General features: G+C 42.2%; 1 protein-coding gene across 6 annotated transcripts; it reads right to left on the reverse strand.

The window, feature by feature from the left end:
- Window positions 1-16,167: 16,167 nt before the first annotated feature.
- Window positions 16,168-48,639, reverse strand: EIF4B (eukaryotic translation initiation factor 4B). Of its 6 annotated transcripts, none has more exons than XM_063428471.1 (15): window positions 48,537-48,639; window positions 29,146-29,337; window positions 28,386-28,594; window positions 27,726-27,842; window positions 24,003-24,057; window positions 23,325-23,471; window positions 23,062-23,211; window positions 22,262-22,462; window positions 21,627-21,867; window positions 19,478-19,572; window positions 19,130-19,337; window positions 18,597-18,655; window positions 18,416-18,500; window positions 17,844-17,910; window positions 16,168-17,471 (listed from the first exon to the last, which is right to left on the reverse strand). In XM_063428471.1, exons 1-15 carry the CDS (start codon window positions 48,547-48,549, stop codon window positions 17,400-17,402), a joined length of 1,911 nt encoding a protein of 636 aa, XP_063284541.1. In that variant the 5' UTR covers window positions 48,550-48,639; the 3' UTR covers window positions 16,168-17,399. The 6 variants fall into 6 exon arrangements, with proteins under 6 accessions (XP_063284541.1, XP_063284539.1, XP_063284538.1 ...); XM_063428469.1 differs by having other exon boundaries at window positions 21,627-21,870; XM_063428468.1 differs by having other exon boundaries at window positions 18,416-18,497; window positions 21,627-21,879.
- Between the last annotated feature and the right edge of the window lie 23,450 nt (window positions 48,640-72,089).

The raw sequence follows: 72,089 nt of genomic DNA on the forward strand, positions 1-72,089 counted from the left end.
TCAAGAGCAATCATGTAAGATTGTAAAAGATTTTAGAGAAAAGGGATATAAGGAAGAGACCCTGAGAAAAGCTTATAATGATGTAACAAAGATGGAAAGACTGCCCCTTTTGGAATATAAACAGAAGAACGAAGTAGAAAATGAGAATAAGGTAGAACTAATTTGCGATTACAACTGCATAAGCTATAATTTTAGAAGGATTGTAAATAAATACTGGCCCATCTTAAGAGAAGATGAAACTTTGAACAACAAACTCTCCAAAAAACCTTTGATAATTTTCAAAGGGGTTCCTAATTTAAAAAGAAATCTGACACACAGCCACATTAGACCCAATAAAAGACTAAACAGGTTTAATGAGCCAGCGGGATTCTATGGATGTGGTACCTGCATTGCTTGTAGAAATACAGGAAGTAGAAAGAGGTACCAGAAAGAATTCAGTAAACCATCTGATGTTAATGATAAGCATAAGATCAAGGATCTTATCACCTGTCACTCGAAAGGGGTTATATACCTCATTATGTGTTCTTGAGGTTTAGGCTATGTGGGGAGGACATCAAGACCATTAAAAACCTGCGTACAAGAACATTTAAGGAACATAAAAAAATGATTTTTAAAACCTAGTGTGTCAGCTCATTTTAAAGAGATTCACAATCAGGACCCGTTACATTTGAAATGTATGGAAATTCAATTAGTAAGGGCCAATTAGAGGGGGGAAGATTATACTAAGAAAATGGGCCAGTGTGAGATGCGCTGGATTTCAATCTAGAGACTCTACTCCCAAAAGCACTAAACAACGATTTAGAACTGTGTCATTTTTTATGAGTACCGTATATACTAGAGTATAAGTCAACCCAAATATAAGTCGAGACCCCTAATTTTACCACAAAAAAACTGGGAAAACGTATTTACTCGAGTATAAGACTAGGGTAGGAAATGCAGCAGCTACTGCTAAATTTCTAAATAAAATTAGATCCCCAAAAAATTAGTGTGTATGAGTGCAGTGTGTGTATGTGTGTGTGATGCAGAGCCTTGGTGGGGGGTGGGCATTTTTATTATTTTTTTATATTATTTATTATTATTATTTTAATATATTTTATATTATTATTATTATTATTTTAATATATATATATTTTTTATATTACATTTTTATCGTCCCCCCTCCCTGCTTGTTAGCTGGCCAGGGAGGGGGGCTCTCATTCCCTGGTGGTCCAGTGGCATTGGCTGTTCAGTGGAGGGGGCTGGCAGGAAGTGTTTACTTACCTTTCCTGCAGCTCCTGTCAGCTCCCTTCTCTCTCCTCCGGTCAGCTCCCTCTGCAAGTCTCATGGTGTGAGTGCCGCGCGGAGCTCTAACCCCGGCGGCTCTCGCGAGACTTGCAGAGGGAGCTGACCGGAGGAGAGAGAAGGGAGCTGACAGGAGCTGCAGGAAAGGTAAGTAACAGCTCTCTGCCAGCCCCCAACAGGACCGCCGGGCTTGTAATGAGCCCGGTGGTCCTTGTCTGTATTATGGCAATGTAAGTTTCCATAATACAGACACTCACTCGAATATAAGACAAGTTGGGGGTTCTCAGCACAAAAAATGTGCTGAAAAACTCGTCTTATACTCGAGTATATATGGTAGTCTTTTTTATTTTATCTAAGTTTTTCATGTACTAAAAGGATTGTCAAAATTGAAGTTGTTACATTCACAATTTGAACTATTTAATAAGTCTAGTCATCAAATAAGACACTGGGATTTTGTCAGTATAAGAGAAAGCCAAGAGACACTATTGTAATCAATTGAAATGATGTAATTTGGTTTTACATATTACTGTTCCTTTAACTATGTGTCTCTTTAAGAACATTTCCACATGTTATGATACATATGGAGGAGCTCTTTTTATTGCATGTTTTGCTTGAGTAGATAATTCATATTTACATCTGAAGAATATGTTTTAATTTTTATTCCCTTTTCTCCCCTTTTTTCCATTTTCTTTTATTTTTGTGCGAGTAAATGGCACGGGATAGATATAAGGGCAATCTGAACTACACCTTCCAGCATGCAAGCATGTGGGCGTGGGAGGAGGATTGAAGCGGTGTCGGAGACGAACGCATCACTTTCGGGATAGCCGTCGCAACTGGAATGCCCTTATGGGTAATGGCCGCGTCAGGACCGGAAGTGACGCCATGGATGGCGCCGTGAGTGAGCCCAATACACAGATGGGGAAAATCTATTGATTAAGGAGTTTATTGTTGTAATTTTACTATTGGAGGACGTCAATTCAAACGGACCATGGGGACATTGATGAAGATACTTAATATCAGGAGGAAGCAGCTGGTACACTATACCGATTGAGAGCCCAAGACACTGGGAGAAACGCGTCTTGGTGAGAGGAGTCCACTCAGGGATAATTACAATTACTATTTTTACTTGTATGTTATACATTTTATTTTGTTTGTAATAAATATATATTTTTAAAGTTCCTACTCGACTATCTCAATTTCTGATTCCTGCCATTAAGGGTGGTGCCTCCTTTACAGGCACTCAAGTGTATATACCCAGAGTCAGGTACCAGGGGCTCTGGTAAAGGTGAGCACTGATTTGCTTTTTAAAGTGATATAACCATTGGGTCACTATATACTGCACCAAAGAAGTATTTCTGTTTCTGTCTTTTCTGAGGGAAACTAGCAAGCTAAAAAAGGGTTAAGTGCCACCAGACGGCACAGAAGTGTTTGTGATCTGTGCCTGTCCTATTATGCCTCGTTTCCACTGAGCGGATCGGTTCGGTACGCTATTTTGAGTGTTTCCATTATAAAAGTGGCCCATTCAACCGAACCGTACCGCACCATTCATGGTCCTCCTTCAGATGTAGGGCCATAGGAAATGGTACGGTACGGTTATGGCGGAGCTACTAGCATCACACTATACAATCCATTGATTGGCGGACAAGAAAACGTCAATGCTCACAACAAATGACACGCTATGCATTTTTTCTAAGCCCCGCATGGCCCCTGGCGGTCCGACTTGCAGTGGAAACGCTCACCTGAATAGGCTGGACCATTCTAAACCTTCCAAACTGTACCAACCCGAACCGTTCCGCTCAGTGGAAAGAAGGCAATAGAGGCTCTAGCAATTGGAATTCTCCACAACCTATATCTGAAATTAATCCCTCCACATATTTACACTATATTTTATTTCTCTCTCTTTTTTCTTGTTATTAACCACCTACAAATATTGGATGTGAGTATTGTTGTCCATCTCACTGACTTTCCTTAAGCGCTCCACTACGGTATATACCGGGGCTGGACATCTGTTTAACCTTGGTGTATACAAACATTGATCTAGTCTAAGGAGCCTATATAAGTTGAAGAGAGAGCGATTAACCTAGCCAGGGTAGCTTTAAAGCGGTTTTACCCTTGTTGCACGTTGATATGCGATAATAAGGTGATTGGACAGACGAGAATGCTGGATTCCATTTAAAAAAAAATTTGAAAGAGCTCTTTGCACATTCAAAGAATGGAGCTCTAATTCTTTAATGTTTCTCAAGATTCTGATAAAACACTGATAACATCTCCTAATTCAAAATTATGCACTGAAGAGACTTTTGGACAAAAAGAATGAGGTAGCCTATGCACCACTTTATCCAATTAAAAAGCCAAATAAAGTTCAACATTGTAACGGATCCTAGTATCCCTGTAGGAGAGATCCTTGCAGCTTCTCCCGAAATCCCAGATGAAATAGAGCAAAGTAGTGATAATAGCTCTCAATCCCCCAAACTTGAGCCAAGACTTCATGAAGGGGAAACACCAACTGTTTAATGGATGCCACAGGCTGGCCTTTTATGACAATTCCCCATGCAAGGGGTACGCCCCTTGGACCTTGTGGGGCACAGGGTGACAAAGCTGTTACACCAATCAACATGTTTTTACAGTTTTACAACACTCCCCTTTTACAGTTGAAAACTCCCTCTTCTGTGCTTGGGGAGATAATTGAATCTAGAGCTGAGCTTATCTAACTCAATTATCTCCCCGCACAAAAAGTACAATATTTTACTGGTATCCCTAAACAACATGGCAACCCCACAAAAGTGATATCTCCCCTGATAGCCAAAAATCACCCAGATCGGTTTAGGGGTTTGGGATTTTTATGGAAGTCAAAGTTTAGCCGGCTACACATGAGGCGCCTGCCCAAAAGAGTTCCAGAGTTTTTAGCTGTGCAGCCTATATAGGTTGGGACTTGTAAAACACACGAAATATCAACTTTGCTGGTTTGTCACTTAGTTTGTGATATTTCCCCCGTTCGTATCTTTATTTCTGGAGAATGCCGCTCTGTTCGGTAGTTTCCGTACGAAATGAAAAACATATGGAAGTCCTAGCGGTGTTCATGCCGTCGAGTGTCCGAAAATAATTCCACGCACTCGACGAAAAGACACCGCGGTTTTGTTCGACAGACAAGATGGCTGCCGCCACATGTGCGTGCATAGGAACGACGACCACCCATCTGTTCGGCAGTTTCACTGTGGTTCACAACAAGCCTGTGTGGTCAATTAGCGGCACACTTCACTTGAGGGTGGTCTGGGGGTTCGGTGGTTTTTAATCAGACGAACCAACAGACGAAATACATGGAGCACAAAGTAATAAACAAATGGGACTAGGCAAACAAGGAATAGTTATACTTGGGCAAAATCTCTGGTTTTGTCACAAACATGCGTTAGGGCTTGTAATTATCCTAGTCTTTTGGCCAAAGTACTGCCCCTGTATGTTTTTTTTTCCCATGACATGTTGATAGTTGACTAGGGTTCAAATAGTGGTACATAGAGTGCCGTAGGTACCGAGTTCAGATGCCAATGATGGACTATTTCCCAAATTGATGGAGCTTAATTGGAAACTGCTTTGATAAAGACATTTTTGTACTTACTAAACTGATGCAAAAATATAATTGATTAAATATGGCAAGGAAACAGAAGTGCACTAACTCTAATCTTAGGGAAAAATAAATTTACGGTAATTAAAAATTTAGGCATTTCCCTCGAGAAAACATTTGAAGCACTTTGTGCCCAAAAACAATGTCCTCAAAGGTCATTATACCTAATCTGTATCGTTTAGCAAAAGTGTGGATAAAAGACCCCCCGAGGCTACATTGCATAGGTGCGCCAGAGTAGTGAAGGCTTTTGATGCCCAAGAGGTTGGCATTTCTTTAATATGGAGAGGAGGAGATAAGCCAGATGATTTCTGGCAAATATATGGACCTAGGGAGAGGAGAAATAAATGTAGTAGTAAGCAAGTTGGAAACTACTCTGAAGAACCTGTCCATCAAATGATCCGAAGGCAAACCTCTGACTGAATTCTTGGCTGAAACCAGAATATTTAGGACATCAGGACTTAAAATCTTTGGAACTTAAAATCTGCAGTTTAGACATAATGCTGAATGTTTTCAGTGTCTTCAGATGCACTAGGCTGTATTCTAAGATGTGTTCTGACAAAGGAAGGAACCAAACTGTTCCTGGTGATAGGAGAAGAAATAACCAACTTTTCTTGGGCCAGAAAGGTATTATTGTGATTAGTTTTGTATTACCGTGGATTATCGTCTCTTGGAATAAAGGGAATTGGAAGCAATACAATTGCCAGATGAAAATACCAATGAATTGATAAAGTATCTATGAAATCTGGATTGTCTGAGCCATTGATTAAAGCATATTTTTTACTTTTCTGTTGCGTCTTGAGACCATGAGAGCTACTTCTGGTTTTCTGAATCTCTGAACTTTCAGAAATGGCCGAGTTAAGAGGTATTGTATCCAGTTTCATTTTCATAAGTTGATCTAGTGACAACTGCTCTCTGTTCAATGTTGCAAGAATGTTTTTCAGTAATGGTCTCATTCTTGACTTTGCCCAGTTGACTGCTGGAATGGCTTCTTAAAGAGACCAAAAGTGTCAGGGTCCCTTCAGTGGTGACCAGGGTTGTCCCTTATGGTACTCACCTTTCACATGATGTTGCAGGTCCCCTTCAGTCATGGGAGCATGACTATCATCCTAACAAGCCACAGTATAAAAATGATTCAAAGGGCTAGGTTCTTTGTTCTGTTGTGGTTCCCAATACTTCAAGCACCAACTAGAAAGGACGCTTGTCTGGACCTGGTTTTAACAAACAACGTTGATCTTTTGACCAACATTCAAGTAGGTGAGCACTTGGGAAATAGCACATGGGGTGTACTAAAACATATAATTTTAAAAAGGCCAATTTCTATAAGTTAAGGGTAGCTTTACAATATATTGACTGGCATAAACTCTTTAGTGAAAAGAACACTGAGGATAAATGGAACATCTTACAACAAATATTTGGAAGGTACATTTCTCAGTATGTACCATTGGGTAATAAATATAAAAGAAACAAATTAAAACCAATGTGGCTCAGTAGAGAAGTAAAACAAGAGATTAAAAATAAGAAAAGGGCATTTAAATCGGACAAATCAGATGCATCCTATAAAAGATATAAGGAAGCCAATAATGCGTGCAAAAAGGCGATTAAATTTGCTAAACTTCAAAATGAAAAAATGATAGCTAAAGAGAGCAAAACCAACCCCAAAGGATTCTTTAAGTACATAAATTCTAATAAAATAAAATAAAAATAAAAAGTGTAGGTACACTTAAAACTGAAATGGGGGGTGTTAGTTAATGAACACCAGGAAAAGGCAGAAATTTTAAATAACTATTTCTTCTCCGTATATACCAAGGAAGAACCCATGACAATGGATGTGCAAATGATTTCTGTTAAAAACTTGCAGAATAATTGTAATTGGTTAACTCAAGACAACGTGCTGAAGCAACTAGAGAAAGTTAATATGAACAAAGCTCCAGGGCCTGACAGTATCCATCCACGAGTACTTAAGGAACTAAGTGTAGAAATAAGTGAACCTCTGTTTTTAATCTTTCAAGATTCTTTTCTTTCAGGAAGTGTTCCGGAGGATTGGAGGAATGCAGATGTGGTTCCTATATTCAAAAAGGGTTCAAAATCCTTGCCTGGAAATTATAAACCTGTGAGCTTAACTTCTGTGGCTGGGAAAATATTTGAAAAGTTATTAAGGGATAATATTCAAGAATTCCTTGAGAAGAGCATGGTTATCAGCAAAAATCAGCATGGTTTTATGCAGCACAGGTCATGTCAGACTAACTTGATTGCGTTCTACGTAGAAGTAAGTTGAAGTATAGATCAGGGTGTTGCAGTGGATGTGATCTATTTGGATTTTGCCAAGGCATTCGATACAGTTCCACACAATAGATTAGTGTTCAAACTCAAGGAAATCGGTGTAGATGAAAATGCTTGTTCTTGGGTAGAACACGAGTACAAAGAGTTGTCATTAACGGTAAATTTTCAAGCTGGACAGAGGTGGCAAGTGGTGTCCCTCAGCGTTCGCAGGGACCCCTTCTATTTTACATGCTTATAAACGATCTTGAAAAAAAGCATTGAAAGTCATGTTTTAGTGTTTGCAGATGACACAAAACTCTGTAAAATAATACAATGTGAGCAAGATATTACTTTGCTGCAGAGGGATTTAGATAGACTGGGGGACTTGGCACTCAAATGGCAGATGAAATTTAATGGTGAAAAATGCTAAGTTATGCACTTTGGCATAAAGAATGCACAAGCAACGTATACCCTTAATGGAAGTGAATTCTGGATAACAACACACGAAAAGGACTTGGGAATTGTTGTAGACAACAAACTATGCAACAATGTGCAATGTCAATCAGCAGTGGCTAAGGCCAGTAAGGTAATGTCATGCATGAAAAAGGGCATTCATTCTTGGGATGAGAATATCATTTTGCCTCCTCTTAAATCACTGGTTAGACCACATATTGAATATGCTGTGCAATTATAGGCACCTGTTCTAAAGAAGGATATTATGGCACTAGAAAGTGCAGAGGCAGGCTACAAAATTAATAAAAGGAATGGAACAAATCAGCTATGAAGAAAGGTTAACAAATGTAAACCAATTTAGTTTAGAAAAATATCACCTGAGAGGGGATATGATAACATTATACAAATATATTCGGGGCCAATACAAACCATTGTGTGGAAATCTATTCACAAACCGGACTTTACATAGGACACGAGATCATGCGTGTAGACTGGAAGAAAGAAGATTTTGTCCAATGCAAAGGAAAGTTTTATTTTTTTACGGTAAGAACAATAAGGATGTGGAATTCTCTGCCTGAAGAAGTGGTTTTATCAGAGTCCATACAGATGTTCAAACAGCAACTAGATGCATACTTGCAAAAACAAAATATTCAAGGATATAATCTTTCAATGTAGGGTAAGAGCTTCTTGATCCAAGGATAAATCTGACTGCCATTCTGGGGTTAAGAGGGATTTTTTTTCCTAGCTTGTTGCAAAAAAAATTGGAAGTGCTTCTAACTGCTTTTTTTTGCCTTCTTTTGGAAAAACAAATGTGAGGAAGGCTGAACTTTTCAGCTATGTAACTATGTAGTGCTAGTTCGTATTCTGTATTTCAGCTTTTGATCTTGGCTTCGTTTGAGACTATTCTTCATTCTATACTCCTTGACCCGGCTTTGGCTTGCTCTCTTATCCTGATTTCTGTACTCCTTGACCTCGGCTTGAATTTGACTACCCCATATTCTTATACGTTAGTCCGGTATACATCACCCTTTATCTACATTCTGTGTGTTGGATCCCAGTCCATTATTGACACATTGCCTCTTTTTTTTTTTTCCTTCTATAAGAACGATACCACCACCCTTATATAATTTTTCCTTTTTCTGTAAGAGACAAATCTATGATCATCATCTAAGTCACAACAATAGAAAATCACAGTCTGCTTAAACTAATAACACACAAAGAATGAAATGTTGCCATGTTTTTATTGAACACACCATGTAAACATTCACAGTGCAGGTGGAAAAAGTATGTGAACCCTTGGATTTAATAACTGGTTGAACCTCCTTTGGCAGCAATAACTTCAACCAAACGTTTCCTGTAGTTGCAGATCAGACGTGCACAACGGTCAGGAGTAATTCTTGACCATTCCTCTTTACAGAACTGTTTCAGTTCAGCAATATTCTTGGGATGTCTGGTGTGAATCGCTTTCTTGAGGTCATGCCACAGCATCTCAATCGAGTTGAGGTCAGGACTCTGACTGGGCCACTTCAGAAGGCGTATTTTCTTCTGTTTAAGCCATTCTGTTGTTGATTTACTTCTATGCTTTGGGTCATTGTCCTGCTGCAACACCCATCTTCTGTTGAGCTTCAGCTGATAGACAGATGGCCTTAAGTTCTCCTGCAAAATGTCTTGATAAACTTGGGAATTCATTTTTCCTTCAATGATAGCAATCCGTCCAGGCCCTGACGCAGCAAAGCAGCCCCAAACACCATACTTCACAGTTGGGATGAGGTTTTGATGTTGGTGTGCTGTGCCTCTTTTTCGCCACACAGTGTTGTGTGTTTCTTCCAAACAACTCAACTTTGGTTTCATCTGTCCACAGAATATTTTGCCAGTACTGCTGTGGAACATCCAGGTGCTCTTGTGCAAACTGTAAACGTGCAGCAATGTTTTGTTTGGACAGCAGTGGCTTCCTCTGTGGTATCCTCCCATTAAATCCATTCTTGTTTAGTGTTTTACGTATTGTAGATTCGCTAACAAGGATGTTAGCATTTGCCAGTGATTTTGTAAGTCTTTAGCTGACACTCTAGGATTCTTCTTCACCTCATTGAGCAGTCTGCGCTGTGCTCTTGAAGTCATCTTTACAGGACAGCCACTCCTAGGGAGAGTAGCAGCAGTGCTGAACTTTCTCCATTTATAGACAATTTGTCTTACCGTGGACTGATGAACAGCAAGGCTTTTGGAGATATTTTTATAACCCTTTCCAGCTTCATGCAAGTCAACAATTCTTAATCGTAGGTCTTCTGAGAGCTCTTTTGTGCGAGGCATCATTCGCATCAGGCAATGCTTCTCGTAAAAGCAAACCCAGAACTGGTGTGTGTTTTTTATAGGGCAGGGCAGCTGTAACCAACACCTCCAATCTCATCTCATTGATTGGACTCCAGTTGGCTGACATCTCACTCCAATTAGCTCTTGGAGAGGTCATTAGTCTATGGGTTCACATTCTTTTCCCACCTGCACTGTGAATGTTTACATGGTGTGTTCAATAAAAACATGGCAACATTTCATTCTTTGTGTGTTATTAGTTTAAGCAGACTGTGATTGTCTATTTTTGTGACTTAGATGATGATCAGATCACATTTTATGACCAATTTGTGCAGAAATCCATATCATTCCAAAGGGTTCACATACTTTTTCTTGCAACTGTAGATTTAGGGTTTTCGGGATGGATGCAAAAGCCTTCACTATTCTGTTTAGTTGTAAATCCATCAGATCTAGCACAGAGTGTCGGAATCTTTTCATAATTCCATAAAATACCTGGAAGAGATGGACCAGTCTGATTTGATATTATTCTCTGCCCAGGTCATGATGCTGTCTCAGAAACCTGTAAGGAAATTGAACAAATTCCATCTTGTTTGTTGATGTAAGCCACTGTTACTCATTGTCTGATATTATTTGGACATCCTGCCTGTAACGGACAGTTTCAGCATATGAGGGGTTAAAATCCGTTTAGGCGATAATCCCCTTTTCTCAGAAAGGCACAGCTACTGCAGAACATCAAAACTCACGAATTGGATATAGGTGAATGCATCAAACTCTCGAACTGCATACCAGGGAATAAGATAGCACTCCAAGCTGGAACCTCACGAATAGCTGCTAGCAGATGAATAGGAAAAGCAGACATCAGCTTACACTCCTAGCAATCAATCTCCAACAGCATACAGTGAATCCCCCCAAGAACGAGACAAGGCTCCGTGTTGAAGGTCAAGCAGTGGTCTGAGGTGCTGGGGCACCCAGCCTGGTTTTTATTACATGAGTACACATACAGGCCACACCCAGGGGGAGGCATAAAATAACCAATAGTATCACGGGTGCAACCCACACATCCCCTCCCCTTAGTGTGACACATAATCCCATTATACATACAGTAAAAATACAGTTTCCACACATACTCTGTAACTTTAATACCATACATCACATTCACATAAAAATACATATCCTCAATCAATCCATTCAGGGGAACAACATATTAAAAAATGGCATGAATCAGACCAGGGGTTCAAAAGTTAGTAAAAGTATCTTTTGTTCCCCCTGGCTGGCAGAAAAAACATCCCCACAATGCATCCTGGTTTCCTCCCTTCTGCCTTGGAGATAATTGGAGAAGTAATCCAATTATCCAGGACTAGAGGCAGACTCCATTAACCACATGGTTGCAAAACGACATAAAACACTTTAAAATACATAAAGTCACATTTTACACATAACACACAGACATTTCACATATCCCCAGATAGCTCAGGTCTGAGTGCACATTATTAGGTGAATGGCACTCAGACCAACCGAATAGTTTAATCGCCATAGAGCCAAAGTCTTTAATCACACGAATAGGCTCCATGGCATAGCTATCTGGGTTACCACAGCTCACACAGGGCAAGTACCAAATGACCCCACTGTATTTAAAGGACCAGAATGAGTGACATACACTCTGGTATGGCCGAATACTGTTTTTAACCCCTTAAGGACACATGACATGATTCCCTTTTATTCCAGAAGTTTGGTCCTTAAGGGGTTAAAGGGCCCAATCTCCCAGGGCCATAGTCCAAAGGCAGCAGGCGGGCAGCCAGGCTTCTCCAATGCAATGTGGCGAGATTGCTCTCGTCACACTGCCCTTTTGATTTTGTAGCCTTATTGGATCAATGACGGCACCCAGGAATCCAGAGGTCTGCCTTATAAATCACACAGGGAATGTTTAGAAGCTGTTTCAGCTTTTCAGTTTTTTGGCCATATCACACTTTGAACTACCATGGCAAGGTCCATATCTCTAGCAGAAAGCTTAAAGGATTCAGAAGTGGCATAGGAAATTTAACATTGTGAATGCTTGATTGGAGACTTATTTTAAAGATTCAAGTGAGCATCGCTTGAGCTTAGGGCACTGATGCCTGCATAATAAGTACTTTACTTTGAGCTACACAATCAGAGGATTCTAAAACTGGACTCAGCTTTTATTATCCATTGCATCCTGGAAGCTACCAGTGTCACCTTCAGGTAAGGTGGTCTCTCTACTTCATTTGGAAATGGTACAGCAACCTTAGGTAAGTCTTCTAGCTTGTTCTTTTCTTCTTTTAGGGAGAAGATAGTCTTAAAGTGCTTGGTGATAAAAGCATGCGGAGTTTGCTACTCTATGAACATGGTTTTCTTAAAAGTTTGGAGAAAAGGAAAGGCCTTAGACTTTTTGGGTTTCTGCATTTCATCCTGATTCATCACGCAGTTAACTTCATTATTAAGCTTGTGAATATTTTTGTCTGAAACCGATTTCTCAGAGGAGTTAAGGAAGCCCTTTCTGAGCGGAAGAACTTTCAAAGTTAGATTCTTGATCTTTTCTTTGACTATAGTACCACCAGAGATCTATGTGCTTGGGAAGACTGCATAAATAGCAGAGCAGATGTTTAGAAAGGTCTGCTGTAAATTGGACTTAAACCAATTGAAGAAGGTAGACATTTCAACCCTCATTTTCATCACAGGTCTCTTTAAAACACCTTTATATCATACTCACGGCCCACAATGAATATCTTTGCGGCCAGGCGAGCCATGAGTTTGATCTCCCCACATTGAAGGTGCCTACTCTGCTAAAATGTATCCGGCCGGGGAGGAGAGGTCGATGGCGGCACTGAGGGAGCTGTCTTCCAGCTCCCTCATGCCCTCTGTAGTGATGCCAGAACATGACATTGCGGCATCCGGTATCCCTAAACTGCGTGCGTGAGGGAGCAGGAAGGGAGAGCTCCCAAAAGAGATCACCACTGGACCCCAGACCAGCTCCCAAAGGTTGGGAACTGTTGGTTAGTGTTGTGATGGCCTTAGCTAAATAATGGAGGACCTGGAGGTGCACAGAGGCAGGCAACGCCACGTCACATTCCACCATGACAGCAACGTGCTCCACCTTCACAGTTTCAAGGAGTAGCGGTTGGAACAGCGCCATTGGGGGTATACCAAAGGCTGGACTCTGGAGTCGCATATGAGAGTGGAGTGTGCTTGTTGGCCTTTTTTTTTTTTTTTTTTAAAAAGGGCTGGGGTTTAGAGAGGGGAGTGGGACTGGGATTTAGTATAGAGGAGAATGCTGTTTTTTTCATACTGAACTTTTCAAAAACACACCTATGTTTCTATGAAAATGTAAGATTGTTTTTTTTTTTTGCAGCCCACAAACTTAAACCTTGTTTATTTTGCCCGTGCTAGTTTGACATGCTTGCTTTTTAGAACATACTATGTAAACTTTTTGTAGCCCTATGTCCTTTCAGAGATTTTGCCTTCTAACTGAAAGCAGCAAGGTAAATGTCACCTATGAATTGTTGCCTTGACATGGCAGGTGAGCTTACACTTTAATGGCCATTGGAGTGATACTGAAAATCCTCGTTATTTGAATGTGTGTAGAGATTTGGGATAGTGCACAAACAACTTTTTTTCTTTGATTTTTATTGCATGGATCAGGGGTGATGTGTACTATAGTTATTGCGGTCACCGAGGAGCTTGAGCACAGGGCTTAATTTTGTATTTGGTAAGGGCCAATTGCAGGATGAAGAGACTAAATGTTTGGTCTTTACCACTGCCTTACAAAACAACTCCAAATAAAGGTGTGCTGTGTATTTAAGACCAAATTTCTAAAGTGCCAAATGTGCAGTTTGTGATAAAGTGCAAAAATATAGAAAGTGCACTCAAAGTGTTAAACAAAATTATACATACATATATGCGTCCTCTCCAATAGCAATGAACATATAAAAGGGAGAGACAAAAAAGCAATAATAGTGTAAATCTATTAAGTACTAATAAGTCTTTTAAAATAGATTTACACTATTATTGTTTTTTTGTCTCTCCCTTTTATATGTTCATTGCTATTGGAGAGGACGCATATATGTATGTATAATTTTGTTTAACACTGAGTGCACTTTCTCACAAACTGCACATTTGGCACTTTAGAAATTTGGTCTTAAAGAGCGCACCTTTATTTGGAGTTGTTTTGAATTGTAAGAGTGTTGTGTTGGAGCTTTACACTTGTTAAGGTGCAGCTTTTTCTGTTTTTATAATATTTCTTGATATTTGTATTTAGACTTTTAGACAATTTCTTTACTAGCGCCTATTTTCTACTTGTTTTTGGTGTATATATTTACCACTGCCTTGCCTTTCTCTACTGGCTTGGCACTAGACTCCAGTGGATTGGACATACTGCAAATGTAATAAAATAAATGTGTAAGTACATAATAAAAGATTGAGTTTTAAGGCTTATAAAAGAAACCTTTCATACCATAATAAGCCTCACATTGTGCTAGATGGCATGTGAGAGCACACCAAATCGTACTAGCCAGAGGCTTTTGCTGGGTATTTTAATAGTGCTGGACTTAGAATTCCAATTCAAATATTGGCACCAAATGCTCAGATCATTTCGTGCATAGCACTCTTAAGTGGAACGGGACATCACCTGGACATGAGTTCTACCGTAAAAACCTTCCAGCAGTGCACTCCAAGCCCACCCACACCACTTCCTGCATCCAGCAATAATTACGCAAAGCCGATAAATAAAACACGCTCTCAGCATGTATTCCAGAGCTACAACAAGGCCTTACTGAGATGGAAACATCGCTAACAAGCTGTCAGTGCAGACAGGAATCCCCTCACTCCAGCTTTAAGAAGCGACTACCTGCTCTGTCAAGGATAGGAATAGAACCCAAGTTACAGTGGAGGTTTCATAGGATACGGAGGGGTTTAAGAGTGTCATTTTTAAATTCCCTCCAAAACACATTGTTAGAGTTTAAAAGATGGGGATTGAGTATCAGAATACATTTGAAAAGAGCTGCAAAGCGAGGCACTGCTCGATAACTTGTATAACCTTTTTTCCTCCGCTAGATGCTTTTTTCTCTTTAACAAATTACAATTCAGACAAGGCAAAGCCAAGACAAACATTGCAAGTGAAGAGAATCAGGAATATTGTTTCATTGTTCCAGAGCACTTTTAGTACCATAAGCACTACAATGCAATGTAGTGGCTATGGTGCTCGATGGGTTTCTAAAAACAATTCTATTTTCAATGAATAACAAAAACAAATACAATTAAAACACAAGAATTCAATAGGGTTAAACAACTTATTTATATTTAAGGTATCATAGGGTAACACCACCTGTTCTGTGCAAATGTTCTGCTTTAAGTATTATTTTACTATATCTTTTTAATAACATCTGTAATACTTAGGTGTTCATAGACTACTTGGCACAACATATAGCCTTGTTTTTTCACTGAACCAATATTGTATTAGGGCAAGTAGTTGCAACTTATACAAATCTGTTTAGGGAGTGAATATAGTTAAAATTTCATCTAACCAAACTTGCAAAGCAACTGGGAGACTCCTCAGATTACAGATGTATTTTGGACAAATCCGAATGTGATGCAATTAATGTTTTAGAGCACACACAGTGACTGCAGCTCCATCTCCTGGATGCAAGTGGAAGAGCATCACAGTTGCCAATTTATTTTTCTCCTGTACATTTGAATGTTTGGAGCATTACAGAAAATCTAAATCTAAATAGTTAAAAACAAAACTCTTCAAGCTATTTTATCCTTGTCTGGCTACAGATTTTCAAGTGGTAAGTACAAGGACCTTGCTATACTTGACACTGGATACAATAAAAATATTTTTGGATAGAGGTGTTAAACTATTTTTTTTCCAGTGACATCACGGAAAGTAAATGTATTAAATTATTTTGCCTTAATAAACTGCTTTGGAGTCAAAAGTTTGCCTCCCTCCTCTCCCCTAAAAACACACAAGTAGAATAAAGAATTTAAAAGGTGATATGTATCTCTTCTCTGCTTGTTGGATTATTAAGATCAAGTAGAGCATTATGTAAATCTCTGAATTCCACCGCTAAGCTAGCTTTAAAAAATAATTTCAAATATGTTGGTAAAGTAAAGCAAAATATGCAACCATTTTTGATGATGATGTCTATCATATCTAACGTGCAGATATTTCAGATAAGGTCTGAAATATAGCAATAAATATATTATACATAATGACACACTGTAAAAAAAAAAAAACATTCATTTTAAAGATTAGTTTATTTGATACGGGACAGAGCTGATAAAAAAACAAAAAATAGGAGGGTTGATAAGGACTTTTACATGATAATAAAACATCTCCCAGATTACAAATCAATACAAGTATTTTTTCTTTTCCTTTAGATTACTTTATTTCTTGGAATACACTTTTGAGAAGTGTAAAACTTTTAAATGAGGGTATTGCAGGCTTGTCCCAGAGAGACACAACTCCCAGATGTACATCAGTTATAAATTAGGGATGTATAGGTAAAAGGGAATTGAAAGGACAGATTTAAATTATTGGCCAAATGTTGTATGAGACAGGGTCTAGGAATAGGGATTCGGTAGAAGACCACTGCCTGATTCATATATTTTAAATACTTCTAATAAATTCTGAGCAAGTTCCTGCTTGTGAAAAGATCACTGCTACAGCAGTCTCCGTCAAATCCACAGCATTACAAAAAGAAAGCCTGAGGAGGGGGATGTTCTAAAGGGAAATGTTTTAGCCCCATCATTTGGGACGGCTACTTTTACTGATCTGTGGCACACGGAGGCGAGAGGCATCTGGTACCTGGTTCTATGAGAGTGCAAACCATGCATCTGAACACATCCTGTTTCTCTACTGAAGCTGCTAGTTAAGGCTTCATAAAATAGATTTGATTTGCATTAACATATTCTGCTAAAAGGAGGTAATCATAATCCCCAACCAGCAAGTGTTTTCTATGGACCCATTTGCTGGAGATTAACCATAAAAGCTCTGTGAGCCACGATAATTAGGAGTTTTCAGACTCATGTGCGCCCCTGCAAAGCAATGGTTTTCCTGGCTTAAAAAAAGGTAACCTTTTTACAATAGGGAGGAGAGAGTGCAGCTTAGGAAGCTGTTACACCAAGTGATGCTTTCTGCAGCCTTCACTGCCAATTAATGTGTTGACTGCGTTCCAGTGCTCCCTTGCCACACACTGCATTTCCACCCCCCTCCTATCCTGCACACACACGGTAAAAAGCTGCAGCAGCATGCAAGAGAAGAAACAAACAGCTCATTGTGTTTCTAACTGAAGATCACTGTCTGAGGTGTGGAGGTTGGATTGCTTTTAGATTTAAGAGGGACAGAGAGCCAGAAGGGATGTTGCTTTTTCTTGCCTGGCATATGCCAATGACTGTCATGGAACAGGGCAGAAGGGAAAATAAAGGTAATGGGGGTGAAAGGATTCCATGAACAGGGATATTCCGCAGATTATTCTGTGTAGTCAAACTCCTCCTCTCCATCTACGGATAAAGCTGCGTACTTACTCGCTTGGCTGAATTTCTGCAAGAAAGGAAGGGGGAAAAAAAAGTTTTGATAAAAGGTATTGTTGTTGATTGGTTATTCACATCATGCACATGCCAATATTTGGTAGGGAAAAAAAAAAAGTGACACCGGGTTTCTTCAGCTGAAACGTTCAGATGTACATGGTCTAAAAATACTCTGTGTTACACTTTAGGTGTTACTTTGCAAATTTTGCAAGTAATTTGGACATACTTTAACTCCCCATTGTCCCATACAAATAATTCTTAAGATGCCACACAGTAGTACTGTTAACACAACAATAAAATGTAAATTAAAAGCACACTTTTCCAGAGAAGGTGAAGTAGACTGTCAGAGGGATGGGTTTCATAGTTCTAAGGAAGATTTTCTTACAGCTGCTTGCGTCTCCACTCGAATTGTATCCATATCGCTCTTTTCGTCTGCATTGCGTTTGTCTTTCCTATCAATGAAACAAGATTGTAAATTAAATATACAAATTGAAAGAGATCTTGTAATAGATAGGATACACTAGCACAAAATATTCTTTAAATTTAACCCTTTAACCCCTTAAGAACATATGACATGTCAGGATTCCCTTTTATTCACGAAGTTTGGTCCTTAAGGGGTTAAGGACTAAACTTCTGGAATAAAAGGGAATCATGACATGTCATGTGTCCTAGTAACCACACAGATTTTTCTTGGCAAAGTTAATGGAAGTCTGAGATACAGTAAAGTTTCTTTCTATCCATTTGCTGCAGATGAGTGTGCCAAATTATTCCACTTCCCTTTAATGGATGAAATTGAGTATGGAGATAGTAATGTAGTTATCTTACATTCAAAGACTATCACAGAACGCATTGTGCGCAAGTACTAATTAAAGTAGGCGGTGTACAGTTTTTTTTTTTCTTTTTTCAATAAAATAAGGGTAAGGGTGAAAATCAACATTCTTCATTAAAATTTCTTACTTATCAGGTGCTCTGCCACGGTCTGCCATGTTACGTCCACCTGTTCTTGATGCATGATCCACATCATCTATTTTGTTCTCATCTTCTAAAGAAAGAAAAAAAACCAAATACAAGTTTATTTTTGTGGCGACCACAGAAATCCCTGTGCACACAGATGGCAAACATTTGTTTTTCTTTTTACCTCTTTGTTGCACAGTCCCGGATGACCATTTGTCTGAATCAGACTGCCGTTCTCCTCCACTGGAAAGAAACAAACAGGTTAAGTCACAGCTATGAGAAGATATATATAAAAAAGTAGGTTGACATGTCTTATGCCAGAATATTTGCCCTCTGCAGCCAAAGTTCTTATCATGAGAACATTCTTTTTAATTTTTCATTGGGCAAAATGTTCTCTTGTATCAGAATATTGTGAAATTATTTGCCACTGAAATTAGAGTGCAAAATAATTGACAGCTCAAGGTGTGAATTTACATATTTGTTCATTGAAAATACCCTTAACAAGGTTGATAACACATGTGTTATTTCATAAATTGTAGATCAAAACAGCCAAACTAGAACAACACCTTGATTAATTTTAACATTTTAGCTGTTTTTTTGTTTAACTCTACAAATTCACTTTGAGTTCTCAACAAATCATACTATAATGAATAACAAATCTGCTTTTGAATACATTCTAAACATTCTCTCACATTTACTTAGCGTTAAGAGACTCACCCTTGGGAAGATTCTGAACTGAGTGATCGTGTGGGGGTTGTTGTACTGCGTTTGACCCAAGCATTTTCTTTAGGTGGTGGGGCTGGCATGACTTTCAAAGGGAGCGGAGAATCTGATTTAGGGCCTTTTGAGCTAGGAGAATGAACATCCTCGTCTTTACCAAATACTTCATTTTCCACTGATTTTTCACTCTCCCTCCTCCTTGAGACTGCAATAAATGATTATAAACAGATTAATTACTTGTTGATTAATCAATTTGTTTATTGCATGCAATATTTATCAGACTGACACACATGGTACGCAGTAAATGTTAATGCCTTGCGTCAAAACACCAAATGCTATACTCACTACGAGAGGAAGTAGAGCCAGTGTTGCCGGTTTGAGAAGATTCACTCCCAGTCCTAGAACGTTCCTGAGTATCTTCACTACGCCAACTAGGGTGTCTGTAAAGGAGATGTAGGATAAATAAATTTATTGCTGGAATAATCTTAAACAGGAATGGAATAGAGTGGAATTTAGATCACAGAATTAAAAAAAAAAACACCAAAAAAACACTGATACCATGTGTTATTGTACACACATACATAGTGTTCAAGTAGAGATTGTAGCTGTATTAATCCAGTGTTGTATATATAAAACTTGTATCTTGTAAAACCTTTTTTCCTCAAGTCTGAGGCATTTCTGAGCAAGAATTTCTAATTCAAAGATGTAATACAGGGGGTTAAAGCGACATAAGATAAGACACAGGTTTGATAGAAAATATACAACATTCTTGCAGAGGGTCCTAAATATCCGTCTGAAGATCAGAGTGAGGGGGGAGAGGGAGGTGTGTAAAAAAAAAAAAAAAAAAAACAAAAAAAACACAAAAAAAAAAACAACCAGGTACACTTTATACATGTCAGCATTAAAGGATCATACTCCCGCACATCCAGCAATGTGATATACATGACTCAATGCACCAAATGCCACCTAGGATTCTACATTGGGGAAACCACACAGCAATTAAATGGCAGAATGAATTTGCACAGACACTCCATTAAACACCACAAAGAAAAATCGTACTGCACTCCTGTGGGACACCATTTTACCCAGCCTGGCCACTCAATGAAGGACCTAAAAATCAAAGTACTGAAAGGGGGTTTGAAAAATACCCAAGAAAGAAAAACGTTTAAAGCCAGAATTATCAGACTGTTTAACAGCAAGAATAGAGGACTAAATATTGATTTGGGTTTCCTGTCCCACTACCAACACTTTACATAAACACTCCCTCACACTATCTTACTGTTCTGTCATATACATCAACACTTTAAAACGCATTCCAATATACAAAGTACTATGTGTAGACCTAGTGGAAAAGACGCTGGGGGGAAGGGAGGGGGACAATGCGAGGTCCCAAGGTACCTACCTTAAAGGGGACTGAGGAATCCTTATCCTATGTAGAATGTTTCTTGTATCTTCTTAAATAAATGTATATTTTTCATATTACATGGACAGACCTTTATATAAAAAAATAATTCTAAGTGTATTTATATATTATATTAATTATATATTGGGGGATTTGCCTGACAACCCAGGCAGAAACTCCAGATAATGTAATTTGCCAGCCCTATATTTGACCCTGTAACGTTCCAAAACCTGTACATAGCTGATTATGTACTCGTGGAACATAACAGCATTCAAATGTATATTTTAGTTGCTGTCAAACAGCATGATATTCACAGTTACAATGCCACGCAGAACGTGGAAATAATATATCTTATGTGAAATGGAAGCCCTATTCTCCTGAACTAAATTACATAAATAGGCGTGGGTGCATTTAATATAAAGAGGTAACTTATGGTTTAACAGACATATTGTCAAATTCTAGGTTTTGTTTTTGTTTAGAACTTGAACATTTGCCTCCATACTTAAGGTGTTAATTATTCCAAGAATAATTAACACCTCCCGTTTTTCCTCCCAAGTGTACTAAAAGCTTGAAAAGTTAAGCTATATCACATTTGTGAGACTAGGTACTATTCACTTCAATAGGAAATAACAGAGCAGTGAAGTAATACACAAAATTTCAATAACTGTCCAAACACTTTGCATGGGAGACCAGGTTTTCGGTAAAAGACCTGATTTGGATCATGGTTGAAGTATGTGTCGCAATAAGATAAGAGTCCAAGTGATATTGACAGAAAACACACCTTCATTTTATGGCAAATTCTAAAAGCCAGCAAAAATGCACACGGTTATATAAGTGTTTAAAATGCAAAGTTTTGGGACTACCAGACATTTCATGCAACATTACAAATATGCCTATGAATGGCCAAGAATGACAAACATGCAATGATTACAAATGTGATGGTTAAAAACTACCAGATTGTGCATTGGTCATGTGTTTTTACCAAACTCTCTGCTCATCCTATGAAATCCTGTAGGGGTACATACAAATGTAACACTTATAAAAGTGATGTAGTTTCAGGCAACAAAACTGCTCGAATTTGTAAGGACTCACCTTTCCCTTGGTTTTCTGTCTAGTTGTCTTGGCCGATCATCATCCAAATGGCGTTGCTGCAGCTTTTCTTGCTCTTTTTGCAATCGTTCTTCGACCTCACGTTCACGAGCAGCAGTATCCACTGGCTTAGCACCACCAAAGATTGAGGATGCACGACTGGATGGTGCAGACCCCCCAGTGGATTCTTCCTCTTTAGGTGCAGTACGTGGCTTAAGGTTCAACTTCGGTCTCTGCGTAGGACCTGCTGTGGAAGCTATGACTAGGTTATGTGATAGCTGCATAAATACCAATAATAATAATAATAATAGCTAAACAATGCCAATATTTATTTCCAAATGATTACAATCATTATTTGATATGTAAAACTGCTTTTTTTTAAATTTTCCACTGTTTTCAGATTACAATGTTGCTATATACAGATGTATGTTTATATTGGTTAATTAGAAATACATCATTTTTGGTTATTTACACTATCTGAAAAACTAATGCATTTACAAAAAGAAAAGTTGAGCAGCTACCAAATGTGCTTATAGCTCCATCTGGCAATATTTTAAAGACACTAATTTAATGGGATACAATAAGTCTTTTAGACATGGCCTGTTCTAACGATGGCAACAATGCAGTTAGATGCTTACCTCTCTCTTCACGCCTGGTGTCATCATTCCTGGAAAAACCATTCCATTTGTCTGATCGGTCATCTCGCCGCTCCTCATATCTATCACCGTATCGATCTCCTCCACCTCTGTAATCATCATCCCTCCGATAACCACTGCCAAATGCTCTTCTGCTGCTGCTGCTGCTGCTGCCGCCGCCGCCACCGCCACGTGAATCGTACCCTATGTGGACAATGGTGAAGAAAAATTACAAATGGGTTTCTTGGCACAGAATTGTCAGGGTTCTTGGAGGTATATTTTCAATATTATTTGATATGATTCATTAAAGTGTTTACTGCAGTAGGTTCTAGGTTGAATAGGTTAGTCTTGAACTTTAGCTGCATGAAAATCCCTATAAAATACTACTGAAACGACGTCCCTCACAACAATGACAATGCATGTGTTACCTTTAATTTTCTAAAACTCAACCCTTAAAGCCCTACTAGCCAATTCCTGTAAAGTACAAATCATGTCAAACCCACAGACATTTGATTATGATGGTAATTTTATGAAGCTCCGTTGCTAAAATGTCCGTTTTCTAAAACCCATTAACCGGATATTAGGCAATTTCAAATCTATGTGACGAAAATTCTCCCCCCCCCCCCCCCAATCTTCTATGGGAATATTTCAGATCCTGTCTGAAACATTGCAAGATAAAGAATGTGTATGTAAGGCATCAAATAAAGCTCATTTAAATCTTTACAAAACAAAAAACACCGATAGTAAAGGGGTTAAGCACATACATTTATGTAACATGTGAAACATGCGTGATAAACATTTACCTCTATCATAATCACGACGATCACGGTCATCATATCGTTCCCTTCCTCTGTCTCTATCAAAACCGCCGCCACCACCACCACCACCATCTCTACGCGGGCCGTCCCGGTACCGATCTGATTCATATCGATCACTACGATCACTACGATATCCTATATTTAATTCAAAAGGAATAAGTATGAGGAATGCTACCTGGAATTCTTAATTCACTTGTATTGTAAACATGCACCAGTAAGTACCAAAAAAAAAAAAAACAACAACATACGGTCTCCATAGCTATCATCACCACCACGACGCGGAGGATAATCATCAGCTGTGTCTGAAGTAGGACGCGCTCTCCAATCAGAAGAATCAGTCTTGTCAGAGTCTCTATTACGATCACGATCCCTGCCAAAGGAGCGGTCATCCCGATCTGTCGATGTGAAAGCAATAGGAGGAGAAATCAGCATTACAGTGCTATAAGCCTTTGGTCACATGTATATTATGAGATTTCCAAAATGGAATGTAAAGGGCATTTGTACACTGGAAGGGACAGGGGCCCCACAAGGTTTGTCTTTCATATAATAGCATGGCTCCACAAATGAGCCTTATATACTAAGCTGTGCATTGTGAAACCTTTTTTGCTAAATGTAGTCAAGTGGAAAAAAGAAAATGACTATCCCCATTTGGCCTTAAAGAGACAGCTTAAAGAATACTCTTGGGGCAGTCTCATTGTTTCTTACTTGGGAAGATTATGAGTGTGTGGGGTCGAAATCTGATAACATTAAGTGCTTATATAAAAATGTTACCATAACAAAATGTAATGTGTAAAAGGGTAGAAAGATGAGCAGCACCAAGATAACCAGGGTACCGTAATACAGTAAAAAAATTAGTGGACAACTTGGGTGTCGGAAAGGATCTTAAGAGAGGAATTAAGAAAACAAAACAAAAAAAAAACACAAACCTTTATCTTGTGCTTGGTCAGCAATGTCTACTCTTATCCGTCTGTTCCCAAGAGACTGCAAAACAAAAAAAAGCGATATAATATAAAAAGTGAATTTTTTTATATAAAAGGTTATATAATTGTACCTTTTATGGCGATAAAATTATTTTTCAAGCTATACGCATCTCTTGCACAGACCCCAAGCCGAACATATACAATACAAAGTACTGACACCGACCAGCTGGAGTGGTGTCTTTTTTTTTGCTTCTATGAAAGATATATATATTAAATATAAAAAAGTACTAGAAGCGTAGAGAATCCCTATGCACCATCAAAGTCTTGCATTATTGCAGGAAAGTTGACAGCCAATAGGAATATCCCGCAATCATGCCGCATCCTATTTAAAATAAATAGCACAAAGTCAGCCATTCTAAACCTCCAGTCAGTCAGCTGGTATCAAGTTGTTAATTTGGGCTAAGCCATCTACATGCATAGACTTCCACTCTACTGATAGCATACAGCCAGAATCACAGAGTTAACTTGGCTGAGTGTAAACAGACATCAGCCACGGTATTGTGGACAGCAGTTTATGGGACAGACCCATAGACCTAAAGACACACTCCCGATTGGTACTTGTCTTCCAATTTAGGAAAGTGTCTTCCTGTCGCTGCAGGCAGATCTCTAATTTGTGCATTGCAGGAACTTTGGTGGCAAGTACCAGTGGGGATTTTTAGTTCAGCTGCAGCATGTGGCTTCATGAAACTATATCAATTAGCAAATAGACAGGCAAGCATAAGATTTTTTTTTTTTTTATGAATAGGGTGACTTATGGCTGCAGTACAGGTCCTCTCATGAAGCCATGAAAGTTATTGATGCAATGTAGCTGATGGCAAAGCAGAAACATAGCGATGGTGCAGATGATTGTGAAACGGACATTGCCATCTTTACATTTCAGGACACTGCTCTTACTTCTAATCTTCCTTTACCAACTAAACAGCTCAGCACATCTCTTCTGAACCCTATATCAGAGTTAGCAAGTGGCTAACTAGAATGTGACATGGTCTACTTCCAAATGTTAGAAGTAACAGAATCAGAATAACTGACAATTATACTTGTCATGTTCTAAACAGATATTCTAAGAACCATAACCATTACAGCAGACTGTAGTTAAGATGCCAGGAGACCCCTGGTGCCATCCCAGTGTAAGTTGTCATACAATTCACAGACTTTGTCTCTGTTGGGCTCATGCAGTCATTCTATTCACACTCCTGCATTATCATAGAAACACAGACAGTAAGGACCATGAGTGTCTGACAAAGACGAGTGTCAAATTATTCATGAACCTACAGCTTACACTGGAATGGTGCTAGCAAGCTCCTCGCACCATAACTACTATAGAACACTGTAGGCTGTAATGTAAAAAGTTTTAATCAAAGTCTGCTGATTCATCAGACTACGATTAAGTGAATGTCGTGTACACCTTTATTTCATAAACATGTTTATCATCCACATTGCTATGTAGTTTGTGCTTCTGGTAGTAAAATGTAATAAAGCACCTACTGTACACTTCAACATTCTAAATGCAAACATTGCATGTACGGAGGCCCAGCTCTTGTCTTCATCAGGGCTAAATATTTCTAGTCCTAAACTAGGTCTATATATGTTTAATTCATTGTCTTAAAGGGACACTATAGTCATCAGAACAACTACAGCTTATTGAATTTGTTCTGGTGAGTAGAAACATTACCTTCAGGCTTTTTGCTTTAAACACTGTCTTTTCAGAGAAAATTCAGTGTTTACATTACAGCCAAGTGATAACTTCACTGGCCACTCCTCAGATAGCTGTTAAAGATTCCTTTCTGGGTCATGGCTGCCTAAAATGCTTCCAAACATTCAGTCACTCCTCCCTCTGCATGCAGACACTGAACTTTCCTCATAGATTCAATTCATCTCTATGAGGAGATGCTGATTGGCCAGGGCTGTGTTTGAATCATGCTGGCTCTGCCCCTGATCTGCCTCTGTCGGTCTCAGCCAATCCTATGAGGAAGCATTGTGATTGGATCAGGCTACCACTTCTGATGTCAGCGGACTGCTTGTTTTTCTGAGTCTAACAGCATGCAGTTACAGCTTAAAGGGACACTCTAGGTACCCAGACCACTTCTGCTCATTGGATTGGTCTGGGTGCCAACTCCCACTACTCTTAACCCTGCAAGTGTAATTATTGCAGTTTTTTATAAACTGCAATAATTACATTGCAGGGTTAACTCCACCTCTAGTGGCTGTCTATTAGACAGCCACTAGAGGTCACTTCCTGGGTTCTAGCACAGGAAACCTGTGCTAGAGCGTCGCTGGACGTCCTCACGCTGTGTGAGGACCTCCAGCGTTGCTCAAAATCCCATAGGAAAGCATTGAAATTATTTTTCAATGCTTTCCTATGGGGAGACGTAATGCGCATGTGCGGCATTGCCACGCATGCACATTAGGTCCCCTCGGCCGATCAGTCTCACCCACCGGCCGACGCAATGAAGAGGAGTAGCGTCGCGGAGGCAGCGACGAGGGACATCGCCGCTGCCTCAGGTAAGTCACTGAAGGGGTTTTCACCCCTTCAGTAACCGGGGATTGGGGGGTGGGAGGGAGAGGGACCCTCCAGTGCCAAGAAAACGGATCGTTTTCCTGGCACTGGAGTTTCCCTTTAAGGCTTGAATATAGTAAGATTTTTACTATATTTATGGAGGCATGAGGGGCCCAAGGGGGCGGTTTTAACACTATAGGGTCAGGAATACATGTTTGTGTTCCTGACCATATAGTGATCCTTTAATTTATTGTTTTACTTTATTAAAAAACAAAAATGGAATTGTCACAGTCTTTACGGTTTTAAAGACCACAAAAGTATAAAGTCTGAAGTAAAAAGCAAATAACGTGTTTAAATAGATTTGTCTGTGCCAGCATGATGTCTAGAATAATCAGTATCCCCTTTGAAGTGACACAAAGATATGCTTTGTGGCTTTAAATTAAGCCAGCTCAAAGAGCTGTATCAAAATCCTTTTGCAAGGGGGACTGCAAAGAAATGCAAAGTTTTCAAGAACACTCAGACAGTGAAAACAACACAGGCTAGATTCTGAAGAGTTCTGCTGTTTAGCACATGCATCTAAGGTTTACTTTCTACAACCAGTGCTCACAAAAAAGAAAAAAAAATGTGAGTGCTCATCTGCTACGCTCAACGTTTTTATGTCTTGAGAGCCCTTGGGAGCAGTGCAAGGGAGATAAAAAAGGATAGAGGTTTTGTAGGCATGTTAAGTGACTATCAAGCTGGATCACTGAAACAAATCAGCTAAAAGCCATACAGAATAGATTATACAATTACAGACATGCAACAGGTCCAACTTGTTTCACTACACTACTATCAGTATGGATATTCACTTGGAGACCAGAACAAAACTGTGTAGAATTTGGAACCAGACCAATAGTTTAGGAATGTGTACTACATAAAATGACTCACTTTTGGTTAGTTGCAACCATATAGAAAGTTAAATTGGCAACCAAAATAAGATGCAAAACTCAAATGTTCTATATTTCAGACAGGTATGTTGCATTTTACTGCCAACGATACGGTGTCACTTAAAGAACAGCTAAAGATAATGGTGATTTAAAGCAGACAAATCCTGCTCCAAACTGAAGCATTATTTGAGTACTAAGTAATGTACAATTCTTCAAAGCTTGCAGCTGTAAATGTGTGTGACTTACTTCTTCATTCAGGCTCAGAGCTCGTAGTAGAGAGTCCAAGTCATCAAATTCCGCATAGCCAAATCCTTTTAATCGCTCTGGGTTGCTGGGCTCCCGTGGCAGACGAACAGCACTAATCTAAATTTGAATACAAAGTATTGGCATCAGCAGAAAATTTAAAGCAGGATTATTGTGCAAAATTAATTTGTCCATGTTTCAGTGATTTCAAAATATATGTGCTATAAAATACACTATTGACATACAGAAACATAATTATTGTTCATTTCTTCATTTAAATAACATAAGTACTTCAAACTGACTGAACAAAGTATCTCTTCCAACAAGCCTAAAGACAATGCTAAATGCCATTTTCCATGGTGTGCAGTTTTTAAGCTGAGCCATCTATATTTAAAGTAAAATTAAGAGAATTACTTAAAATAGAAACAATAAAAGCGATAACAGTCTGTGCATACAGTGTATCAAAACCACTTTTCAATATGACCAGTCTTTTAGAGACCATTACTCCATATAGAGAACTATCGAGTGCTAGTCAGATTATCAGCTGAGTAAACTTTGCATTTCACAAGGACATATGTTAACATAATGGATATAATCTCTCATATGCAAATACATAAAAAAAGGAGTTGGTGTACATTTATGCAGCACATCAACAAAGCTTACATTGAGTCCCCTGAAGAACTTCTGAATGGATTCCTCTGACACATCGTAAGGGAGGTTCCCAAGGAAAGCAGTGAAAGGAGGGCTTTTGGGCAGACGACTTCGGTCAACATTAGGTTCACGGGCAGCTCGGGGTGCAGTGGGCAAGATAGAGCGATCAATCTGAGGGGCTCGGTACATATCATCATCATTACTGTGCCATGTTGTGGAGACTGGAACAAGTATGAAATTCAACAAATTAAAAGAGATACTCAAACCTTTATTTTCATATGCAACACAGACATGCCTATCTAACTAAACTTTGAGCAAATGATTCGACTTATATATTGTTTACAAAATGTTAATCTTTTAGTTCAGTTGTAGTCTTAAAATGGACACGAAGCACCAAAAACAGCATCTTAAAGAGGTGGTTTTGGTGCATGGACCCTGTCCCAATTTTGTCCAGGCAATGTAAACCATTATGAGAAGCATTTAACTGAAGTCGGGCAATTGCATCATATATCTTATGTCCCAAATGTTACTCTACAAGAAGCATGGGATTTAATCCTAAAGTCTTCAGCAGAGGCAAAGGACTGACCAGGCTCTGATATTAACGCATATTATATATCAAACCACGAAGAGCAGTAACCTAAACCTCATCATTTCAACATTATATACAGTAGGTTTGTAATATATATGAATTTACATCCTCCCCATCCCCCAATTCTTTAGACACCTAGGAAAATGTCAAAACAAACCTCCATATAATAAAAGCATTACTCACCATCTCCCTCCAAGTCATCGGTCTCATCTGCCCAACTGACAGGTTTTGGGGCATAGCCACTTCCACCACCTGTGCTGCTGCTGCCGCCGCCGCCGCCGCCACCACCACCACCACCACCACCAGCACTGTTCCCTTCATCTGCCAAAAAGTCGGTAAGGGTCAGAGTCTTCCCCTTCTTATTCTTCTTCTTAGCTGTTGAAAAACAAAAGTAAACGTTGAGAACTGCAGACTGTAAGATACAAATGTTAGTACCTAGCATAAAGCAAAATCCTGAAAACCACAACACTGCTGCAATAGTGGTAACTGCATAATTATATATAGCTCATATTACTTTGGCACTCCAAGTGATCTGGACACAGTTTTATAAGATACTTTCATAAACACATGTGAAAAGGGGCCCACCCCTGTAATAGACAGTAATACTCATTAGCATACAATAGAAATATACGTGGTGTTATTCATTAATGACTCACTAATCAATCTAGATACTTGAGATAAGTTTTAAAGAACTGGCAATTCAAAGTAACTCCACCACTGTTCGTACATATATTTCTTATTTACTGGTACTGCCACAGTAAACAATAGGGAGGGGGGCAGGGAGAGAGATGAGGACAAAAAAATTACACTATACGGTTAGGAAAACAGCAGCTTTGTATTCCCAACACTATAATGTTTTATTGTGTGGGATTCTGAAAGCAGTGAAAAGATGTACAAGTGGTACCAAAATTGTCAATTAGTCTGCCTTCCTAGGGGACTATTTGTTTGCAACATTGTGTTCTAGCATTCTGCAACAAAGTTTCTTCTACCAAACCAGGCAAAGCACATTAGTAATGTCAGGTTTATCAACAGGATATTGCGCAATTATTTGTAAATATTGCACATATAGCTCTCATTCACATCATTTTCCTTTAAATAGCTCTTATGGAATAAATATTCCTTTTTTGTTTACTTCTGTGGATGTGGGCTATGCCTTGCTTGACATTTAATGTCATTAGCCTCTCTAATCACCGTCACTCTGTCACTTTACCACTCCTACTTTAATTGTTGTTTGATGCTTCATAACTTGTCTTGAAAAATAGTCTGGGAATGGACTGAAACGTTGATGTGTATATTTATTAATAAAGCAGCATCTTTGAAATACGTAGAGGAAAAAAGAAACAAAAAAGTACTTTGAGTACATCACGAGTGCCGAGCCCTAAAAAACCAACACACACACGGCCTTATAAGTTACTCGCCACTGCAGGCCTGGAGAGTCCATGGCATACTCACAAGAGATACATTTCCACGAACCAGGGCAAAAATTTCACTTGCCAAAGGCTAGTAGAAATTCTTAGCCCTGATCTGATGTATCATAAAATACAACCATTACATTTGAATATAAACAAAATAAAACATTAAAAAATAGACCTCAGCACAACTAAACAAAAATTTACACAAATATTGATTGCACTTTGGAAAAGTAATAGAAAAAAATGAATCAAAATACATTTACTGAAAATATAGCACTATACAAAATAATGTTACCATACCAAGCGTGTGCTCATACATCAACATGGCCTGTAACTATTCAACTAATTTTTTTGCTTCATCCACGCGTGTCCCTCGCTTGTTTACAATCACAATTAAAAGGATGTGCTGATACAAATACATTGCGAACAACAATGATATTAAAATTAGCTAAATTTTGGGGCATTAGCTTACAATGAGAAAAAGAAAAAGGGCTGCGCCACATAAAATCTCAATAATACACAACAGTTCGGATAAATTATAAAACAAATTGAAAAAAAATAAAAAAATAAATAGATTAGTCCCAACAATAATAGCTCTCACATAAAAAGGATGCCACTATTTTAGAGGTAAGTGCAGCTGTAGATGTTAGATAAGCATAAATTCTTTGTGCTTGGGGGATGTAGTAGTTCACTCTCTTAGGTTTCCGTATGAAAAGGAGAAAAAAAAAAACAGGAAGAACTAATAGTGTAATATGTCATCACTCAATAATTTGGTATAGTCACAGTAGCGATATCACACTCACATGTAAGAGAGCTATAGGCAGCTCTAGCGTATGTTGAGTAGAGTGGTACAATCCCCACTTGTAGGAGATGATGAGGGACGTCCACAGCGGTAGAGGTACCCAGTGCTCAGGAGAAGGTAAAAAAGCAACAAATAGTGCTCTCAATAAGATAATAAGAACTAACAAAATGGATAAAAGTTATACTGACAAGGATGATGATAGCATTGGTGGTATGATCCCCACCTCGGATTTCTTGAGAGTAGAGAAGATAAAATGCCAGGAGGTATGAGAAAATAAAATATAAAAGGTAATGGCACAGTCCACTAGTGCAGTGACCAAAATCCTTTATTGAATAAAATACAAAATAAAATAGAAACGCATTATGGATGTTAACCAATTTTACGAGAGAATTAAAACCTAAAAAAAAAAAAAAAAAAAAAATCATCCTTTTTTTACTGAAGCCACTTTGATAAGTGCAAACGTTACATAGTCTGTAAAAGCACTGGCCCCTCTGTACCATCCAAAACTAAACCGTTCATATTCAATATAACAAAAAAAAATGTATAAAATTAAAGATTTTATTAGTTGCAGTACAAGAAATGTTTATTTGTTGGAGTGCCCATGTGGCCTCCAATATGTCGGGATGACCATTAGAAGTTTAAAGATAAGATTTAGCGAACACTGCCGAAACCTTACAAAGGGATACCCAAATCATTCAGTGTCTAAGCATTTTGCCATACACAACAATGACCCCAAATGATTAATAAAGTGTATTGGTATTAAAAATGCACCATCCCTTGGAGATGAGGGAATATAAAAAAAACATTCTTGGCAAATCAGAAATAGAATGGGTGTTTAATTTACAGACCCTTGCCCTTCATGGTTTAAATGTAGATTTTGATTTGTTCAATTTTATTTAATATTGCTTCCCTTATACATTTTCTGTATATATTATATTTATTTTATCTATTTTAAACTTTTATGTATTTGTTTCTAAACATTGTGTGTATTTGTTTATATTTATCTCTTTTTAAATACTGTAAATGTCTTTTCCCCTCCTAATATGGCCACCTTACAATGACTAACTCTTTTTAAAATGGCCGCCACCACTATTTTCTATCCCTCTACATCTTCCCCTACCAATATGGCCGCCACAGCTGCTTACAAATCCTTTTACTTAAATTGTAATAATCTCTTCATTGTAAGCACCAATTCTTCCCTCCCTCTACCTGCCCATTGCACTAATTAAGTGCCTACAGCTTTGTTTTGATGTCGGCGAATGCGAGAGTTTTGCCGACATCATATAAATCACTCTGAGGACTACAGTCCCCACAAGGCGCGGGTCAGGTGATTTGGCTTTAGAAGCCGTTATTAAATTAAATAAACCTAATATTCACAATATAATTATATATTCCAACTCCCCATCAAATGATCTATGAATCTGTATGTATAATTTCTATTTTGCACTTTACAAAGAGATATTGCTTTCCATTGGAGGACAGCCTATGATTGAATTTTTGGCGCCAATTTTAAACTACCCCATCCCTTTTTAAACCCCATGAAGCCAGGTTGTATGTTTTGATTCCATTTGAAAAAGCCACATCGTCGAAACGCGTTACAGATGTTATTTTATATTCTATTCAATAAAGGATTGTGGTCACTGCATTAGTGGAATGTGCCATTACCTTTATATTTTATTTTCTCATACCCCCTGGCATTTTATCATCTCTACTCTCAAGAAATCGGAGGTGGGGATCATACTACCAACGCTATCATTATAGAGCAGCAAGTCTTCTCTATCCTTGTGAGTATAACTTTTATCCATTTTATTAGGTTTTATTATCTTATTGAGAGCACTATTTGTTGTTTTTACTTTCTCCTGAGCACCGGGTACCTCTACCTCTTTGGACGTCCCTCGTCATCTCCTACAAGTGGAGATTGTACCACTGTACGCAACATACGCTAGAGCTGGCAATAGCTCTCTTACATGTGAGTGTGATATTGCTACTGTGACTATACCAAATTGAGTGCTGACATATCGCACTATTAATTCTTCCATTTTTTTTTTCTCCTTTTCAAACCCAAGAAAGTGAACCACTACATCCCCCAAGCACAAATAATTTATGCTTAACATCTACAGCTCCACTTACCTCTAAAATAGAGGCATCCTTTTTAAGTGAGAACTATTATTGTTGGGACTATTTTTATTTTTTTTTAATTTGTTTTACACTGTGTTTCCTGAACGGTCGTGTATTATTGTGATTTTAGGCAGCGCAGCCCTTTTTCTGTATTCTTTTAGATTTTTAAAGGGTTGAGAGGGATCCCCTTTTTTGGGTTGCTGCCTTCTTTTTTATTCTATCTTGTTATTTAATGTTGACCCGTTTGTTTTTTTAATTAGCTTACAATAGGTTTCTATAAATCCACTAGTGTGTACATTGACATGAATAAATGCAGGCAAATAAAAAGAAACACGACAACAGCACTATTTGGGACACTGGAACAACTTCTCTTATTTCAGTTTATCTAGTGCATATGGTATTGCTGGGAATAGAGATAAAGTCCTCCAAATAGGCAAACCCAGTTTGAGAACAACACAGCTGTCCCCAAGGCTTAACAACTGCAGTGTTAAAGTACAGAAGCATTTACATTTAGGCTGAATTATGTACACATGCACATACACACAGGAAAACAGGAGATGTGTGCATTTTATTTATCGTATCAGAAATAAATAAAAAACAAAATGTCTAATAAAGTAGATAAGCAAAAAAAAAAAAAAAAAAAAACCCTGGGTAATGTACTTTCCCAAGCAGAACGGACACCAGTGATAGATCGAACAAGCCAACTTGCTAAAGTATCTTTGAATCAATTATTACATGTGAACTGCTACAAACTCACATTATCTTCAACACACTGAAAGCAATGCATGTGAGAGAAACTGCACACACATGCCCACTCCACAATATGACAGTTTCCAATACACAGAGTACTAAAAGTACTAAGTCCCCTGACCTGCTGAACAGTGAAAGACATGAACAGTACAGAAATCTTAACAAAAGGGAATAGACAGAATCATAGCATAATCCCTTCATCTCCACCTACAACTGGAAGAGTCATAGCATAACACACACTTTACATAAACATTGGGATATCTTAAGCAAAACTGCTGAATTTCAAAACCTGCCCGTCTGCGCTTCTCCCCGGAGTAGAAATAGCCACGACTCCCTAGTTAGGGCTCACATGGGCTCATGCAGCAACACTAAGCAAAGATTTCTATCAACTCCAAAGTGGGGACCTTCCCTTGTATAAACTGCAGTTCCTGCAACAATATTATCAAGGGGGACACCGTTTCGCCTCTAAGATCTGTCAAGAAATTGAAGATGAAGAAATATACGAGTAATTCCAGCTACGCGATTTACCAAAATGCTAAAATTCAGAGACTGTGGAACCAAAAGGACCCCGAGAATTTGACTATTTTTAAAAATTATTTATACAGTGCCATTAGGTTCCGTAGCGCTGTACAATGGGAGGACTTATATTATTTCTTTTGAGATTGATCCGCTCGCCATGTACAGGTTTATATGCGTCTATGATTTTCTTTGTGGACCTGTGGCTATCTTTCTTATGATTCATATTTTGTAAAAAAAAAAAAAATAATATATATATATATATATATATATGTTACGGTGTATCTTTATACATACTATTTAATAAAGTATACAGTGGGACCTCGGTTTACAAACACCTCGGTTAACATAATTTTCGGTTAACAAATGAAAATCCATTGAAAATAATGCCTCGGTTTATATTTCGCAATACAAAGCAAGTTTCCCCAGGATGCATTGCACGTGGGAGGTTTATAGCACCGCCCCCTGCATGCTGGAGCCTGTGGGTAGCACGTGGCGTTGAGTGTGGAGGTGGTGGAGCGGCTTTTGCATCAAGTTTTGGAGCCATTCTGGAAATTGTTTGCAGTGGTTTGGGAACTTTTTGGTGCATTTCTCAAGCTGTGGAAAGGTAGGGAGCTGAGCTTCGTCGTTTGCATGCCTTTTATTGTGTGTTCGATTCCATGCCAGCTCATTTTAACTTTTTTCAGACCTCCAGAACGGATTAATTGGTTTTCAATGCATTCCTTTGGGAAACCGCGTTTCGGTGTACAAATCTTGCGCAATAATGTCCCGGAGAACACATGAAATTCGTAAACTGAGGTCCCACTGTATTTCTGTTCTCTAATATGATGTACTTTCTTCTAAGACTGAGGATTGTGCAAATATTTACTCTGAGCGTGGTTACATTGTTTCCTAATTATGATGTGTACTTCTACATTATACTTCATTCTCTGTGCCATTATTATTGCTAATGTATCATACATACATTCCTGCTACATTGCACTTTATTTCTTTCTCCAGATTGGCCCTCTTCAGTTCTTCCCTTTAGTAAATATATTCCTATATCCATCTCCTCCCAGTATTACCTAGCCTACCCCTACACATTCTTGTTATGTTGCTTTTAATTCTTCCTTATTTTGAACATTGCACTTGGCATATTACGCAGCTCGGCTGCCTTTCTCTATTTTCACCCCCCTTTTCCCCATACCTATTGCATTTTACCTGCTTGGGTAATTATTATTCACTTTGTGTTGGCATCTCCTGTCTTTGCTACTCAAATGGTTGATAGTTTACCTATTTGCCTCATGGAAATTTTACCATGGAAACCAGATCCTATTTGTTCACATGGTTGTAATTTTCTTAACATTCTTATGCTTAGTCTATTTTATGGTTTTCTTTACTCTCTTGTTATTGTCAAGTTTAGTCTTTCTTTGCACTGTTTTTTTGAGTGTACCAAGGGACTGGGGCTCCTCACGAATGGTGGTCCACCAGGACTGAAGATTGAGCTCTCTATACCTAATTTGTATAGCATTCTAACTTTTGGATCAGGTATTGTTTTATTGTAGCACATGCTATATATGCATTGTCCCTACCCCTAGTCGAGCAATCACATGGATCACTGAGTAGCTAGTTTCCATAGCAACCCAATTTCAGCTTAACTATTCTTTGTAGCACACACATTTCTTCTATACCTCCCTTTCTCTGCAATGATGGATCATCCTTTAAGTTTGTCCCTATTGTATGATGCACACTGTTTTCTGGTCTCTGATAACCAAGCATACCAGAAGTCCTCCCCTCAGGTGTGTTACTATTATTTCTCTTTCTCTGTCACATCACCAGACTGAGGAAGATGGTAGATATTTGTGAAGAAATATCATTTAACCACAGGTATGTATGGTTTTGTTTGTATACTTGTTTAAAGGTGGAGGCCAAAATGTATATAGTTTTGTTCTTCTGCTCCCAATAACAAAAATCTACAAATTGCAACACACTATGATTAGGGATGCACCGAAATTTCAGCGGGGAAAAGAACACCACGGGGCGGGGGGGAAAAAGAACACCACGGGGCGGGGGGGAAAAAGAACACCACGGGGCGGGGGGGAAAAAGAACACCACGGGGCGGGGGGGAAAAAGAACACCACGGGGCGGGGGGGAAAAAGAACACCACGGGGCGGGGGGGAAAAAGAACACCACGGGGCGGGGGGGAAAAAGAACACCACGGGGCGGGGGGGAAAAAGAACACCACGGGGCGGGGGGGAAAAAGAACACCACGGGGCGGGGGGGAAAAAGAACACCACGGGGCGGGGGGGAAAAAGAACACCACGGGGCGGGGGGGAAAAAGAACACCACGGGGCGGGGGGGAAAAAGAACACCACGGGGCGGGGGGGAAAAAGAACACCACGGGGCGGGGGGGAAAAAGAACACCACGGGGCGGGGGGGAAAAAGAACACCACGGGGCGGGGGGGAAAAAGAACACCACGGGGCGGGGGGGAAAAAGAACACCACGGGGCGGGGGGGAAAAAGAACACCACGGGGCGGGGGGGAAAAAGAACACCACGGGGCGGGGGGGAAAAAGAACACCACGGGGCGGGGGGGAAAAAGAACACCACGGGGCGGGGGGGAAAAAGAACACCACGGGGCGGGGGGGAAAAAGAACACCACGGGGCGGGGGGGAAAAAGAACACCACGGGGCGGGGGGGAAAAAGAACACCACGGGGCGGGGGGGAAAAAGAACACCACGGGGCGGGGGGGAAAAAGAACACCACGGGGCGGGGGGGAAAAAGAACACCACGGGGCGGGGGGGAAAAAGAACACCACGGGGCGGGGGGGAAAAAGAACACCACGGGGCGGGGGGGAAAAAGAACACCACGGGGCGGGGGGGAAAAAGAACACCACGGGGCGGGGGGGAAAAAGAACACCACGGGGCGGGGGGGAAAAAGAACACCACGGGGCGGGGGGGAAAAAGAACACCACGGGGCGGGGGGGAAAAAGAACACCACGGGGCGGGGGGGAAAAAGAACACCACGGGGCGGGGGGGAAAAAGAACACCACGGGGCGGGGGGGAAAAAGAACACCACGGGGCGGGGGGGAAAAAGAACACCACGGGGCGGGGGGGAAAAAGAACACCACGGGGCGGGGGGGAAAAAGAACACCACGGGGCGGGGGGGAAAAAGAACACCACGGGGCGGGGGGGAAAAAGAACACCACGGGGCGGGGGGGAAAAAGAACACCACGGGGCGGGGGGGAAAAAGAACACCACGGGGCGGGGGGGAAAAAGAACACCACGGGGCGGGGGGGAAAAAGAACACCACGGGGCGGGGGGAAAAAGAACACCACGGGGCGGGGGGGAAAAAGAACACCACGGGGCGGGGGGGAAAAAGAACACCACGGGGCGGGGGGGAAAAAGAACACCACGGGGCGGGGGGGAAAAAGAACACCACGGGGCGGGGGGGAAAAAGAACACCACGGGGCGGGGGGGAAAAAGAACACCACGGGGCGGGGGGGAAAAAGAACACCACGGGGCGGGGGGGAAAAAGAACACCACGGGGCGGGGGGGAAAAAGAACACCACGGGGCGGGGGGGAAAAAGGAACACCACGGGGCGGGGGGGAAAAGGAACACCACGGGGCGGGGGGGGAAAAGGAACACCACGGGGCGGGGGGGGAAAAGAACACCACGGGGCGGGGGGGGAAAAGAACACCACGGGGCGGGGGGGGAAAAGAACACCACGGGGCGGGGGGGGAAAAGAACACCACGGGGCGGGGGGGGAAAAGAACACCACGGGGCGGGGGGGGAAAAGAACACCACGGGGCGGGGGGGGAAAAGAACACCACGGGGCGGGGGGGGAAAAGAACACCACGGGGCGGGGGGGGAAAAGAACACCACGGGGCGGGGGGGGAAAAGAACACCACGGGGCGGGGGGGGAAAGAACACCACGGGGCGGGGGGGAAAAGAACACCACGGGGCGGGGGGGGAAAAGAACACCACGGGGCGGGGGGGGAAAAGAACACCACGGGGCGGGGGGGGAAAAGAACACCACGGGGCGGGGGGGAAAAAGAACACCACGGGGCGGGGGGGGAAAAGAACACCACGGGGCGGGGGGGGAAAAGAACACCACGGGGCGGGGGGGGAAAAGAACACCACGGGGCGGGGGGGGAAAAGAACACCACGGGGCGGGGGGGGAAAAGAACACCACGGGGCGGGGGGGGAAAAGAACACCACGGGGCGGGGGGGGAAAAGAACACCACGGGGCGGGGGGGGGGAAAAGAACACCACGGGGCGGGGGGGGGGAAAAGAACACCACGGGGCGGGGGGGAAAAGAACACCACGGGGCGGGGGGGAAAAGAACACCACGGGGCGGGGGGGAAAAGAACACCACGGGGCGGGGGGGAAAAGAACACCACGGGGCGGGGGGGGAAAAGAACACCACGGGGCGGGGGGGGAAAAGAACACCACGGGGCGGGGGGGGAAAAGAACACCACGGGGCGGGGGGGGAAAAGAACACCACGGGGCGGGGGGGGGGAAAAGAACACCACGGGGCGGGGGGGGGAAAAGAACACCACGGGGCGGGGGGGAAAAGAACACCACGGGGCGGGGGGGAAAAGAACACCACGGGGCGGGGGGGAAAAGAACACCACGGGGCGGGGGGGAAAAGAACACCACGGGGCGGGGGGGAAAAGAACACCACGGGGCGGGGGGGAAAAGAACACCACGGGGCGGGGGGGAAAAAGAACACCACGGGGCGGGGGGAAAAGAACACCACGGGGCGGGGGGGGGAAAAGAACACCACGGGGCGGGGGGAAAAGAACACCACGGGGCGGGGGGGGGGAAAAGAACACCACGGGGCGGGGGGGGGGAAAAGAACACCACGGGGCGGGGGGAAAAGAACACCACGGGGCGGGGGGAAAAGAACACCACGGGGCGGGGGGAAAAGAACACCACGGGGCGGGGGGAAAAGAACACCACGGGGCGGGGGGAAAAGAACACCACGGGGCGGGGGGAAAAGAACACCACGGGGCGGGGGGAAAAGAACACCACGGGGCGGGGGGAAAAGAACACCACGGGGCGGGGGGAAAAGAACACCACGGGGCGGGGGGAAAAGAACACCACGGGGCGGGGGGAAAAGAACACCACGGGGCGGGGAGAAAAGAACACCACGGGGCGGGGAGAAAAGAACACCACGGGGCGGGGAGAAAAGAACACCACGGGGCGGGGAGAAAAGAACACCACGGGGCGGGGAGAAAAGAACACCACGGGGCGGGGAGAAAAGAACACCACGGGGCGGGGAGAAAAGAACACCACGGGGCGGGGAGAAAAGAACACCACGGGGCGGGGAGAAAAGAACACCACGGGGCGGGGAGAAAAGAACACCACGGGGCGGGGAGAAAAGAACACCACGGGGCGGGGAGAAAAGAACACCACGGGGCGGGGAGAAAAGAACACCACGGGGCGGGGAGAAAAGAACACCACGGGGCGGGGAGAAAAGAACACCACGGGGCGGGGAGAAAAGAACACCACGGGGCGGGGAGAAAAGAACACCACGGGGCGGGGAGAAAAGAACACCACGGGGCGGGGAGAAAAGAACACCACGGGACGGGGAGAAAAGAACACTAAGAAAGAGTGAGGGGAGAGGAACATTAAGCAGGGGGGACCACTAAAAGAGAAGGGAAGTTTTTCATACTAGATTAAATTCATTAAAGTGTAATATTTAAAAAAAAATATAGGAAAAAATACTTTTTTTAAATCACTTGGGAAAAAAAATAATTCATTTTCGGTTTCCGGCCAAGGGCATCCTGAATTTTCGGTTTCGGCCCAGAATTTTCATTTCGGTGCATCCCAGACTGTGATGCCTTTGGGTTTTTCACGTTGTTTTCTGTCTATGCAGCCCTATCCACACCTCTCCTGGGGTTGTGACTCACTCAGCCAGCGTGACAAAAAATAGTTTCATTCTCAATCAGATGTAAATGTGCTGTATAAGTTTTTATCTCCTGCTTTATAAACTGACCTGTAAACACACACCCCTCCTGCAAGTTCTAGAATGTTAGAGAATAAGATAAATTCTAGCTTAAACAGGCTGTGCGAAAAAGAATCTTAGAATATCTAGGTTAATTTTCATGAAGTGTTTTGAAAGGCTGTGGAAGTCACATGCAGGGAGGTGTGGCTATGGTTGTAAAAAAGTGATTTAACTCCTAAATAGTGGAGAAATGAGCTTCATTAAGTTTAAGTTATTTTGGTGACTATAGGGTCCCTTTAATGACCTAATAAGGCAATAAAAATGCAGAAAACACCATAAGTGAAAAATAAATGAGACTAAAATAGTAGAATATTTAGTTTAAAATCAAAAACATTAGAAGGGGCACTCTACCAGACAAACAGACTGATGTCATGTGCATACACATACACACACACACACACACACACACACATATATATATATTTTTTTTTTAATAAATCGAAAAAAAATAAGCCATGAAAATCACACCTAACTTTCAATCAGGTTTTCATCAAAGCATTGTTCTACTCTGATTCTAGATGATGAAAACAAATGTACTAGTATAAGTACATAAGTACAACTGCTATTCTTTTTATTAATTAATGAAAAATAACCAGAGGGTCAGTGTATATAATACTGTAAGGGTATCTATGGATCCGTGCATTGGAATGAATAGATCCTTTTCTTTCTAACTATGGGTTTCAAACTATTTCCCAGCACAAATATTATTGGTTATCTACAGAACTCCAGTTAACACAAAGGTTCAAAGACCTTAGATATTCCTGAGACTAGCCTATGTCTGTGCATTTAAAAAAAAAACAAAAAAACATTGTTTTATTAAAGGGATTCCATAGTGCCAGGAAAACAAAGCCGTTTTCCTGGCACTATTGGTTCTCACAGTGCCAGTCAGCTTGGGAGGCCTAATGCACATTCGCGCCAATGGCAGTGCTCGCATTAAGACTTCCTCATAAAAAAGCATGAGACCTGTACTAGAGGTGGAGTTATCTCTAGCAGGTAATTATTGCAGTTTCTCAGAAACTGAAATAATTACCACTGTAGGGTTAATGGAAGTGGTAGTGGTATGGGGGTCTATAGTGTCCCTTCAAGACCCATGCCTTTGTTTATGTCACCAGGCTTGGAGACTCAGAACCATACCAAAACTATTCACAAAGAAGCGTTGAACACTACACTGCACATGCATGCATTGTGGGTGTTCATGAGCAGTAAGGCGAAACAGCTCAGCTTGTCACATGCATAATCAAGCAGCCCGCATTGCCCTAAATACACGTTTGGCATCATCAAGCTGTACGTTATAGTACTGAAAACGATGACATATTAAAAGTAAATGCTATGAAGGAGGAAGCGTGCTGTTTGACTCTGAAGCAAAAAGCCTGAAGGTAATGATTGTACTCACCAGAACAAATGCAATAAGCTATAGTTGTTCTGGTGACTATAGTGTCCCTTTAAAGCATGATGTAAAATAACAATGAAAAGGTTGAAGAAAAAGGTAATTTAAAATAAACAAAATAAGGCAAAGCAAATGCCCAATTATGTCTAATCAAGGGAAATGTATGGATTTTAACACTTAATACTCGAAGTAAAGTATGTTTTACATTTAAACTTCTAAAAGCCGATTTAGAAAAGTCAGTCTAAAGAAGAATCTGAGCTGTAACAAAATAACTTATATGTGCTGCAATTTTTTCCCCTGATCACTTGTTTCTGCATGGGGAGGAGCTGTCAACAGATTCCAAATAGAGCTATAAAAATGTCCTCTCAGCGAAACAGAATACGAAGTGATGTCAGCATGGAGCAGTTTCCTGCATTATGCTACTGGTTTGTATTAAATCATGTTACAAATATACTATTGGTTACATCTGCCACAAACTTAAACCAAGGTAATTTTAAATGGTAATCAGTAAGTGAATTTTAAAAGCTACAAGTAACTAAATGTCTTTGTAATATGGACTGCCATTAAATCACACACTTGATGAACAGTGGTTGGATTCAGATGGGCTAGAAAGCCATGGAAGCGTTCCAAGGGACCACTAAGTTATGAAAGACATATCTGCAACAATTGGTAAAAATCAATTGGGCTTTCAATTAGTCAGCATATATTTTGTTCTAGGTTACCTTACAGAAATGTTGTGCAACACACATTTGGTGGCTCTTTTAATGTAGTAAAATATATTTTTAATCACCAAACCAATACTTTTAAAAGACTAATAGTATTTCAAGGAGCCCATTCCTACCCTTACCTCTTGCATCACTTTACCCCACTTCCTCTAGATTAGAATGTATGCTGTACATTGTACAGCGCTGCGGAATGTTGGCCTTTTATAAATAATATTAAAATTGATTTAAATGCAAAGCAGAAAACATAATGTTAAATGAGAATAATAGTGTATTGGTAGGAAATCAGCAGAATGTTTCTCGCAGTGTACTTGAGAAATCTATCAGCTGGGAAAGCAATGGATATATGCATAGATCTTGGATAGACCAGCTTGGCTTGGCTTTTTAGCCAGATTGTGTTAAAACTGAACTAGGGATTGACTGCTTTTTTAGAGCGCATAATGATACCGATAATTTGTGGCCTTTCAGGCCGATAGCTTGTACCGATATTCTATACATTTGCCGTTATTAAAAAAACAAACTATTTCTACACAAATATGCCCATGACTCAACATTTTTATTATTAACGGTTTTTTTTTGGCAAATCTTTCTAATGAGTTGAAATGCATAACTAACTAATGCATACCAGTTAGTGTTTTTATGTTTTCAAGAATATGTACGTGTATAAAGCGGATACAGTGTGTGTTTGTGTATAAATATTTGGGTAAGATTCTGTGGATTCTTTTTTGACTAAAAATAATTTTATACAATTATTAAAAATAAAAATGTTCTTGTTATCCACCAGCCCTTCCTTTTACCTATGGCATTAAAGTCCCTGGTGATCCAGTGGCTTTGTGCAGGCTGTCAGGGGATGGCTAGGACTATCTTGTGTCCTCTACAAATGTCTTGAGACCGGTGTGCTCCACAGTGCGTTGCCATTGGAACACTGCAGCAACACTGACTGCCGGGGTGCTCGCAAACTTTTTAGAGAGGCACCACAAATAGTGAATTGAGCAGTGAGACTTCAGAGGCATGATCTATACTAGGGATCGACCGATTATCGCCCTGGCTGATATTCTGTATTTTTCAGCAATATCGGTATCGCCCAGTAAAGATACCAATATTGCAGACCAGGGCCGCCATCAGGGTCCTCGGAAGCCCAACACACTCTTACTACTTACCTTCCCAGCAGCTCCCATGTTAGACAGGGGAGTTGCTGTGAAGGCAAGTAAGAGTGTGCAGGACCCCCCTGGGAATGCCATATCCCCCGTCCCTGGCCAGATGATAAGCAGGTAGGGGTATAAGGGGTAGGGGCAGGTATACACACACACACTCTGCATTCACTATACACACACTACACAAACACACTGCATTCACTATACACACTACACAAACACACTGCATTCACTATACACACTACACAAACACACTGCATTCACTATACACACTACATCCACTACACAAACACACTACATCCACTACACAAACATGTATATTCTTGAAAACAAAATTCTGACTGGTATGTATATTTTGTGCATTTACCCTAAAAAAAAAAAAAAAAAGATTTGCAAAAAAAAATAAACATGTTCAGTTAACAGTAAATTTGTGCAGAAAGAGTTTATTTTTTCAAAATGGTAGATGTACAGAATATCGGTAAGTTATCGGCCTGAATGTTCACAGATTACAAGTATCTGCTCTAAAATCGGTATATTCCTAATCTATACACTCAAACTGCTTCATTAAGCTAAAGTTGTCTTGATGACTAATGTGCCCCTTTAAAGGGGACAAATATATAAAGCTACACCCACAATGGAAAAAAATGCATAATTAAATACATGCATGTTGTCATTGGTGGGTAATTTTTGTATTTGACCAGTGGAGTGTGATTTTGAAGGAAAACGTAAAGGGACTCTCCAGTGCCAGGAAAACATATCCCTGCAGTGCCCCTCTCCCTCCCATCCCATGTTGCTGAAGGGGTTAAAACCCCTTCAGTGACTTACCTGAATCCAGCGCCGATGTCCCTCGGCGCTGGGTCAGGCTCCGCCAATGTCTGCCAGCAGGGGAGAGCTAATGCGCAGCATTAGACCTCCCCATAGGGAAGCATTATTCAACAAAGACAGTCAGTAGAGGAGGACTTCCTAAAAACTGCAATAATTACACTTGCAGGGTTATGGTTGGTGGGAGTTGGCACCCAGACCACTCCAATGGGCAGAAGTTGTCTGGGTGCCAGGAGCGTCCCTTTAAGTAATAGGAATACAAAGACGTATTCCTAAAACTAATATATATTTATATATATATAAAATTTTAAACACTTACCTGATTCCAGAGCCAAAATGCCTCTGTACTGGTTGGGCTCTGCCTCAGTAAGCCAATGGGGGTGGGAAACTAAATTGCATGCATGACGAGCACATTAGACCTTCCCCATAGAAAAGCATTGTCTCCATGCTTTCCTATGGGGTTTTGAAGAAGCTGGATACCATCATACAAAGCAAGTGCAAGGATGTCCAGCATTGTTTCGTGGAATCAAACACTGCGAAAGGTCAGGCAATGCCTCTGATTGCTGTCTGGGAGACAGCCACTTATGGACGTCTTAACCCTGCAATATTTGTAGTTGCAGGGCTATGGGGGGTCAGTGCACCCAGCTCACTTCAATGAGATGAAGTTATCTGAGTGCCTATGGTGTCCCTTTAAAATTGCAGCACTGTACTTATCTTTACAAGAGACATACTAATATGCACGCTGCCTGCTTCAGCAGATTAAATGATAAAGGGCTGCTGATTTGCGCAGAGTCACTGTGCAAAACGAGCTTGTTTGGCAAAAAAAAAATTAATAAAAAGGTCAAAAGTGCTTGACTTTGTTATACAGTCAATCGGCATTGGGGGAAGAAATTACGTAATACTGATGCATAGCTCAACAGCTTTAGCACTCTTATGATGCAAGAACAATGTAAGACAGTGAAGACTTCGAAGGAAAGGAGTTGTGTAATCTGTTTGCACTTTCCAAACCCAGGGCATAAATCAATAATCAAAGTAGAAATTTTTTAGGATTTCAAGCAAAACTTAAGATGTCTAAAGTTAGATGAGAGTACAGAGAAGAGGGAAACTCGCCTTATGAATTAATCACACTTCAATATAATTTTATGAAATAAGGGTAAGAAAGGACATGAAATTACAGTCATCAGTACCCTTTGAACATCACAACACAAGCAGTGCTTTAGGAATTTGCTTCCTAATAGGCTAAATTGATTTAAAATAGTGACTGCTTGGTTTCAAAATTAGAAAATATACAGGGAAAGACTACTTTTCAAGCAATACTTGTTCACTAAAATAGAGCCACCTATGTTTCTACATATTTTTATTCTACATGCATTCAACAATAAAATTGTGACTATATGAACAATTAATTAACTGTCCCAATACATGAAGTGACAAAGTATTTATAATATACTACTAGGCCAAGCATGAGATAAGATTGTAAAAACAAAACGTTTTCAAAATGACTGACTATGTTTCTATCAGCTTACACAAAGCTGTTCATTCTACTTTACATAACCACTTTTGGTGTCTCCATTGAGTTAAAAAAAACTTTGAAAAATATATATTCTGTACTTGGAAGCTGTTCAGTGATGATGATATAATGCCCAAGAACCGACTATTTACATTTTGTAACGAATAACTGCTCTGTAGCAAACAAACACATTGTTGATCAACAGTGCATATAAAACAAACAAAACCTTTGACATTTCTATTAGAAAGTTATGGTACAAAGCATATACAGTAAACTACTGTACTATTTTCTTTTTCAAGGTTTAACATTTGCCGTGCCAGATTTGTTCAAATTTAACCCCTTAAGGACACATGTGACATGTCATGATTCCCTTTTATTACAGAAGTTTGGTCCTTAAGGGGTTAAAGGGACACTATAGTCACCTGAACAACTTTAGCTTAATGAAGCAGTTTCTGTGTATAGAACATGCCCCTGCAGCCTCACTGCTCAATCCTCTGCCATTTAGGAGTTAAATCCCTTTGTTTGTGAACCCTAGTCACACCTCCCTGCATGTGACTTGCACAGCCTTCCATAAACACTTCCTGTAAAGAGAGCCCTATTTAGGCTTTGTTTATTGCAAGTTCTGTTTAATTAAGATTTTCTTATCTCCTGCTATGTTAATAGCTTGCTAGACCCTACAAGAGCCTCCTGTATGTGATTAAAGTTCAATTTAGAGATTGAGATACAATTATTTAAGGTAAATTACATCTGTTTGAAAGTGAAACCAGTTTTTTTTTCATGCAGGCTCTGTCAATCATAGCCAGGGGAGGTGCGGCTAGGGCTGCATAAACAGAAACAAAGTGATTTACCTCCTAAATGACAGTGAATTGAGCAGTGAAATTGCAGGGGAATGATCTATTCACTAAAACTGCTTTATTTAGCTAAAGTAATTTAGGTGACCATAGTGTTCCTTTAAAGCTAGATGTATATGTGTAGAAAAAAAGAGTGGGATAATACATGTTAGCAGAGAAGATCATGGATCAATTTATCATGAAATCGACAAGTTACATTACATTGTTTAGAATATTTAAACATCAGTTATCTATACAAATCCCTGCATGTGTGCAGAGAGCCATAGCTTGCCCTACAACAGATAGAATGCTGAAGTTGGCCATCTATTCCAAACTCACTTTCATATAACAGAATGTCAGCATGCCTTAAAGAAGCCCAGTATCTACCATATGGATAGGTATTAGGATTGTTATGGCTCACCTGCAGCAGTGTTTAAACCATGGCTACAATTTTCATAACGTTTAATCAATTGAGTAAAAGATTACCCTAATCAAAAGTGCTAAAATATTAGCGCCCATTGCTTTAGGGAGACAGCTATAAATTGCTTGGCATAAATATGCATTAATCCATGATTGCCAGATAAGTTAAATTAATTTAGCAAATAATGAACATGTCATGTATACCCTCTGTTGTGCAGCCTTATGAAAAAAAATTAAAGGTTTACAATGCATTGGAGTATAAGTTTATAAATAAGGACACTGATTGCATTTCCAAAACTATCAGAGGTATAGTGATTAGTCATAAGGGGGCTTCCCACTAGGTCCTGTTAATGTTGACGTGTCCCCCAATTGGAGGCGGAGGGTAATAACTGGGCCTTCCTGTAAACAAGGCCCTGGAACCTGCCTTCCTAAACACCCTGACCTTTGCCGCCATTACATCCCAGGAGCTGAAATGCATCACCAAATGAGAGGAGGATTACCCTGCCATCCCTGCAGCCACGTGTTTCATCACCGCCTACCCCCCCCCCCACCCTCTCCTCACCCACCCACCTCAGCCCTGCATCCCCGGGCAACCACAGCTACTGCCCCACTGCCTAACCCACGCATGGACGGAAAGCAGCCCAGCAGCAGGACTACAACTCCCATGACGCAACGCCAGGCTTAGTGCGGGCAGAGCGTCGTGGGAGGCCTACGTTTCGCCCAGGGCCTGGCGTGAGCCCTCTGATTATAACCCAGCGCAGCGAGGGCTGAGGCCCCGCTCGCTGCAGAGCGCCAGGGGCCGGCCCCGCGCGTGCTTTCCATGAATGGGGCTGCGGGCAGTGAGCTCTGACAGAGGGAGCGCGGCATGGGCAGAGCCCGCGGGGTGGAGGTGGCAGCGCATTGCTCTGCAGCCATTGCCATGCACACGGTACACACAGGGTGCGGCCTGGCTCTGCCCGGGGATTACACAGCGTGCAGCCAGCCTCGCCGGGCCGCCCACACCGTGCCGCATGGCGCCGTGTCACCGACCCCCAGCCGGCCTACAGAGCACAGCGAGCCCGGCACACCCCAAATAACCCTCCCAGCGGGCCCCCGGCTGCACCGGGCCGGCCTGACCCCCCGCTCCCCGCACACACTCACCTGAAGCTGCCATGTTGGGCCGAGTGTGAAAGAACGCAAAGACCCGGATGAGGCGGTCACGTGCGCGTAGCGCCAGGTCTTCCAGCGAAGGAGAGAGCGAGGGGCGGGGTCGGGTGGCGCGTGACGTAATCACGCCGGGCAGGCGCTGGTGGCGTCACGCCCTCTCTCTCCCGCCATTTTTGTTCTGGGAAGCTTTGCCAGCATTCGAATGCAAATTTTTATTAGACACAATTGTCTGTAACTGAGAACCTGCACAGTGGGAGTGAAGGGAAATACGTTTTTTTTTTGTTTGTTTTTTTAATATGAGGTGAAAAAATATTGAACTTATAATATATATAAATATTGAACCTGGATTTGTTGTCATTCAGATTTTACAATTTTTACAATTATGTGTGTTGAAGTTGAAGTCTACACTTTTCAATTAGGATATTATAGCCTTAAATTTGCCCAGCTCAGCTATGCTTCCAGGTTGGCTATTTTGACCTTACATTTTGAACTTCACTTTATTGAATAACCCTGAAATGGTTGCTTTTTTGAGCTACATTACAAAACAAGATATACAAATAGGGCACAAAAAAGGCTGACGCATTTCATACATAGCTGAGGATGCAGAGGAAATAATGATAAGTGAATTCTGAATTAAAGTCATATAATCCAATTTACCTCTGTGTAGTCTAATCTTGCTCTCCAATAACTCTTTCTTATGGATTTCAAAGCCCTTTAGATGCCCTTCACTGGAAGTTGTCTATTCACAATTTTGTATTCAATGAAATGTCATACTTTTATAGTCACTATATCCTTTCATTCTATAACAATGTGCTCCCTAAATCTGGAGATTAAATCTCCGTCCTACATATTGAATAAGCATTACAAGCATGCAAACAGGTGTATGATAGAAATGTTATAGAAATGCACTGTTATCAGCCCTAACAGTCCATGCCCTACAGCTGCTGCAGGCCCATGTGAATGTACCCACATTGTGTAGCCAAGTTAGGTTGGGTCAATGTCACCATATTAAGTGACAAAAGATTGGCACGCTTACATGCCTTTCTTTAGCATCGCACTAGATGCCACATGTTTTTTATTCCACCTCTTGGGTAAAATATCGAACAGAACAATTCTAATTGTCCTGTGAGCTTTAATCTTATATTCCTGTGTTAAATGCAGGTTCAACAAAAAAGTAACTCTCTGAGGGCGTTGACTTATTTAATACCCTCAATACCCTTCCTATTGTGTTTTATACCCCACCTCCTCTAGACTGTAAGTTCGTTTGAGCAGGCTCTTCATCTACCTATTGTTCTTGTAACATTTCGTTGTTGTCTCATTTGTTAAATTCCCCTTTTATTGTACAGTATTGCGGAATTACCATGGTGCTATATAAATACCAATAATAATCTTAATAATTCTGATGTATCCTAGGTTAATCTCTGTTTAAGTAAAACACTAAAAGGTAATCACACCTCTAAAGGTCTAATCTCTTTCCTAGTTGACTTGGATTACAAACACATCTAACTTAGAACGACTCAGACTAATCTCTAAAACAAAATGACCGTTTACTAAATCTAACATCTTTATGGAAATATCAGAGAATAAACAAAAAAAGAAAAAAATGCCATTCTACCTGTGTATGATTTACTGAGAAGATTATAGGCCTAAAAAGTAACTTTTAATAAATTAATCTAAAATAAAAATATGTTAAAGAAAAATCATATGAACAACATGAGTGGGTGGAGACTATACAGTGAGTAAAACTCTGACTACTTATACAAGCTGTAAAAGTGTATACATAACACTAATGCTGAAGCAATACTGTTTTGCTATAATATAACATCAGTGTATTCCCAAGTAATAGAAGTGATACTATATTATATATCACTAATAGCTGTAACAAGAGGGGGGAGATAAGACGACTGCTAAACCAGTGCTGTCAATAGTTAAAAGATTTATGGATAAGTAAATCCCTACATGATAGTACAACTAACGACATGGGTTAGCCCCACATACAATAATTGATAATGTTCTATGGTGCTTAACCTCTGAAAGATCCAAGATAATGGTTCAGCTCAGACAGATCATAGCAGCGTATTGATTATAAATTAAGGTTGCTGTCAAGCAGTAAAGTGTAAAATAAGGGGTTGCTGACCTGGCTCCGTTTTTTCTCCAAGATACCCAGCAGTATATTCTAGTGTAACAACGGCTGCCTGCACTGAGTTATCTTATGCTTTACCACAGTGGAGCACAAAGTAGTAGCTCACCTGTGAAGGACTGCTGACAGGCAGCAGTTAACCGGTTAAAAGTCACACAAGTTGCCTAAGTGCTAGCTGCATCTAAATAGTAGGTCAAAGTATAAAGAGAGGGTTTGCAAACAGTTTTGAACAGGTTGCCTAGGTAGTAGAAAATATACAGACAGTGACAGAGGAAGGCATATAGAATAAAGATTCCTTGTGCCTTCGAGGGCACCCCTTAATAAAATGCCTGGTGTTATCAATCTACCCCCATAAACATAATAAAGGGAAAAAAAAAGAAATAAAGTATGTACAGAGTACTTAAATTAGTGTTAAGAGTCTCCAATATGCACTCCTGAGATGCTGGACATGAAAGAACTTGATGTCGGTTATTTAGCAATTGATAAGCAGAGAGTTAGGTGCCGACATCAATAATGTGTCAGTATGTGTCCAGAGCCCCTGACGTGCACGTTTCGCCAGTGAAGCTCATCAGAGGGGAGACATAATTTCTTTATGGAAATAGTTTGCTCTAAGTAAATTGTTACCAGCACAGTTCTTCAGCCCTACCCCACCCCTACCCAACCACAATGTAAGTAGTCAAATGGTTTGACTTCTTAATTGGGGACTGCCATGCACAACTCCATGCCTCATGGCCAGCATATCTCTTCACTGAGCTAAGCCTGGTGGTGCTGAACTTTCCTCATTGGCTGAGAGCAATCATAATCACCTGTACAGCAATGTTTACTAAAGAGAGCTAATGAAAGCTCCTAGCAGGAGCTTTTGGCTCTCGCTTCCCTATTTGGCAAGGGCTGGGGTGGTGGAGCTCAGGATACAGGAACAGAGTGAGGTGCAAGGTAACAATCTAGGATAATCCAAAGGTGCATTCAGATCAAGCAAAGGACAGTCGAGACAGGATTGGTTCATAAGCAGAAGGGAAGCAGAAGAATCAATAACAAGTCCATGAGAGTAAAGTCTAAGCAATTATACAGTACTTGGGGCAACATTATAATGAGGTATTAGGGATATACATCCTTTTGCATCAAACCTGCACCATGAGCGTCATTTCTGTGTCATTATGTACTCTTCTTGCTCTCTTTTTGGTTGCATGTGCCCCTATAGTGTCAATTATGAATACGGATAATGGCGACCACCACATGGGTGGTACCTGCACCACGCCGTGCCTGGGAAGATGTGCAAGCAGTTATAGATAGGAACAGCACAAGTAGTCTGATCTGGTGAGTATTGCAGGAAGCAAGATGAGCCCTTGACACAGTTTGACTTCCTACTTGGCATCCATTGGGCGCTGCTGTCCTGAGCTAAGTCCTGCAGTGCAAGATACAGCTCATTGGCTGAGAGTATCATTTGCCCTGCCAGTGTTAGCTCAGTCATGAGAGCTTCTGGCAGTGTAGAGGCATGGGGCATAACCCAGGGGAGACCAGGTAAGAATTCAAACAACTGGAAAACAGTTTGACTACTTAGATTGGGTGGCACCAGGGAACTCCTGGCACAGTGGCGGTTCTAAAATAAAAATTTAGGGTGGGCACATGGGGGGGCCAGGGACAAAAGAAGGGGGCAATTATAAAACGTGTATGTGGCTGTACTGTCCGCACCGCTTACTTCTACCCCCTTTCCATCCATATTTCTTTTCCCCCCTTCCATCCATGTCTCTGTTCCCCTCCCTTCCATGTCTCTTCTTCCCTCTGCTTCCATCCATGTCTCTTCGTCCCCTTTCTTCCATTTATATCCCTTCCATCCATGTCTCTGTTCCCATGCCTTCCATGTCTCTTCTTCCGCCTTCTTCCATCCATGTCTCTTCCCCTCTCCCCTTCCATCCATGTCTCTGTTCATCTCCTTTCCATGTCTCTTTTTCCCCTTCTTCCATCCATGTCTCTTCGCCTCTCCCCTTTCATGCCTCCTCTTTCCCCTTCTTCCATCCATGTCTCTGTTCCCATCCCTTCCATGTCTTTTCATTCCCCCTTCTTCCACTCATGTCTCTTCCCATCTCCCCTTTCATGCCTCCTCTTTCCCCTTCTTCCATCCATGTCTCTGCTCCCCTCCATTCCATGTCTCTTCTTCCCCCTGCTTCCATCCGTGTCTCTTCATCCCCTTTCATCCATGTCCCTTCCCCACCCCTTCCATCCATGTCTCTGTTCCCATCCCTTCCATGTCTCTTCTTCCGCCTTCCTCCATCCACGTCTATTCCACTCTCCTCTTCCATCCTCTTCCCCTCTCCTGTTCCATCCATGTCTCTGTTCCCCTCTCCCCTTCCATCCATGTCTCTGTTCCCATCCCTTCCATGTCTCTTCTTCCGCCTTCCTCCATCCACATCTCTTCCACTCTCCTCTTCCATCCATGCCTCTTCCCCTCTCCTGTTCCATCCATGTCTCTGTTCCCCTCCCTTCCATGTCTCTTCTTCCCCCTTCTTCTATCCATGTCTCTTCCCCTCTCCCCTTCCACCCATGTCTCTGTTTATCTGTTTTGCATGTCTCTTCCCCCCCCCCCCCCCTCTTCCATCCATGTCTCTTCCCCTCTCCACTTTTATGTCTCCTCTTTCCCCTTCTTCCATCCATGGCTCTTTCCCTTTCAGGTCCCTTTTCCACTTCTTTCATGCATGTCTCCCTCCATCCATGTCTTTCCCTCTTCCATGTCTCTCCCCCGTTCCATCCATGTCTCTCCTACTTTCATGTATCTCTTCTCCTTCTTTCATCAATTTCTCTTTTCCCCCATCCATGTCTTTCCCCCTTCCATGTCTCTCCCCCTTCTTCCATCCATGTCTTTCTTCACCCATTAATGTCTTTCAACCCTGCTGTTTTACCTGTAATGGCAGGGTAGGGGGCTCACTGATGTCTGACGTGGTGTGCTGTGCCTGTTTCAGACTGAGCGCCAGGTAGTCACATGACACCTGACCTTCCTAACCAGAGCATGAGATGGAGGAGGTCCCCTGCTAATTTAGTGTGCATGTGGTTCCCTTATGAAGTAGCATGCTACCTGAAAAAAAATGGTTCCCAAACTGTGTGCTGTGGAGCCCCAGGGGTGCTGCTAAATATTTCCCCAGTGCTATAATCATAGCACCGGGAACCTTTCGTGCCTCACTCTCCCCCGCTGGCTCTGCATGACCGGTGAGGACATCAAAGATCTCCCTCAACGGCCCGATAGCACTGAAATGCTGCAGCCGGTAGGGGAGGGAGAGAGGTCCCGCGGGAGCTCTAACCTGCAGCTCTGACGGGTTCTCCTATCGCAAGCTCGGAGCATTGCAGAGGTTACCCTAAATGCTCCGAATGTCGCAAGATTGAACTCTAGTCTCAGGAGCTTCTAGAGTTCACGCTCACGAGTTGGACCACCAGGGCTTCTCCACCAGGGATTGCCTTGTACTGTCCCCCCTCCCAGGCAAAGGTAAAAAAGGAGGGGGGGTATGAAAATAATTGTTGTTTTAAAAAAAAAAAAAAAAGTATATATTTATTAATCTGCCCTCCCCCAATACACACATACTGCCCACATATACATACATTGCCCCTCCATACACACACCCTGCTCTCCATACACATTCATTGCCCACACACACTGCCCCACATACATATACACTGTACCCCTCACACACATTGCCCCTCCATACACACACATTGCCCCTCCATACACGCACATTGCCCCTCCATACACACACACTGCCCCATACACATACACTGCCCCATATACATACACTGTACTCCTTGCACGCTGCCCCCATACACACACACATTGCCCATCCATACACACACATTGCCCCTCCATACACACGCACACACACTGCACCACTCACACACACACTTTTACCCACACTGCACCCCTCACACACACACATTTCAACCCACACACACTGCTCCCTCATACACACACAACACTGCCCCTATCCCCTACTACAGTCCCTATCCTGGTAGACCCCAGGTAAGTTTTCAAACTGTTTTTAAACAGTTTGACTGCTTACCTTGGGAGGGCACTATGGCACTCCTGGATGAATAACCACTACCGAGTGCTGTAGTGGTTATTGTGCATGGATTGTTTCTTTAAATATTCTACCAGTACCCTTCCTGATATTAGGATATGGATCCGCCCCTGAACCGGAAACATTTCTGCAGAACAGGGGCCCATTATATACATCCTAGAAATTATTTTGACTTGGGGCGCCTTGGAAAAATATTGAAATATTAAGGGTGCCTTAAACCTAAAACGTTTGGGAACCACTACGCTATGGAATTCACCCTCTAGAAGAATAAACCAGTACAGATGCTGTGGCCAAAAATAATAATAATTCCTTCACATCAAAAGTTTTTTTTCACTAATTAGGAATGTTACAGTGTTTATCTGAGGAGTGATTTATAGTTATATGAACACACTAAGCACCAGGTGAAGTAAAGTAGTTTATGTCTCAGAGACCTCTTTAGAGGTGGAAGATTTACTAGCTCAACCAAAAATTTTCATGAAATGCTGCACAGGTAGACATCTACCCTGATTGGATTTGTACGAGCCCAAAGGGCTTTTCAGCATTAAGACCCCTCACTCGAGGGTCTAGAAAGTGCAATATCACTGAGATAGTTAGTACAGTAATATAATCACACCCCTCATTATAAATGGCATTGTAAAGAATTTGCAGCGCATAGTATTTAAATATTTACAAGTCAAAATGTTTACAGTGAATCAGTATCGGCAAGTTAGTCTGATAAAAAAGGATGACTTGTTGCTTACTAACAGATAACCCTAGCCCTATCAGACCTGTGTTTGCAGTGAACACTGTGTTGTGAAACATTCCGCCGGTAAACCGTAGCAAAGATTGCTAAAATGTTAAAAAGAGAATGTCGCCTACCTTACTGGCTGCTTATTATCATGTGGTTGCATGTTTCTTCAATGACACTGAATTGAGAGATACAGGTTGCAGCAAATACATAAATACAAACACTGGACTCAAGATTTATTTTCTACCATAGTTAAAGGCAGCAGCAGACATGTAGGATCATGATCATGACCAACTACTGCAAGGCAACGAGAAGCATGGAGCAACTGGTCTTGTTTCCCAGTCACTATACAAACACAGAACATTACTACACTTACTGATAAACACGTTGCTATACTATTATTATAAAAAAAATTTGTTTCATTTCACCAGTTAAATTATTTTTTTACCAAGGATCTAGACGTATATGAATCCAGCAGCAATCAAAATGATCCAATAAAAAAGTACTTTTATTAATAAAAACAATAAAAAGTTAAATAAACGAACATAAGAATGATATAAAATACACTGTGTTTGACCAACAGTCTGGCTTTATCAAAAAGTGTTTACAGAAAAAGGGAATTTTAATTTCACTATTTTTTATCTCAGTTTTTACAGTTACACACTATTGTGTATTTTTCTTTTTTATCCACATAATACCACCACTACTTATATCCTAGAGTGGGGATTATACCACTCTACGCTGTATTTGGGGAGCCGACGTTCTGGCTCCAAAACATGTGAGTGCACATTTTATATAAATGCTATCCTGGTCTGACATACTAAACCAGGGATAGGCAACCTTCGGCGCTACCGATGTTTTGGACTACATCTCACACACCATGGAGGTGTAGTCCAAAACATCTGGAGTGCTGAAGGTTGCCTATGCCTGTACTACACCATAGTATTTTTTTCTGATGAAGAAATCGACATAGAGGAGGACCTGCTGGCTGACCTGTGGACCACATTATATCCTAGGCGGGGATCATTTTGTTGAAGAGAGAAAGTTGGAGCTGCACTAAAGCTCCTGAAAAGTGGACAATTTTTACTACCTTCTTTTATATTGTATTTTACATACTACACTCTTAGCTTCTTCTTTTTATTCCAAGAACATATAAGGCGCTGCCCCATCCTTCTGTTTTCCTTTTTCTCTGCCGGATAAGAGAGACTCCGGACCCGGTGACTAAGCTGCCTTTTTGAACTATTTAGTAATCTAAAGGCGCTGAATCTCCTCCCTAAAAGCCAACAATACATCCAAACACATCCCTGCAATCACACTAAATTTATATACAAACAATCCTTCATTCAAACTCCAACACAACACACAATAGCACACCTGAATTAAAATGCCAACACTACATACAGACACACCCCTGCATTCAAACGCAGACACTATACACAAGTGCATTCCAATGGCAACAGTACATACAAATACACCCCTACATGCATACATATACTCTATACAAAACATGCTTACATTCAAATGCACAAACACTGCTTACAAATGTAGCCCTGCAAGGATGGGCAAATGGTAGATCCTCAGCTAGCATAGCATTATTGGAGTTGTACGACAGATGGGAATATGCAGTGCCATAAAAGAGACCTGACCATTTCAGTTTGTACAGTTAGAATTTAAATAGATGGATTGATGGATTTTGGGGGATTGTAGCAGTTTCACTGTTCCATTTGTGAAAGTAGACACTCCAGGTATCTCATATGTAGTGATGTCGCGAACACAAATTTTTCGGTTCGCAAACGGCGAACAGGAACTTCCGCAAACGTTCGCGAACCGGCGAACCGGGTGAACCGCCATAGACTTCAATGGGCAGGCAAATTTTAAAACCCACAGGGACTCTTTCTGGCCACAAAAGTGATGGAAAGGTTGTTTCAAGGGGACTAACACCTGGACTGTGGCATGCCGGAGGGGGATCCATGGCAAAACTCCCATGGAAAATTACACAGTTGATGCAGAGTCTGGTTTTAATCCATAAAGGGCAGAAATCACCTAACATTCCTAAATCACAATGGATATGGATTGACACCTGACATATGACATATTGACACCTTGACATATGGATTGACACCTGTCCTCAGAGACCCTGATACACACTGACACAGAGCAGAATAGGGACTGTTCTCCCTACATAGGGCACTTGGCAGATATGGATTGACATCTATCCTAAGGATCCCTGATACACACTGACACAGAGCAGAATAGGGACTGTTCCTCCTACATAGGGTCACTTGGCAGATATGGATTGACACCTATCCTAAGGATCCCTGATACACACTGACACAGAACAGAATAGAGACTGTTCCCCCTACATAGGGTCACTTGGCAGATATGGATTGACACCTGTCTTCAGAGACCATGATACACACTGACACAGAGAAGAATAGAGACTGTTCCCCCTACATAGGGTCACTTGGCAGATATGGATTGACACCTGTCCTCAGAGACCATGATACACACTGACACAGAGCAGAATAGAGACTATTCCCCCTACATAGGGTCACTTGGCAGATATGGATTGACACCTGTCCTAAGGATCCCTGATACACACGGACACAGAGCAGAATAGGGACTGTTCCTCCTACATAGGGTCACTTGGCAGATATGGATTGACACCTGTCCTCAGAGCCCCTGATACACACTGACACAGAGCAGAATAGGGACTGTTCCCCCTACATAGGGTCACTTGGCAGATATGGATTGACACCTGTCCTCAGAGACCTAATTGTGTAATAATGGTAATACTATTACCTATTATATAATATTGGCAGGGGCAAGGAAATTCCCTCTAAATAGATGGGTATAGGCAGAGAGTATAGAAACATAGAAACATAGAATGTGACGGCAGATAAGAACCATTCGGCCCATCTAGTCTGCCCAGTTTTCTAAATACTTTCATTAGTCCCTGGTCTTATCTTATAGTTAGGATATAAAGTTAAATGTATCACAGACACACAGCCACCCTTTCTCTTAGCTAGTTTCCAGAAATACTGGATAGGTAGAAGGGCTATAAAGACTCAGAGAGGTCTAAGAAGAATCCTCTAAACTAGCCCTAATCTCCTTAAACACTTTCAAGGGTGTTCTAAGCTAAAGCTCAATCTAAACGTTTAGATGACAGCCTGATTTCCCATCACAGATGCTGGCTAGGAATAACAGTGTGCAAGACAAAGAGTGGGTCTACGTGCCAATAGTGCAGTAAAGTGTCCCTAGTGAAGTGAAAAAGAGAATAACGAGCTGGCGCCCAAGAGAATAACGAGCTGGCACCCTATCAGGGGACGTGTATATGGCATCGATTTTAAGAACCGGTCCTACAAATATTCATTAACGGCTTTTTCTTGTTGGAGCAGGCGGTCGACCATTAGGAGTGTTGAATTCCAACGCGTCGGGCTGTCGCAAATCAATCACTGGCATTTTGTTTCGCCGCTGGATATCTGCAAAGTGTGCCATGGCCGTGTAGGAACGCCTGAAATGGCCACACACCTTCCTGGCCTGCTTCAGGACGTCCAGTAAGCCTGTGTACTTATGCACAAAGCGTTGTACGATCAGATTACACACATGTGCCATGCACGGCACATGTGTCAACTTGCCCAACTTCAATGCCGCCAACAAATTAGTTCCGTTGTCACAAACGACTTTGCCGATATCCAGTTGCTGCGGAGTCAGCCACTTTTCCACCTGTGCGTTCAGGGCGGACAGGAGTGCTTGTCCGGTATGACTCTCTGCTTTCAAGCAAGTCAAACCCAAGACGGCGTGACACTGCCGTATCCGGGATGTGGAATAGTACCTGGGGAGCCGGGGGGGTGCCGTTGATGTGGAGCAAGAAGCAGCAGCAGAAGAGGACTCAGCCGAGGAGGTTTTGGAAGAGGACGGAGTAGGAGGAGTAGAGGAGGTGGCAGCAGGCCTGCCTTCAAGTCGTGGCGGTGTCACCAACTCCGCTGCAGAGCCACGCATTCCATGCTTGGCAGTCGTCAGCAGGTTTACCCAATGCGCAGTGTAGGTGATATACCTGCCCTGACCATGCTTTGCAGACAAGATATCAGTGGTCAGATGGACCCTTGCCCCAACACTGTGTGCCAGACATGCCATTACTTCCTTTTGCACAATCGAGTACAGGTTGGGGATTGCCTTTTGGGAAAATAAATTTCGTCCGGGTACCTTCCACTGCGGTGTCCCAATAGCTACAATTTTTTTGAATGCCTCAGACTCCACCAGCTTGTATGGTAAAAGCTGGCGGGCTAATAGTTCGGACAGCCAGCTGTCAGATGCTGCGCAAGGGGGTGACTTTCTGACATTGGCTTCTTACGCTCAAACATGTCCTTGACAGACACCTGACTGTGGGCAGATGAGCGGGAACTGCTCAAGGCGAGAGACGGAGTGGCGGATGGTTGAGAGGGGGCAAGGAAGACAGCAGTGGTTGACGTGGCTGAAGATGCTGGACCAGGAGGAGGATGGCGGCTTTGAGTTTGCGTGCTGCTTGTATTCATGTGTTGATCCCATAGGCGTTTGTGATGTGCGATCATGTGCCTACGCAAAGCAGTTGTACCTAGGTGGGTGTTGGACTTCCCACGACTCAGTTTCTTTTGGCACAGGTTGCAAATGGCATCACTGTTGTCAGAGGCAGACACACACAAAAAATGCCACACTGCTGAGCTCTGCAATGACGGCATTCTGGTGGTGGACACAGCATGCGTTGATTGGCGTGCTGTCGGGCTCACCCCGGGTGCCGATGCATGCTGTCTGACTGTGCCACTAGCTCCTTGCGACGACCTCCCCCTGCTTCCAACTCGTCTCCTCCTCCTCCTCTCTGTCTCCCCATCTGAACTTTCGTCCTGTTCTTCTTCTTGCCGAGTGGGCACCCACGTGACATCCATGGACGCATCGTCATCATCAACCGCTTCACTTGTATCTGACAACTCAGCAAAGGAAGCAGCAGCGGGTACAACATCATCATCATCACACCGTACATCCATGTGTGTAATGCTGCCTGCCTGAGACATATCCCTGTTATCTACATCCTCTGGCAATAATGGTTGCGCATCACTCATTTCTTCAAACGGATGTGTGAATAACTCTTCTGACATACCAAGTGAAGCGGCTGTGGTGCTAGTGTTGGTGGTGGCGGCAGGCGGGTGAGTGGTATCTTGAGAGGTGCCCGAAGCTAAGCTGGAGGAGGATGGTGCGTCAAGGTTCCGAGTTAGCCAGTCAACTATGTCCTCAGAACTTTTCAAGTTCAGGGTACGTGGCCTCTGAAAACTGGGTATTATTCTAGGGCCAAAGGGAATCACAGCACCACGACCACGATGGCCCCTGCAGGGTGAGACCAGATATGAGTGGCACTGTGCAGTGGCAGAGGTTGGCAGAGTACACTCTGTAGGCCTGACACACCCGCTTGAAGACAACTAACTGCTATTCAATCTATAACAGTGAAAAAAGTTTTTTGGTTTTAAATGCACGCTATTGTGACACCAGATATGAGTGGCAATGTGTACTGGCAGAGGTTGGCAGAGTACATGCTGTTGGCCTGACACACCCACTTGAAGACAAGTAACTGCTATTCAATCTATAACAGTGAAAAAAGTTTTATGTTTTTAAATGCACGCTATTGTGACACCAGATATGAGTGGCAATGTGGACTGGCAGAGTACACGCTGAAGGTCTGACACTCGCTTTAAGGACACTAACTGCTATTAGCTTACAGTGAAAATCTTTTTTTTCTTTTTAAAGGCACGCTATAGTCACACCAGATATGAGTGGCAAAGTGCACTTATATGAGTGGAAAAGTGGACTGGCAGAGGTTGGCAGAGTACACGCTGAAGGTCTGACACCCGCTTTAAGGACACTGACTGCTATTAGCTTACAGCGAAAAACTTTTTTTTCTTTTTAAAGGCACGCTATAGTCACACCAGATATGAGTGGCAAAGTGCACTTGCAGAGGTTGGCAGAGTACACGCTGAAGGCCTAACACCCGCTTGAAGACAACTAACTGCTATTCAATCTATAACAGTGAAAAAAGTTTTTTGTTTTTAAATGCACGCTATTGTGACACCAGATATGAGTGGCAAAGTGGACTGGCAGAGGTTGGCAGAGTACACGCTGAAGGTCTGACACCCGCTTTAAGGACACTAACTGCTATTAGCTTACAGTGAAAAACTTTTTTTTCTTTTTAAAGGCACGCTATAGTCACACCAGATATGAGTGGCAAAGTGCACTTGCAGAGGTTGACAGAGTACACGCTGAAGGCCTGACACCCGCTTGAAGACAACTAACTGCTATTCAATCTATAACAGTGAAAAAAGTGCACTTGCAGAGGTTGGCAGAGTACACGCTGAAGTGGTGGCACTGGGCAAGTGGGCACAGTATCCACTGTGAGCCTGACACAGAAGCTGGCAGACAACTAACTGCTATTCAATCTATTACAGTGACATTTTTTGTTTTTGTTTCTAAATGTCAAGCTTAAGCTATTGTGACACCAGATATGAGTGGTGGCACTGGGCAAGTGGGCACAGTATCCACTGTGAGCCTGACACAGAAGCTGGCAGGCAGGCAACTGCAATTACATTACACAGAAAAAAAAAAAGCAGACTGATGTTCTAGCCCTAAAAAGGGCTTTTTGGGGGTGCTGTTCTTACAGCAGAGATCAGATGAGTCCTTCAGGACTGTAGTGGACACTGAATACCCTAGCCTAGCTATCAATTTCCCTATCAAATGAGCAGCAGCTACACTTTCCCTCCTCTATCTAAGAATGCAGCTTCAGAATGAATCTAAAATGGATGCTGTACAGGAGGTGGGAGGGTCTGGAAGGGAGGGTCTGCTGCTAATTTGCTGGAATGTGTCTGCTGACCGTGAGGCACAGGGTCAAACTTTGCTCAATGATGACGAATAGGGGGCGGATCGAACCGCGCATGTGTTCGCCCGCCGTGGCGAACGCGAACACGCTATGTTCGCCAGGAACTATTCGCCAGCGAACCGTTCGGTACATCACTATTCATATTGTGCCTTAACGTGATAAAAAAATTTCACCACTTTATGTCAAACTTTGAGGTAATTATATATATATAGATTTTTTGCATTTTTTGCATATAGATACAATCGTGCTGGTCATTTTTCAAATCGAGAAAATAGACCTGACCATTTCAGTTTTTACAATTAAAATTTTGATTGATGAATTTGATGGGTCTATGTGTCATTTTGGGGCATTGAAGGCCGGATGAGATCAAATTATTTTTACAAATAAATGCATACCATTTGTGAAAGTAGACTCCACGGAATATGTAATATGGTATAATCTGAGCCTTATTATACAACCATTTTAGCACCAATCTCTTTCAAATTTTATCGTATTATTTTATTTTTCCATTTTTGTGATATTTATCCCTACTCACACCATGTTCTAGATATAGGCATTTAAGGAGCTACATGCCTTGCTGACTTCCAGCACGGCATGTAGCTCATCAAATAAATCTCGGGCCACTAAAGATGGCCCCAGCTGTTAGAAGGAAAGCCCCAGGTATCCATTAATACTTAGGACTCCCTAGTGTGAGTAGGGAATTAACATTGCTCACACCTCATTGTAACAATGCAGATTTAAATCTCCATTTAAATGCCTATTTGGAACGCTCTCTTTGATCTCTGCAAACAGAGCATCAGTCAGTCTGGTGCCAGTAATTCTGGACTTAGGTGACAGAGCGGAGCCCCACGAATCAAAAGATACCTGGGGTTCCCAGTTACCAGCAGGGAAAATGTCCCTGCTAGAAAAATACTGCATGACGGAAATATTCCATCATGCATCCTTAAAAGAAGCACCAGCATGACTGAAAATTTCCCCCCTTTAGGGGTTAATATATATTGTCAAAACATCATAAATAAGACTTGTCTCCTGCATCTCCATTAATAATTGCATCCACTCTTTTCTTGTACGGTTTCCTTTGGAATTGAGATGGAGTTATCTTCATTGCTGGCGTTCTCACCACCAAAGCAGCAGCGGAAGATTTTGTACACAAAGCATCCTTTTTTATTCACAGATTTTTCATTTGATTCACTCTAACAAAGTAAACACAAAATATTAGTAGTATTTATACACTTTTTTGTTTCCCATTACCGTCTCTATGTTCTAAGGGTTCAAGGAACACTACCATAACAACTTCAGCTGATTGTTTCGCAACAGTTTAACAAGATGTTTTTTGTAGTTTGCAAAAAAAAAAAAAATCAAATAATAATTTCTAGCCTTTTATTAACATATCCTATCAACACGATGGTTAGAAATACTGCATATATAGATTATTATTATTACTACACGTCACATAAAGGACCAGTTTTCTGCAGGATCAGGTAACACCACAAGTTTGATCTCCCGTGGTGCTCTCAGCCAATGTATGACACTAAGCACATATAAATAGTGTCCCAGACTGGGCAATGGCACACCAATGACCCTGTCGGAGGTGGAGTTACTCCTTCAACAGCAAAGCGAATAAACTCTGCAATATTATTATTATTATCGCCATTTATATAGCGCCAACAGATTCCGTAGCGCTTTACAGTATTATGAGATGGGGGATGTAACTATATATAGGACAATTACAAGAAAACTTACAGGAACAATTTGTTGAAGAGGACCCTGCAAAAACGAGCTTACAGTCTATAGGATACAGACTACAGGCAGAATGACCACTTCACAACACTGAAATGAATGTACATATATATATGAAATATTATTTATTCTGTTACCTCTTCTTTAGTGGAATCTTCTATCCACGATGATGATTCAGATGATGTTGGCAGCGGTATTTCTGTGCTACTGGAAAATGTTATTTCTGAGCTATTCTGTGAAAGTAAAGGAAAATATTCAATTCCTTTAATTCAGATATCATGACAAAATATCGAGAGCCAGGGCTGGATTTCTCGTTAAGCAGCGCAAGCACATGCCTGATGGGGACACCTATTCTGTTTAAAGGCCCCTCCCTAACTCCTGGAAGGTGTTTGCTGACTGGAACACTGGCTGCAAGACTCTGATATCACTCTACTTAGTCTGTATCCAGCTTTAGCTATATCTGTGCATGGTCCCGCCCCCTGAGTTTGAACATGGTGATTTGTGCATGGCTCTGCCCTCTTGGACTAATCATAGTGATCTGTGCATGCACCCGCCCCGTCAGATTGAATACAGTGATCTGTGCATGGCCCCGCCCTCTCAGACTAATCACAGTGATCCGTGCATGGCCCTGCCCCCTCTAATTGAACACAGTGATCTGTGCATGGTCCCACCCCCTCAGATTGATCACAGTGATCTGTGCATGGCCCCGTCCTCTCACACTAATCACAGTGATCCGTGCATGGCCCTGCCCCCTCTAATTGAACACAGTGATCTGTGCATGATCCCACCCCCTCAGATTGAACAGTGATTTGCATGGCCCCACCCTCTCAGACTAATCACAGTGATCTGTGACTGGCCCTGCCCCCTCAGATTGAACACAGTGATCTGTGCATGGCCCCACCCTCTCAGACTGAACACAGTGATCTGTGCATGGCCCCACCCTCTCAGACTAATCACAGTGATCTGTGCATGGCCCCACCCTCTCAGACTAATCACAGTGATCTGTGACTGGCCCTGCCCCCTGAGAATGAAAACAGTGATCTGTGCATGGCCCCGCCCTCTCAGACTGAACACAGTGATCTGTGCATGGCCCCACCCCCTCAGACTAATCACAGTGATCTGTGCATGGCCCTACCCTCTCAGACTAATCACAGTGATCTGTGCATGGCCCTGTCCCCTCAGGTAGAACACAGTGATCTGTGCATGACCCCGCCCTCTCAGACTAATCACAGTGATTTGTGCATGGCTCCGCCCCCTCAGACTGAACACAGTGATCTGTGCATGGCCCTGCCCCCTCAGGTAGAACACAGTGATCTGTGCATGGCTCCGCCCTCTCAGACTAATCACAGTGATCTGTGACTGGCCCCACCCCCTCAGATTGAACACAGTGATCTGGGCATGGCCCCGCCCTCTCAGACTAATCACAGTGGTGTGTGACTGGCCCCGCCCTCTCAGAATGAACACAGTGATCTGTGCATGGCCCCACCCTCTCAGACTAATCACAGTGATCTGTGCCTGGCCCTGCTTCTGCAGAATGAACACAGTGATCTGTGCATGGCCCCGCCCTCTCAGACTAATCACAGTGATCTGTGACTGGCCCTGCCCCCTCAGATTGAACACAGTGATCTGTGCATGGCCCCACCCTCTCAGACTGAACACAGTGATCTGTGCATGGCCCCACCCTCTCAGACAAATCACAGTGATCTGTGCATGGCCCCACCCTCTCAGACTAATCACAGTGATCTGTGACTGGCCCTGCCCCCTGAGATTGAAAACAATGATCTGTGCATGGCCCCGACCTCTCAGACTGAACACAGTGATCTGTGCATGGCCCCACCCCCTCAGACTAATGACAGTGATCTGTGCATGGCCCCACCCTCTCAGACTAATCACAGTGATCTGTGACTGGCCCTGTCCCCTCAGGTAGAACACAGTGATCTGTGCATGGCCCCGCCCTCTCAGACTAATCACAGTGATTTGTGCATGGCCCTGCCCCCTCAGGTAGAACACAGTGATGTGTGCATGGCTCCGCCCTCTTAGACTAATCACAGTTATCTGTGACTGGCCCCGTCCCTTCAGATTCAACACAGTGATCTGTGCATGGCCCCGCCCTCTTAGACTAATCACAGTGATTTGTGCGTGGCCCTGCTTCCTCAGAATGAACACAGTGATCTGTGCATGGCCCCGCCCTCTCAGACTAATCACAGTGATATGTGGATGGCCCCGCCCTCTCAGACTAATCACAGTAATCTGTGCATGGCCCCGCACCCTCAGGTAGAACACAGTGATCCTGCATGGCCCCGCCCCCTCTAATTAAACACAGTGATCTGTGCATGGCCCCACCCTCTCAGACTAATCACAGTGATCTGTGCATGGCCCCACCCTCTCAGACTAATCACAGTGATCTGTGACTGGCCCTGCCCCCTGAGAATGAAAACAGTGATCTGTGCATGGCCCCGCCCTCTCAGACTGAACACAGTGATCTGTGCATGGCCCCACCCCCTTAGACTAATCACAGTGATCTGTGCATGGCCCTACCCTCTCAGACTAATCACAGTGATCTGTGCATGGCCCTGTCCCCTCAGGTAGAACACAGTGATCTGTGCATGACCCCGCCCTCTCAGACTAATCACAGTGATTTGTGCATGGCTCCGCCCCCTCAGACTGAACACAGTGATCTGTGCATGGCCCTGCCCCCTCAGGTAGAACACAGTGATCTGTGCATGGCTCCGCCCTCTCAGACTAATCACAGTGATCTGTGACTGGCCCCACCCCCTCAGATTGAACACAGTGATCTGGGCATGGCCCCGCCCTCTCAGACTAATCACAGTGATCTGTGACTGGCCCTGCTTCTGCAGAATGAACACAGTGATCTGTGCATGGCCCCGCCCTCTCAGACTAATCACAGTGATCTGTGACTGGCCCTGCCCCCTCAGATTGAACACAGTGATCTGTGCATGGCTCCACCCTCTCAGACTGAACACAGTGATCTGTGCATGGCCCCACCCTCTCAGACAAATCACAGTGATCTGTGCATGGCCCCACCCTCTCAGACTAATCACAGTGATCTGTGACTGGCCCTGCCCCCTGAGATTGAAAACAATGATCTGTGCATGGCCCCGACCTCTCAGACTGAACACAGTGATCTGTGCATGGCCCCACCCCCTCAGACTAATGACAGTGATCTGTGCATGGCCCCACCCTCTCAGACTAATCACAGTGATCTGTGACTGGCCCTGTCCCCTCAGGTAGAACACAGTGATCTGTGCATGGCCCCGCCCTCTCAGACTAATCACAGTGATTTGTGCATGGCCCTGCCCCCTCAGGTAGAACACAGTGATGTGTGCATGGCTCCGCCCTCTTAGACTAATCACAGTTATCTGTGACTGGCCCCGTCCCTTCAGATTCAACACAGTGATCTGTGCATGGCCCCGCCCTCTTAGACTAATCACAGTGATTTGTGCGTGGCCCTGCTTCCTCAGAATGAACACAGTGATCTGTGCATGGCCCCGCCCTCTCAGACTAACCACAGTGATATGTGGATGGCCCCGCCCTCTCAGACTAATCACAGTAATCTGTGCATGGCCCCGCACCCTCAGGTAGAACACAGTGATCCTGCATGGCCCCGCCCCCTCTAATTAAACACAGTGATCTGTGCATGGCCCCGCCCCCTCAGATAGAACACAGCAATTTCCAGGAGGGAGAGTGGAGAGGACTGGGACCAGATTGGCTATTTGATATACATCATAGGTATACAAAACCACAGTGCTATTGAATAGTTCTACATGCACAGACATACAATGCTACACGTGTGTGTGTATACATATATATAGAGGTGGGAGCCTGAAGTTGTGGGAGGGACTAGTTTTGGCCATTTAAAGTACTCACCTCCTCTAGCCAGTAAACGTATCTTGATCGTCACAGCACGTATCCCACCCTCCACTCCCAATAGTCAGAACACTCTTCTGAACTAATTCCTTAGGTGGCCCTCTTTATTTTACAAGCCTACCGGTACGTCGGTTTCGGCACACCTCAACTGACTTACGTATATATTTCCTAGGTTACGTTTATGATGTTATGTTTATTTCTTATAGTTTACGGCCTGTTGTGTCCTGACCACAAATATGAATATATATATATGTGTGAAGGAATTCCCCTGTTTGGCGTTGGGGTGACAGTTTGTAATCCCTTGTTTCATGTTGTCAGTTGACTCCTTGAGCCTGATTTTTAAAAAAATTGTCAGTTGACTCCCTGTACTGTGCTTCGTTTGGTTACTGGGGGATTTGGGGATTTTTACCTGATATACCAGCGGAGATACGTATGCTGTTTGGGAGTTTGTGTGTCTTACTGAGGGAATTATCCAGGGACACTATTGAAATTACATGGGGATTCGTCTACCATAACTACCGAACGGAGTGTTATGTTCACTAGGCTCTGGTGGTTCGGGAGGAAACTACCGATCGAGGTTTAAATACACTTGGTTTCCTTACAACTTGTCAATAAATCTTCAGTTCAACTTTGTACCCTTCTTCTGTCTACGTATGCTGTTTGGGAGTTCGTGTGTCTTACTGAGGGAATTATACAGGGGCACTATTGAAATTACACGGGGATTCGTCTACCATTACTTCCGAATGGAGGGCTATGTTCACTAGGCTCTGGTGGTCCGGGAGGAAACTACCGATTTGTAGCAGTACTTACCCTCTCCAGGGGCCGGCCGGGGTCCTCTCTCCTCGCCGCGCGCGGTCCTGCTCCTGCACGAGCCGCGCGCGGCTCATCCAACGACGAGATCAGTCGGGCGGGCAGTGACCGCGAGAAGCGGTCACGTGTCCCGCCTGACACTAAGAGCGTGCCGCGCATCTCGGGCGCGCTCTTAAAGGAACAGTGGGAGACAAAATTAGAATCAGTCTCCCATTGGCCCCTGTCATGCCACGTTCCCCATACACTCACGTTTTGGGGGCGTGGATATGACAGGGGCCAATCAAAGTGAACATTAGGGTATTTATACTCACCTGTTTCCTTTGCACCTTGCCCTATCGTGGTTTCTGTCCAGTTCCCTTTAGTGCTTGTATCATTCAGTTGGTTTTTTGGTGCTTGACCTTGGCTTTGTTCCTGACTCCGCTCTCTCTTTATCCTTGCTTGTTTATCTGCTGGTTTGTCTTCTGTGTACCAGTCCTCGGCTTGTTCTACTTTACGCTGTCTCTCCGTTCCCTTGACCTCGGCTTGTTCTGGACTCTGTCTTTTCTTGTACTCGTCTAGTCCGGCCATTCTAAGGTCCGGTAAGACGAATCCTGGTTTCTTGTCTCTTGACTGTCTGGACTATTCCTGCGTGTTGGGGTATATTACCGTGACACGATTGAGGTTTAAATACACTTGGTTTCCTTACAATATATATTTGTGTTCGGGGCACAAAGGCCATATTGAGTGATAGAGAGAAAAATAGGTATAGCATAATACAGAAAGGAAAAAGGCGGTTGTGGTGTGCCGGAACCGACAATGCTGGTAGGCCTGTAAAATAAAGAGGGCCCACCCTTAAGGTGTAAAGAAAGGTAGATTGGGTGAATAGAGGGAGTGAAGGGTGTGGTCATGCAAATTGCTAGACCAGGAAAGGTACAGGCGAAGGTAAGGAGTCCCTTTAAAAAGGTAAATAAGCCCCTCCCACAATTCCAGGCAAAGCCTTAATACTTGTGTTCAGGGCACAAAGGCCGAATAGAGTGACAAAGAGAAAAATAGGTATAGCGTAATACAGAATGGAAAAATTCGGTTGTGGTGTGCCGGAACCAACGATGCTGGTAGGCCTGTAAAATAAAGAGGGCAAAGAGGAGAGATATGGTAAAATATTTAATACAATCAACAATCAGCATACATACTTATACAAGGTTATTTTGTTAAGACTTGACGGATTTCCAATACTGGTTGTGGAATGTACCGTGAATACAAAAGTCCTTCACACTTGCTTAGGTAAATTCCATTTGCCCGTGCCCAGCCTAGTCTTTATCATATAAAAATAGGCTGCACTCAATGACTTTTTATGTAGAAGTTCCAGTGTTTCTTTCTTTCTTTCATCATATTAATAATAAACATCCACTATACTGTGTGGGAACAAAACAAGGAACTTCCACATAAAAAGTCCGTGCGTGCATCCTATTTATATATATATATATATAAACCTATTTTTGTTAAAGGAACACTATAGTCACCTAAATTACTTTAGCTAAATAAAGCAGTTTTAGTGTATAGATCATTCCCCTGCAATTTCACTGCTCAATTCTCTGCCATTTAGGAGTTAAATCACTTTGTTTCTGTTTATGCAGCCCTAGCCACACCTCCCCTGGTTATGATTGACAGATCCTGCATAAAAAAAAAACTGGTTTCACTTTCAAAACAGATGTAATTTACCTTTAATAATTGTATCTCAATCTCTAAATTGAACTTTAATCACATACAGGAGGCACTTGCAGGGTCTAGCAAGCTATTAACATAGCAGGGGATAAGAAAATCTTAATTAAACAGAACTTGCAATAAAGAAAGCCTAAATAGGGCTCTCTTTACAGGAAGTGTTTATGGAAGGCTGTGCAAGTCACATGCAGGGAGGTGTGACTAGGGTTCATAAACAAAGGGATTTAACTCCTAAATGGCAGAGAATTGAGCACCAAAACTGCTTCATTAAGCTAAAGTTGTTCAGGTGACTATAGTGTCCCTTTAAATTTCACTAGTCGAGATTTTTATTTTTTTAAGTTTGTAAGGGGGGATGAATGCCCTATTTGGCCATATTTATTTTTCTCCATTCAAGAACTATTTTGCTACCATTGCTACCATTGCTACCATTGCTAGTGATGGCATACTCACAGGTGAAGAACTAGAGTGTAGTTCACAAAGCCACTACCCTGGCTCGCAGAAGTGGGACAGACGTATAATCAGAGGCGTAAGTAAAAACCATGCAAAAAATTGCCTGGGCCCCCCACCAAACCCCTTAATGTGTCTCATTCATACAAACACACTGACATACATGCAGATACACACCATATAACACATACAGATGCATACAAGGACACACATGCTGATACACAGACACACATACACACACGCAAATGCAGAAACACAAACTAACACACAGATACACAGACACATATATACACACAGACACACATGCAGATACACAGAATTAAACACTTTGAGATACACAGATTGACACTCCTATAGATACAAACACTGACACAAATAAAGATACACAGACACACATGCGGATACACAGACACACATACAGACAGAAACACAAATACTTAAAGGGACTCTCCAGGCAGCCGTTTTTACTCACCTGGTTCCAGTTCCTCGTGAAGCCGCGCCCCCTATTTCGTGCGCACACAGTGCCTTCTCTCTTCTGCACACGTCAGACGTATTTTAATACGGCTGACGTGTAGAAACATAGAAACATAGAATGTGACGGCAGATAAGAACCATTCGGCCCATCTAGTCTGCCCAGTTTTCTAAATACTTTCATTAGTCCCTGGCCTTATCTTATAGTTAGGATAGCCTTATGCCTATCCCACGCATGCTTAAACTCCTTTACTGTTTTAACGTCTACCACTTCAGCTGGAAGGCTATTCCATGCATCCACTACCCTCTCAGTAAAGTAATACTTCCTGATATTATTTTTAAACCTTTGTCCCTCTAATTTAAGACTATGTCCTCTTGTTGTGGTAGTTTTTCTTCTTTTAAATATAGTCTCCTCCTTTACTGTGTTGATTCCCTTTATGTATTTAAATGTTTCTATCATATCCCCCCTGTCTCGTCTTTCCTCCATGCTATACATGTTAAGATCCTTTAACCTTTCCTGGTAAGTTTTATCCTGCAATCCATGAACCAGTTTAGTAGCCCTTCTTTGAACTCTCTCTAAGGTATCAATATCCTTCTGAAGATAGGGTCTCCAGTACTGTGTACAGTACTCCAAGTGAGGTCTCACCAGTGTTCTGTACAATGGCATGAG

This window comes from Pelobates fuscus, chromosome 1 (assembly GCF_036172605.1).
Source record: "Pelobates fuscus isolate aPelFus1 chromosome 1, aPelFus1.pri, whole genome shotgun sequence".
Taxonomy (NCBI): domain Eukaryota; kingdom Metazoa; phylum Chordata; class Amphibia; order Anura; family Pelobatidae; genus Pelobates; species Pelobates fuscus.

Bases quoted from the DNA above. Each gene is read 5' to 3' on its own strand.
- EIF4B (XM_063428467.1), bottom strand. The intron at 22,463-23,061 runs GTAAATGTTTAT...TTGTCCACATAG, and splicing joins TCGTCGTGATTATGATAGAG to GGTACGATTCACGTGGCGGT. The intron at 19,573-21,626 runs GTGAGTCCTTAC...TCTCCTTTACAG, and splicing joins GACAGAAAACCAAGGGAAAG to ACACCCTAGTTGGCGTAGTG.